The 72,089-nt window shown below is 40.1% G+C and overlaps 1 protein-coding gene across 7 annotated transcripts; it reads right to left on the bottom strand.

Annotated features, from left to right (window-relative positions):
• Positions 1-20,851: 20,851 nt before the first annotated feature.
• Positions 20,852-47,952, bottom strand: SLITRK4 (SLIT and NTRK like family member 4). Of its 7 annotated transcripts, XR_010838626.1 has the most exons (5): positions 47,595-47,933; positions 31,650-31,718; positions 27,462-27,539; positions 26,713-26,793; positions 20,852-21,113 (listed from the first exon to the last, which is right to left on the bottom strand). XR_010838626.1 is itself a non-coding variant. In XM_067023398.1 (3 exons), exon 3 carries the CDS (start codon positions 42,961-42,963, stop codon positions 40,447-40,449), a length of 2,517 nt encoding a protein of 838 aa, XP_066879499.1. In that variant the 5' UTR covers positions 42,964-43,013; positions 44,903-45,110; positions 45,677-45,879; the 3' UTR covers positions 34,947-40,446. The 7 variants fall into 7 exon arrangements, 6 of the variants coding, with proteins under 6 accessions (XP_066879499.1, XP_066879498.1, XP_066879494.1 ...); XM_067023398.1 differs by lacking the exons at positions 20,852-21,113; positions 26,713-26,793; positions 27,462-27,539; positions 31,650-31,718; positions 47,595-47,933 and adding exons at positions 34,947-43,013; positions 44,903-45,110; positions 45,677-45,879; XM_067023397.1 differs by lacking the exons at positions 20,852-21,113; positions 26,713-26,793; positions 27,462-27,539; positions 31,650-31,718 and adding an exon at positions 34,947-43,013 and having other exon boundaries at positions 47,595-47,952.
• Between the last annotated feature and the right edge of the window lie 24,137 nt (positions 47,953-72,089).

Raw genomic sequence — 72,089 nt, 5'->3', positions numbered from 1 at the left:
CACATGCTAAAGCATATGGCTGCCTTACCGTGAAGCAAAGAGTGCGATAGGGAAATGATCATGGCTGTAAAAGCAAAGATGAAAGTGATAGTGCTTAAAAGCAGTGCAGCTGCTTCCATGAAAAAAAAAAAAAAAACAAACCCAAAAAACAAGATGTTAAAATTCCAGCTCTGTCGTTACCTAGTTCTAACATTATGTGAGTCATTTAAGTTCTTTGAGACTTGGTTTCTTCTTCTGTAAAATGGGTAATGCACGACAGTTGGTTGTTTTATTTTCTTTTAATTTTAAGTCAAAATTCTGGAAACTTCCAAACAGTGGAATTGATTTAAGATAATTGTTTAAAATGATAATCAGTTTTTTGTTTGTTTTTTTCCGGTACGCGGGCCTCTCACTGCTGTGGCTTCTCCCGTTGCGGAGCACAGGCTCCGGCCGCGCAGGCTCAGCGGCCATGGCTCACGGGCCCAGCCGCTCCGTGACACGTGGGATCCTCCCGGACCGGGGCACGAACCCGTGTTCCCTGCATCGGCAGGCGGATTCTCAACCACTGCGCCACCAGGGAAGCCTGATAATCAGTTTTTAAAACCATTCAATTGTCAAGAACATGAACTAGCAGTTAATATAAAAGGATGTATAAATAGCTTATAAACACAGGAAAAGATGCTTAGCTTTAATCATATTTAAAGATATGCAAAATAAAACAGTAACGAGATACTATTTTTCACATATTGGAATGGTAAATATATAAAACAAAATTAGTTCACAAAATTTTTGTGGGTGTCGGGAATTGGCACTCTCATACAATGTTGATGGCAGGATAAGCTGATATAACTTATTGGAAGTCAATTAAGCATTACAGGTCAACATTTTAAGGGCATATTCCCTTTAACCTAGCAATTCCTCTTCTCAAAAATTACCCTAACAATATGTTCACGTGTGTGCAAATGTAGTAGTACAAGGATTTTCCTTGCAGTCATGATTTTAATAGCAAAATCCTGGAAACAACTTCAATGTTCATCAGTAGGGGGCTAGTTGTATAAAATTTGGTTCCAAGTAATAATATAAGACCATTAAAAAGAATACCAGTAGATAGGGAAGCTGCCCATGGGACAAGATCCTCTATACTTTACATGCAAAGAAATAAGGAAGGTATAGACTAACACGAATGTAAAGATCACTTACTGAGGGACTGGTGCTGGCCCTTTATTTACTAATTTACCAAGTATTTACATCTAACCCTATGAGATAGGCTCTGTTATCATCCCAGTATAACAGATCAGGAACTGGAGATATACAAAAGGTTAAGTGATATGGCCAAGTTCAAAAAACTGGTTTGTGACAGGACCTGGATATAAACCGAGGTAGTCTGTCTTCCAAGACTGCACTATATCAACCACTATGCTTTTCTGCCTCTTCCTATGTAGAGGCCTCTGTATCCTTCCGTTGGAAGAAGACACAAAATAAAGTATGTGAATATGTCTGGATGTGACTGAAAAAGTCCTGGAGAGATATCCAAGAAAGTGTGAGCAGCAGTTTACTATAGAGAAGGGGGCTGAGGCTGCAGATGGAAGATTTGCTCTAGGGCATATATAAGCTGGTATAACTTATTGGAAGTGTATAACTTATTGCCTGTGTTTGTTGGTTTGTTTTGTTTTGTCTTCTTTATCTTTTGCATGAGTTACTTTATACTGAGTGATAACTACAAAAGCAACTAGCTTTTTAGAGTAAAAATAAAAGAAATGAATACACTCATTCAACAGATTGGAGACTGAGACAGATAGAGGGGAAGAGAACCACTGATTTCAAGGATCTAATTAATAGATAAGTAAGTCTAACAATCCCTTGTGTGCTTGCTTGAATTTTCTTTCAGCTTTCTTATCCCTCTTATCCCTTACCCTCAGAGGCTCTGTGGGTCAGAGATAAAAAGGAGTCTTCATTTTCATTGTTTGTCTTTAAAAAATGTTTTTAAACATTGCAAGTTTTTAAGTTAAAGAAATACTTTGTTTAAAATTCCATCATAGTACTAGCAGACAGAATTCAACAGCACATTAAAAGAAGCACATACACCATGACAAAGTGGGATTTTTTCCCAGGGATTCAAAAATGGTTCAACATATGAAAATCAATTAACGTGATATACCACATTAACCGAATGAAGGATAAAAATCACATGGTTATCTCAATAGATGTAAAATAGAAAAGTAATTTGATAAAATTAAACAATCTTTCATCATAAAATCTCTCAATAAACTAGAAGTAGAAGGAAATTACCTCAACATAGTAAGGCCGTATATGACAGGTCCACATCACACTGAACATCATACTGAACAATGAAAAGCTGAAAGTTTTCCCTCTAAGATCAGGAACAAGGCAAGGATGCCCACTCTTGCCACTCCTATCCAACATAGTACTGAAAGTCCTAGTCATAGCAATTAGGCCATAAAAAGAAATAAAAAGCATTGAAATAGGAAGGAAAATTTGTCTCTATTTGCACATGACATGATCTTATATATGAGAACCCCTGAAGACTCCACACACACAAAAAAAGAAACTGTTAGAACTAATAAACAAATTCAGTAAAGTTGCAGGACACAAAATCAACATACAAAAATCTATAGCATTTCCATACACTGAAAATGAATTATCTGAAAAGGAAATTAGGAAAACAATCCCATTTACAATAGCATCAAAAAGAATAAAATAGTTAAGAATAAACTTAACTAAGGAGGTTAAAGTCTTATACACTGAAAATTATGAAACACTGATGAAAGAAATTAAAGACACTAACAAATGGAAATACATCCCGTGTTCAAGCATTGGAAGACTTAATATTGTTAAAATGTTCATACCATCCAAAGTGATCTACAGATTCAATGCAATGCCTATCAAAATACCAATGACATTTTTTATGGAAATATAAAATACAGTTCTAAAGTTCATATGGTGCCACAAAAGACCTCACATAGGCAAAATAATCTTGAGAAAGAAGAGCAAAGCTGGAAGCATCACACTTCCTTACTTCAGAATATATTAGAAAGCTAAAATAATTGAAGCAATATAGTACTGGTATAAAGTTAGACATACAGACTGATGGAGCAGAATAGAGAGCTCAGAATAGAGAGCTCATAAATCTACACATATGGGAAAAACTGATCTTTGACAAGGGTACCAAGACTAGTGTTGGGAAAACTGGACATTCACATGCAAAAGAATGAAACTAGAACCTTATCTTACACCATAAACAAAAATCAACTCAAAATGGATTAAACACTTAAAGGTAAGACCTGAAAGTATAAAACTCCTAGAAGTAAGCATAGGGAAAAGCTTCATGATGTTGGTCTTGGCAATGATTTCATGAATATGACACCAAAGGCAGAGGCAATAAAAGCAAAAATAGACAAATGGGACTGCATCAAACTAAAAAGTCTTTGTAAAGCAAAGGATACAATCAATCAAGAAAAAAGGCAACCTACCAAATGGGAGAAAATATGTGCAAACCATATATCTGATAAGGGGTTAATTTCCAACATATACAAGAAATTCCTACAATTCAATAGCATAATAATAATAATAACCAGATTTTAAAATGGAGTAGAGTAGACATTTCTCCAAAGAAGACATACAAATGTCCAACAGGAATACAAAAAGATTCTCAATGTCACTAATCATCAGGGAAATACAAATCAAAACTGCAATAAGATAGTACCTCATACTTGTTACGAGGGCTGTTACTTAAGAAACCTAAAACACCAAGTGTTGATGAACTTGTGGAGAAACTGGAACCCCTGTATACAGTTGGTGGGAATGCATATTGCTGTAACTGCTATGGAAAATGGTATAGAGGTTCCTCAAAAAATTAAAACTGGAGCTACCAGCAGTCCTACATCTAAGTATTTATCCAAAAAAATTTAAATCAGGATGTCAAAGAAATATTTGCACTCCCATGTTCATTAGAGTATTATTCACAATAGCTAAGAGGTGGATACAACCTCAAAGTCTGTGAAAGGATAAATGGACAAAGAAAATGTGTTGTATACATGCAATGGAATATTATTCATTCTTAACAAAAGGAAGAAATCTGGCCACATGCTACAACATGGATGAACCTTGAGGACATGCTAAGTGAAATAAGCCAGTCACAGAAAGACAAATATTGCTTGATTACTCTCTTAAGCGGTGTCTAAAATAGTGAAAATCATAGAAGCAGAGAGGAGAATGGACTTTGCCAAGGGCTGAGAGGAAGTTGGGATTTGCTATTCAACAGGTATAAAGTTTCAATTATGCAAGATGAATGAGTTCTACAGACCTGCTATACAACATAGTGCCCATAGTTTAAAATACTGTACTGTATGCTGAAAAATCTGTTAAGAGGGTAAATCTCATGTTAAGTGCTCTTGTTACAATAAAAATGTTTAAAATTCATCATCATAATTTAAAAATAATTTGTTCAGGGAGCAAGGATGATGTTGTGATCTGCCAGGTTGAAATATCATAGGAAGCTCAGTCTGTACAGTTGAGACATAATGAGGAATATTGTAACTAGGAGTCCCGTGGTAGTCATGGTGCTTTTGAACATAACACATGAGTTTTGACAGTGCTTACTGACATTTTTGTTATGTAAGCTGTGGAGCAAACTGTTTGGTATCATCATATTCATAATATTAAGATACAAATTTGAAAACATCAGATCCTGAACATTTCAGCTACAAACTTTGCTAATTAGAGCACACATCTCCCATAATGTTGTTAAGAATATTGAGACAGACCACACAAAGGAATTTATTTCTCCATAGTACGGCAATAGCTAGTCTATACTACGGCTCAATAAGTGCTAACCTGTCCCCTTTTTTTAAAAACATCTTTATTGGAGTATAAACGCTTTACAATGGTGTGTTAATTTCTGCTTTATAACAAAGTGAATCAGTTATACATATACTTATGTCCCCATGCCTCTTCCCTCTCCTGTCCCCCTCCCTCCCACCCTCCCTATCCCAACTCTTTATGTGGTCACAAACAACCTAGCTGATCTCCCTATGCTATGCGTCTGCTTCCCACTAGCTACCTATTTTACGTTTGGTAGTGTATATATGTCCATGCCACTCTCTCACTTTGTCCCAGCTTACACATCCCCCTCTCTGTATCCTCAAGTCCATTCTCTAGTAGGTCTGTGTCTTTATTCCTGTCTTGCCCCTAGGTTCTTCATGATCATTTTTTCTTTTTTTAGATTCCATATTTATGTGTTAGCATACGGTATTTGTTTTTCTCTTTCTGACTTACTTCACTTTGTATGACAGTCTCTAGGTCCATCCACCTTCCTACAAATAACTCAGTTTCGTTCCTTTATATGACTGAGTAATATTCCATTGTATATATGTGCCACATCTTCTTTATCCATTCATCTGTTGATGGACACTTAGGTTGCTTCCATGTCCTGGCAATTGTAAATAGAACTGCAATGAACACTGTAGTACATGACTCTTTTTGAATTATGGTTTTCTCAGGGTATATGCCCAGTACTCGGATTGCTGGGTCCTATGGTAGTTCTATTTTTAGTTTCTAAGGAACCTCCATACTGTTCTCCATAGTGGCTGTATCAATTTACCTTCCCACCAACAGTGCAAGAGGGTTCCCTTTTCTCCATATGCTCTCCAGCATTTATTGTTTCTAGATTTTTTGATGACGGCCATTCTGAGAGCTGTGACATGATATCTCATTGTAGTTTTGATTTGCATTTCTCTAATGATTAATAATGTTGAGCATTCTTTCATGTATTTGTTGGCAATCTGTATATCTTCATTGGAGAAATGTCTATTTAGGTCATCTGCCCATTTTTAGATTGGGTTTTTTTTTCTTTTCTTGATATTGAGCTGCATGAGCTGCTTGTAAATTTTGGAGATTAATCCTTTGTCACTTGCTTCATTAGCACATATTTTCTCCCATTCTGAGAGCTGTCTTTTCATCTTGTTTATGGTATCCTTTGCTGTGCAAAAGGTTTTAAGTTTCATTAGGTCTCATTTGTTTATTTTTGTTTTTATTTCCATTTCTCTAGGAGGTGGGTCAAAAAGGATCTTGCTGTGATTTATCTTATAGAATGTACTGCCTATGTTTTCCTCTAAGAGTTTGATAGTGTCTGGCCTTACATTTAGGTCTTTAATCTATTTTGAGTTTATTTTTGTGTATGGTATTAGGGAGTGTTCTAATTTCATTCTTTTACATGTAGCTGTCCAGTTTTCCCAGCAGCACTTATTGAAGAGGCTGTCTTTTCTCCACTGTATATTCTTGCCTCCTTTATCAAAGATAAGGCAACCATATGTTCATGGGTTTATCTCTGGGCTTTCTATCCTGTTCCATTGATCTATATTTCTGCTTTTGTGCCAGTACCATACTGTCTTGATTACTGTAGCTTTGTAGTATAGTCTGAAGTCAGGGAGCCTGATTCCTCCAGCTCCGTTTTTCTTTCTCAAGATTTCTTTGGCTATTCGGGGTCTTTTGTGTTTCCATACAAATTGTGAAATTTTTTGTTCTACTTCTGTGAAAAATGCCAGTGGTAGTTTGATAGGCATTGCATTGAATCTGTAGATTGCTCTGGGTAGTGGAGTCATTTTCACAATGTACATTCGTGCAATCCAAGAACATGGTATATGTCTCCATTTATTTATATCATCTTTAATTTCTTTCATCAGTGTCATAATTTTCTGCATACAGGTCTTTTGTCTCCTTAGGTAGGTTTATTCCTAGATATTTTATTCTTTTTGTTGCAATGGTAAATGGGAGTGTTTTCTTAATATCACTTTCAGATTTTTCATCATTAGTGTATAGGAATGCAAAAGATTTCTGTGTATTGATTTTGTATCTGCTATTTTACCAATTCATTGATTAGCTCTGGTAGTTTTCTGGTAGCATCTTTAGGATTCTCTGTGTATAGTATCATGTCATCTGCAAACAGTGACAGCTTTACTTCTTCTTTTCTGATTTGGATTCCTTTTATTTCTTTTTCTTCGCTGATTGCTGTGGTTAAAACTTCCAAAACTACGTTGAATAAGAGTGGTGAGAGTGGGCAACCTTGTCTTGTTCCTCATCTTAGTGGAAATGGTTTCAGTTTTTCACCATTGAGGACGATGTTGGCTGTGGGTTTGTCATATATGGCCTTTATCATGTTGAGGAAAGTTCCCTCTATGCCTACTTTCTGGAGGGTTTTATCATAAATGGGTGTTGCATTTTGTCGAAAGCTTTCTCTGCATCTATTGAGATGATCATATGGTTTTTCTCCTTCAATTTGTTAATATGGTGTATCACGTTGATTGATTTGAGTATATTGAAGAATCCTTGCATTCCTGGGATAAACCACAATTGATCATGGTGTATGAACCTTTTAATGTGCTGTTGGATTCTGTATGCTAGTATCTTGTTGAGGATTTTTGCATCTATGTTCATCAGCGATATTGGTCTGTAGTTTCCTTTCTTTGTGACATCTTTTCCTGGTTTTAGTATCAGAGTGAGGATGGTTTCATAGAATGAGTTTTGGAGTATTCCTCCCTCTGTTATATTTTGGAAGAGTTTGAGAAGGATAGGTGTTAGCTCTTCTCTAAATGTTTGATAGAAGTCACCTGTGAAGCCATCTGGTCCTGGGCTTTTGTTTGTTGGAAGATTTTTAATCACAGTTTCCATTTTAGTGCTTGTGATTGGTCTGTTCGTATTTTCTATTTCTTCCTGGTTCAGTCTCAGAAGGTTGTGCATTTCTAAGAATTTGTCCATTTTTTCCAGGTTGTCCATTTTATTGGCATAGAGTTGCTTGTAGTAATCTCTCATGATCCTTTGTATTTCTTCAGTGCCACTTCTTACTTCTCCTTTTTCATTTCTAATTCTATTGATTAGAGTCTTCATCCTTTTTTTCTTGATGAGTCTGGCTAATGGGTTATCAATTTTGTTTATCTTCTCAAAGAACCAGCTTTTAGCTTCATTGATCTTTGTTATCATTTCCTTCATTTCTTTTTCATTTATTTCTCATCGGATCTTTATGATTTCTTTCCTTCTGCTAACTTTGGGGGTTTTTTGTTCTTCTTTCTCTAATTGCTTTAGGTGTAAGGTTAGGTTATTTGGGATGTTTCTTGTTTCTTAAAGTAGGATTGTATTGCTATAAACTTCCCTCTTAGAACTGCTTTTGCTGCGTCCCATAGGTTTTGGGTCGTCGTGTTTTCATTGTCATTGGTTTCTAGGTATTTTTTGATTTCTTCTTTGATTTCTTCAGTGATCTCTTGGTTTTTAAGTAGTGTACTTTTTAGTGTCCATGTATTTGTATTTTTTACATATTTTTTCCTGTAATTGATATCTAGTCTCATAGCATTGTGGTCGGAAAGCATACTTGATACGATTTCAATTTTCTGAAATTTACCAAGGCTTGATTTGTGACCCAAGATATGATCTATCCTGGAGAATATTCCATGAGCACTTGAGAAGAATGTGTATTCTGTTGGTGTTGGTCCGAGTGTCCTATACATATCAATTAAGTCCATCTTGCTTAATGTATCATTTAAAGATTGTGTTTCCTTATTTTTTTTCATTTTGGATGATCTGTCATTGGTGAAAGTGGGGTGTTAAAGTCCCCTACTATGATTGGGTTACTGTCAATTTCTCCTTTTATGGGTGTTATTATTTGCCTTATGTATTTAGGTGCTCCTATATTGGGTGCATAAATATTTACAATTGTTTTATCTTCTTCTTGGATTGATCACTTGTTCATTATGTAGTGTCCTTCTTTGTCTCTTGTAATAGTCTTTGTTTTAAAGGCTGTTTAGTCTGAAATGAGAATTGCTACTTCAGCTTTGTCTTGATTTCCAATTACATGGAATATCTTTTTCCATCCCCTCACTTTCAGTCTGTATGTATCCCTAGGTCTGAAGTGGGTCTCTTGTAGACAGCTTATATATGGGTCTTGTTTTTGTATCCATTCAGCCAGTCTGTGTCCTTTGGTGGGAGCATTTAATCCATTTACATTTAAGGTAGTTATTGATATGTATGTTCCTATTTCCATTTTCTTAATTGTTTTGGGCTTGTTATTGTAGGTCTTTTCCTTCTCTTGTGTTTCTTGCCTAGAGAAGTTCCTTTAGCATTTGTTGTAAAGCTGGTTTGGTGGTGCTGACCTCTCTCAGCTTTGGCTTGTCTGTAAAGGTTTTAATTTCTCCGTGAAATCTGAATGAGATCCTTGCTGGGTAGAGTAATCTTGGTTGTAGGTTTTTCTCCTTCATCACTTTAAATATGTCCTGCCACTCCCTTCTGGCTTGCAGAGTTTCTGCTGAAAGATCAGCTGGTAACCTTATGGGGATTCCCTTGTGTGTTATTTGTTGTTTTTCCCTTGCTGCTTTTAATATGTTTTCTTTGTATTTAATTTTTGATAGTTTGATTAATATGTGTCTTGACGTGTTTCTCCTTGGATTTATCCTGTATGGGACTCTCTGTGCTTCCTGGACTTGACTATCTATTTCCTTTCCCATATTAGGGAAGTTTTCAACTATAGTATTTTCAAATATTTTCTCAGTCCTTTTCTTTTTCTCTTCTTCTTGGACCCCTATAATTCGAATGTTGGTGCATTTAATGTTGTTCCATATGTCTCTGAGACTGTCCTCAATTCTTTTCATTCTTTTTGCTTTATTGTGCTCAGCAGTAGGTATTTCCACTATTTTATCTTCCAGGTCACTTATTCGTTCTTCTGCCTCAGTTATTCTGCACGCTTATTTGATAGCAATTACCTGGTAGGCAAGGAAGGAGACTAGCAAAGTGAACCAATTAGTTGTTTTGTCTGTAGGAAAACAAGCAACCAACTTGTCTTCCAGTGTCACTCAGTTTATAGGATCCTTGTTGCCAGAACTATGTAGCCTCTGCAAAGCATTCCAATAGACCACACTCTCCCGATGTTGCTGATATTTTTTTCCATCTCGAACTACCAGTGCTTATAAAATTGCTTGTTTTACTCATGCATGGTAATTTGCCAAGAAGTTATTAGCTTCTTTGCTATTCTAGGATTTCCCTTAGTTGGACAGTTTGGTGTATTTAATCACCCTTGTTTTTTAGCAGCACTCCTATGGAGAGACAGCAAGAGGGGGGAAAAAAAACATACATAACCAGATGGAGAAAGGCATTAGCCACACCTGACCTTCCAGGTGTTATATGATTGTCTTCTAGGCCCACATAGGGGATATCTCCATTGTGTAAATGACAGCAGCTCTGCGGGTAGACAGACTACAAGTGTCCAATAGTGAAAGGTAAAAGAAAACACAAACAAACAAACAATGGTGTCTGAACATATTTAGTGAGAAAGAAAAATCTGAAGTTTTTTTTTTTTTTTTTTGGCCACATCACACCTGCATGTGTGATCTTCGTTCCCTAATCAGTGATCAGTGATCATCTCTTGCAGGGGAATCAAGAAGTCTTAACCACTGGACCACCAGGGAAGTCTGGAAGTGTTTCTTTAATGAATTTACATAGAGGATGAGGGCAGACGTGGGAAAAGTGAGAGGAGAAAACTACCTAATTCCATTTTTCAAATAAAAACATAACACAGGAAAGGTCCTCTTTTAAAATTTTTATTCACCTTTTCTGTGATGATGAGTTCCTTGACTTTAATTCTACTCATTTATACCCAGTCATTTTCCAAGTTAATTTTGTTCCCTTTTTCTGTTCTTTCCCCTGTTAGGAAAAATTAATTCAGTGCCCTGTGAAATGTCTCAATTTTTTTCTGTGTTAAGTGAGTAATAATGTTTACTGCTGGAAAATGCTTTCAGGTTTCATATTTCTACCTGACCCAAAAAGTTTGCAGCCCTCTTCTGGTCTTCTATGCAGGAGATCATCATGACTACGAAATAATTTTGAATCTTGCCACTAGTGACAAGCAAATATACATATAGAAGGAAGTAAGAAGGAAGGACAATCATGACTGACCATAACCTGACAAATGGTGGAAAGTTTTTAAAATATTTTCATTGAAAATTTAGCAAGTCTTTATAAATTTATTTTCATTTTTTAAAACAGAAGCATAGCTGATTTACAATATTATATTAGTTTCAGGTGTACAGGGTTGCAATTCAGTATTTTTACAGATTATACTCCAATAAAATTTATTACAGGGGAGAAGCTTCAAGATGGTGGAACAGTAAGATGTGGAGATCACCTTCCTCCCCACAAATACATCAGAAATACATCTACATGTGGAATAACTCCTACAGAACACCTACTGAACTCTGGCAGAAGACCTCAGACCTCCTAAAAGGCAAGAAACTCCCCACGTACCTGGGTAGGGCAAAAGAAAAAAGAATAAACAGACAAAAGAATAGGGATGGGTCCTGCACAAGTAGGAGGGAGCTGGGAAGGAGGAAAGGTTTCCACACACTAGAAGCCCCTTCATGGTCAGAGACTGTGGGTGGCGGAGTGGGGGAGCTTCGGAGCCACGGAGGAGAGCGCAGCAACAGGGGTGCGGAGGGCAAAGCGGAGACATTCCCACAAAGGATCGGTGCTGACCAGTACTCACCAGCCCAAGAGGCTTGTCTGCTCACCCACAGGGACGGGCGGGGGCTGGGAGCTGAGGCTCAGGTTTAGGAGGTCAGATTCCAGGGAGAGGACTGGGGTTGGCAGCATGAACACAGCCTGAAGGGGCTAGTGTGCCACAGCTAGCCGGGAGGGAGTCTGGGAAAAAGTCTGGAGCTGTCAAAGAGACAAGAGGCTTTTTCTTCCCTCTTTGTTTCCGTTTGCATGAGGAGAGGGCATTAAGCGCACCGCTTAAAGGAGCTCCAGAAACAGGCATGAGCCACAGCTATAACCGTGGACCCCAGAGACGGGCATGAGATGCTAAGGCTGCTGCTGCCACCACCAAGAAGCCTGTGTGCGAGCACAGGTGACTCACCACACTGCACCTCCCGGGAGCCTGTGCAGCCCGCCACTGCCAGGGTCCCGTGATCCAGGGACAACTTCCCTGGGAGAACGCGCGGCGCGCCTTGGGCCGGTGCAGCGTCACGCCGGCCTCTGCTGCCACAGGCTTGCCCTGCCTCCGTATCCCTCCCTCCCCCTGGCCTGAGTGAGCCAGAGCCCCCGAATCAGCTGCTCCTTTAACCCCGTCCTGTCTGAGCGAAGAACAGATGCTCTCAGGCGACCTACACGCAGAGGCGGGGCCAAATCCAAAGCTGAATCCCAGAAGCTGTGCGAACAAAGAAGAGAAAGGGAAATCTCTCCCAGCAGACTCAGGAGCAGTGGATTAAATCTCCACAGTCAAGTTGATGTTCCCTGCATCTGTGGAATACCTGAATAGACAACGAATCATCCCAAATTGAGGAGGTGGATGTTGGGAACAATGATATATGTATATTTCTTCCCTTTTTCTCTTTTTGTGACTGTGTATGTGTATGCTTCTGTGTGGGATTTTGCCCGTAAAGCTTTGTTTAAACCATTTGTCCTAGGGTTCGGTCAGTCTGTTGTTTTTTTTTTTTTTAGTACACTTTTTAGTGCTTGTTATCATTGGTGGGTTTGTTTTTTGGTTTGGTTGCTCACTTTTTTCTTTCTTTCTTTCTTTTTCTCACTATTTAAATTTTTTAAATAATTATTTTCTATTTTTTCATTTAATGACTTTATATTACCTTTTTATTTTCTTTTCTTTCTTTCTTTTTTTCTCCCTTTTATTCTGAACCATGTGGAAGACAGGCTCTTGGTGCTCCAGCCAGGATTCAGGGCTGTGCCTCTGAGATTGGAGAGCCAAGTTTAGAACATTGGTCCACCAGCAACCTCCATGCTCCACGTAATATTAAGCAGCGAAAACCTCCCAGAGATCTCCATTTCAACGTCAAGACCCAGCTCCATACAATGACCGGCAAGCTACAGTGCTGGACACCCTATGCCAAACAACTAGCAAGACAGGTACACAGCCACACTCATTAGCAGAGATGCTGCCTAAAATCATAATAAGGTCACAGACATCCCAAAACACACCACCAGACGTGGACCTGCCCACCAGAAAGACAAGATCATGCCTCATTCACCAGAACACAGGCACTAGTCCCCTCCACCAGGAAGCCTAAACAACCCACTGAACCAACCTTAGCCACTGGGGGCAGACATCAAAAACAACAGGAACTACGAACCTGCAGCCTGGGAAAAGGAGACCCCAAACACAGTAAGTTAAGCAAAATGAGAAGACAGAGAACACACAGCAGATGAAGGAGCAAGGCAAAAACCCACCAGACATAACAAATGAAGAGGAAATAAGCAGTCTACCGAAAAAACCATTCAGAATAATGATGGTAAAGATGATCCAAAATCTTGGAAATAGAATAGAGAAAATGCAAGAAACGTATAACAAGGACCTAGAAGAACTAAAGAGCAAATAAACAGTGATGAACAATACAATAAATGAAATAAAAAATTCTCTACAAGAGATCAATAGTAGAATAACTGAGGAAGAAGAACAGATTACTGACTTGGAAGATAAAATACTGGAAATAACTACTACAGAGCAGAATAAAGAAAAAAGAATGAAGAGAATTGAGGACAATCTCAGAGACCTCTGGGACAACATTAAACACACCACCATTCAAATTATAGGGGTCCCAGAAGAAGAGAAAAAGAAAGGGACTGAGAAAATATTTGAAAAGATAATAGTTGAAAACTTACCTAATATGGGAAAGGAAATAGTTAAGTTCAGGAAGCACAGGGAGTCCCATACAGGATAAATCCAAGGAGAAACACTCCAAGACTCATACTAATCAGACTATCAAAAATTAAAAACAAAGAAAAATTATTAAAAGCAGCAATGGAAAAACAGCAAATAACCTACAAGGGAATCCCCATAAGGTTAACAGCTGATCTTTCAGCAGAAACTCTGCAAACCAGAAGGGAATGTCAGGACATATTTAAAGTGAAGGAGAAAAACCTACAACCGAGATGACTCTACCCAGCAAGGATCTCATTCAGATTTGATGGAGAAATTAAAACCTTTACAGACAAGCAAAAGCTAAGAGAATTCAGTACCACCAAGCCAGCTTTACAATAAATGCTAAAGGAACTTCTCTAGGCAGGAAACACAAGAGAAGGAAAAGACATGCAATAACAAACACAAAACAATTTAAAAAATGGTAATAGGAATATACATATCAATAATTACCTTAAATGAAATGGATTAAATGCTCCAACCATAAGACATAGACTTGCTGAATGGATACAAAAACCAGATCCACATATATGCTGTCTACAAGAGACCAACTTCAGACCTATGGACACAAAGAGACTGAAAGTGGGGGATGGAAAAAGATATTCCAAGCAAATTGAAATCAAAAGAGAACTGAAGTAACAATTCTCATATCAGACAAAACAGACTTTAAAGCAAAGACTAGTACAAGCGACAAAGAAGGACACTACATAATGATCAACGGATCAATGCAAGAAGAAGATATAGCAATCGTAAATATTTATGCTCCCAACATAGGAGCACCTAAATACATAAGGCAAATAATAATAGCCATAAAAGGGGAAATAATAACAGTAACACAATCATAGTAGGGAACTTTAACACCCCACTTTCACCAATGGACAGATTATCCAAACAGAAAATACATAAGGAAACAAGCTTTAAATGATACATTAAACAAGATGGACATAATTGATATTTATAGGACATTCCAGGCAAAAACAACAGAATACACATTCTTCTCAAGTGCTCATGGAACATTCTCCAGGATAGATCATATCTTGGGTCATAAATCAAGCCTTCGTAAATTTCAGAAAATTGAAATCATACCAAGTATCTTTCCTGACCACAACGCTATGAGACTACATATAAATTACAGGAAAAATCTTTAAAAAATAAAAACACATGTAGGGTAAACAATACACTACTTAATAACCAAGAGATCACTGAAGAAATCAAAGAGGAAATCAAAAAATATGTAGAAACCAATGACAATGAAAACACGAAGACCCAAAATCTATAGGATGCAGCAAAAGCAGTTCTAAGAGGGAAGTTTATAGCAGTACAATCCTACCTTCAGAAACAAGAAGCATCTCAAATAAACAACCTAACCTTACACGTAAAGCAATTAGAGAAAGAAGAACAAACAAAACCCAACGTTAGCAGAAAGAAAGAAATCATAAAGATCAGATCAGAAATAAATGAAAAAGAAATGAAGAAAACAATAGCAAAGATCAATGAAACTAAAAGCTGGTTCTTTGAGAAGATAAACAAATTGATAAACCATTAGCCAGACTCATCAAGAGAAAAAGGGAGTAGACTCAAATCAATAGAATTAGAAATAAAAAAGGAGTAGTAAGAACTGACACTGCAGAAATACAAAGGATCATGAGAGATTACTACAAACAACTCTGTGCCAATAAAATGGACAACCTGGAAGAAATGCACAAATTCTTAGAAATGCACAACCTTCCAAGACGGAACCAGGAATAAATAGAAAATATGAACAGACCAATCACAAGCACTGAAATTGAAGCTGTGATTAAAAATCTTCCAACAAACAAAAGCCCAGGACCAGATGGCTTCACAGGCGAATTCTATCAAACATTTAGAGAAGAGCTAACACCTATCCTCCTCAAACTCTTCCAAAATATAGCAGAGGGAGGAACACTCCCAAACTCATTCTATGAAGCCAACATAACCCTGATACTGAAATGAAATGGAAACTGTGATTAAAAATCTTCCAACAAACAAAAGCCCAGGACCAGATGGCTTCACAGGCGACTTCTATCAAACATTTAGAGAAGAACTAACACCTATCCTTCTCAAACTCTTCCAAAATATGGCAGAGGGAGGAACACTCCCTAACTCATTCTACAAGGCCACCATCACCCTGACACCAAAACCAGACAAAGATGTCACAAAGAAAGGAAACTACAGACCAATATCGCTGATGAACATAGATGCAAAAATCCTCAACAAGATACTAGCATACAGAATCCAACAGCACATTAAAAGGTTCATACACCATGATCAATTGTGGTTTATCCCAGGAATGCAAGGATTCTTCAATATACTCAAATCAATCAACGTGATACACCATATTAACAAATTGAAGGAGAAAAACCATATGATCATCTCAATAGATGCAGAGAAAGCTTTCGACAAAATGCAACACCCATTTATGAAAAAACCCTCCAGAAAGTAGGCATAGAGGGAACTTTCCTCAACATGATAAAGGCCATATATGACAAACCCACAGCCAACATCGTCCTCAATGGTGAAAAACTGAAACCATTTCTACTAAGATGAGGAACAAGACAAGGTTTCCCACTCTCACCACTATCATTCAACATAGTCCTGGAAGTTTTAGCCACAGCAATCAGCAAAGAAAAAGAAATAAAAGGAATCCAAATCAGAAAAGAAGAAGTAAAGCTGTCACTGTTTGCAGATGACATGATACTATACACAGAGAATCCTAAAGATGCTACCAGAAAACTACTAGAGCTAATCAATGAATTTGGTAAAGTTGCACGATACAAAATTAATGCTCAGAAATCACTTGCATTCCAATACACTAATGATGAAAAATCTGAAAGTGAAATTAAGAAAACACTCCCATTTACCACTGCAACAAAAAGAATAAAATATCTAGGAATAAACCTACCTAAGGAGACAAAAGACCTGTATGCAGAAAATTATAAGGCATTGATGAAAGGAATTAATGATACAAATAGATGGACAGATATACCATGTTCTTGGATTGGAAGAATCAACATTGTGAAAATGACTCTACCACCCAAAGCAATCTACAGATTCAATGCAATCCCTATCAAACTATCACTGGCATTTTTCACAGAAGTAGAACAAAAAATTTCACAATGTGTATGGAAACACAAAAGACTCTGAATAGCCAAAGTAATCTTGAGAAAGAAAAAAGGAGCTCGAGGAATCAGGCCTCTGGACTTCAGACTATACTACAAAGCTCCAGTAATCAAGACACTATGGTACTGGCACAAAAACAGAAATATAGATCAATGGAACAGGATAGAAAGCCCAGAGATAAACCCACACACAGATGGTCACCTTATCTTTGATAAAGGAGTGAAGAATATACAATGGAGGGCTTCCCTGGTGGCACAGTGGTTGAGAGTCCACCTGCCGATGCAGGGGACACGAGTTTGTGCCCCGGTCTGGGAAGATCCCACATGCCGCGGAGCCATGGCCATGAGCCATGGCCACTGAGCCTGTGCGTCTGGAGCCTGTGCTCCGCAACGGGAGAAGCCACAACAGTGAGAGGCCCACATACCCACCCCCCCCCGAAAAATAAAGTATATACAATGGAGAAAAGACAGCCTCTTCAATAAGTGGTGCTGTGATAATTAGACAGCTACATGTAAAAGAATGAAATTAGAATACTCCCTACACCTTACAGAAAAAGAAACTCAAAATGGATTAAAGACCTAAATGTAAGGCCAGTCACTACCAAACTCTTAGAGGAAAACATAGGCAGAACACTCCATGACATAAATCACAGCAAGGTCCTTTTTGACCCACTGCATAGAGAAATGGAAATAAAAACAAAAATAAACAAATGGGACCTAATGAAACTTAAAAGCTTTTGCATAGCAAAGGAAACCATAAACAAGATGAAAAGAAAACCCTCAGAATGGGCGAAAATATTTGCAAGTGAAGCAACTGACAAAGGATTAATCTACAAAATATACAAGCAGCTCATGCAGCTCAATATCATAAAAACAAACAACCCAATCCAAAAATGGGCAGGAGACCTAAATAGACATTTCTCCAAAGAAGATATACAGATTGCCAACAAACACATGCAAGGATGCTCAACATCATTAATCATTAGAGAAATGCAAATCAAAACTACAATGAAATATCATCTCACACCAGTCAGAATGGCCATCATCAAAAAATCTACAAACAGTAAATGCTGGAGAGGGTGTGGAGAAAAGGGAACCCTCTTGCCCTGTTGGTGGGAATGTAAATTGATACAGCCACTATGGAGAACAGTACGGAGGTTCCTTAAAAAGCTACAAATAGAACTACCATACGACCCAGCAATCCCACTACTGGGCATATACCCTGAGAAAATCATAATTCAAAAAGAGTCATGAACCATAATGTTCATTGCAGCTCTATTTACAATTGCCAGGACATGTAAGCAACCTACGTGTCTATCGACAGATGAATTGATAAAGATGTGTCACGTATATACAATGGAATATTACTCAGCCATAAAAAGAAACGAAATTGAGTTATTTGTAGTGAGGTGGAATGACCTAGAGTCTTTAATTCAGAGTTAAGTAAGTCAGAAATAAAATAACGAATACCGTATGCTAACACATATATGGAATCTAAAAAAAAAATGGTCATGAAGAACCTAGGGGCAAGACAGGAATAAGGACACAGACCTACTAGAGAATGGACTTGAGGATGTGGGGAGGGGTAAGGGTAAGCTGGGACAAAGTGAGAGAGTGGCATGGACACATATACACTACCAAATGTAAAACTGATAGCTCGTGGGAAGCAGCCGCATAGCACTGGGATATCAGCTCGGTGTTTTTTGACCACCTAGAGGGGTGGGATAGGGAGGGTGGGAGGGAGGGAGATGCAAGAGGGAAGAGATATATGTTTATGTATGACTAATTCACTTTGTTATAAAGCAGAAACTAACACAGCATTGTACAGCAATTATACTCCAATAAAGTTGTAAAAAAATTATTACGATAATGGCTATAATTCCTTGTGCTACACAATATACTCTTGTTGCTTATCTATTTTATACATAGTAATTTGTATCTCTTAATTCCCTACCCCCAATTTGTCCCTCCCCTCTTCCTTATCCTGTTTGGTAACCACTAGTTTGTTTTCTATCTATGAAAACATAGAAAAAATGTGAAACTCACAGTTTTATACCTGTGAGTCTGTTTCTGTTTTCTATACATGTTCATTTGTATTATTTTTTAGATTCCCCATATAACTGATCTCATATAGTGTTTTTCTTTCTCTATTTGATTTATTTCACTAAGCATAATATTACCTAGGTCAATCCATGTAACTGCAAATGGCATAATTTCATTCTTTTTTATGACTGAGTAATATGCCATTGTCCATATATACCACACTTTCTTTAACTATTTGTCTGTTGATGGACACTTGGATTGCTTGCATATCTTGGCTATTGTAAATAGGGCTGCTATGAACATTGGGGTATATGTATCTTTTCAAATTAGTGTTTTTGTTTTTGTTTTGGATACATACCCAAGAGTAGAATTGCTGGATCATATGGTAGTTCTATTTTCAGTTTTTTTGAGGAAACTCCATACGTTTTCCTTGGTGGCTCCACCAATTTACATTCCCACCAACAGTGTACAGAGGTTCTCTTTTCTCCACATCCTCTCCAGCATTTGTTATTTGTAAACTTTTTGATCATAGCCATTCTGACAGGTGTGAGGTGGTATCTCAATGTTGTTTTGATTTGCACTTCTTTGATAATTAGCAATGTTGCGCATCTTTTCAAGTGCTTGTCAGCCATCTTTAAGTCTTCTTCAAGAAAATATCCATTCATGTCTTCTGCCCATTTTTGACTGGATTGTTTGTTTTGTTTTAATGTTGAGTTGTGTGAGGTGCTGACAAATTTTCGACATTAACCTTTTATCTGTCATATCACTTGCAAATATTTTCTCCCATTTCATAGACTGTCTTTTCATTTTGTAGATGGTTTCCTTTTCTGTGCAAAAGCTTTTAAGTTTCATTAGGTCCCATTTGTTTATTTTTAAATTTTATTTATTTTGCCTTAGGAGATACATTCAGGAAAATATTGCTACGATTTATGTCAAAGAGTGTTCTGCCTATGTTCTATTCTAGGAGTTTTGTGGTTTCAGGTCTTATAGTTAGTTCTTTAATCCATTTTGAGTTTATTTTTGTATCTGGTGTGAGGAAATGTTCTAATCTCATTGTTTAACATGTAGCTGTCTAGTTTTCCCAGCACCATTTATTAAAAAGACTGTCTTTTCTCCATTGTATAGTCTTGCCTCCTTTGTTGTAGATTAATTGACCACAGGTGTGTGGTTTTACCTCTGGGCTCTCTATTCTGTTCCACTGGTCTACATGTCTGTTTTAGCCAGGCTCAACAAGAAGAAAAGAGAGAGGACCCAAATAAACAGAATAAGAAATGGAAAAGGTGCAATAACAATTGATACTACAGAGCTACTACAGAGAATACTATGAACGGTTATATGCCAAGAAATTGGACAACCTAGAAGAAATGGACAAATTTGTAAAAACATACAACCTGCCAAGACTGAATCAAGAAGAAACAGACAATTTGAACAGACCAACCACTAGTACTGACATTGAATTTGTAATAAAAAAAAAAGCAACTCCCAGCAAACAAAAGTCCAGGACTTGATGACCTCACAGGGTAATTCTACCAAACATATAAAGAAGAGCTAATTCCTATTCTCAAAATATTCCAAAAAACTTAAGAGGATGGAACACTCCCAAACTCATTCTAAGAGTCCATTATTACCCTGATACCAAAACTAGACAAAGACACTACCAAAAATGAAAATTACAGGCCAATATCTTTGATGAATACAGATGCAAAAATCCTCAACAAATTATTAGCAAGCTGAATCCAATAACATATAAAAAGGATCATACACCATGATCAAGTTGGATTTATTCTAGGGACACAAGGATGGTTCAACATTCACAAATCAATCAATGATATACACTAAATTAACAAAAGAAAGGATAAAAAATCACTCGATCATCTCAATAGACATAGGAAAAGCATTTGACAAAATTCAATATCCATTCATGATAAAAACTCTCATCAAAGTGGGTATAGAGGGAGCATACCTCAACATAATAAAGACCATTTATGATAAACCCACAACCAATATAATACTAACAATGAAAAGGTGAAAGCCCTCCCTCTAAAATCAGGAGCAAGAGGGCTTCCCTGGCGGCGCAGTGGTTGAGAGTCTGCCTGCTGATGCAGGGGACATGGGTTGGTTCCCTGGTCCGGGAAGATCCCACATGCCGCTGAGCGGCTGGGCCCGTGAGCCATGGCTGCTGAGCTTGCACATCCGGAGCCTGTGCTGCGCAACAGGAGAGGCCACAACAGTGAGAGGTCCGCATACTGCAAAATAAATAAATAAATAAAATAATAAAATGAGGAACAAGAGAAGGATGCCCATTCTTGCCACTTCTATTTAACATAGCACTGGAATTCCAAGCCACAGCAATCCAACAAGAAAAAGTAATGAAAGCCATCCAAATTGGAAGGAAAGAAGTAAAACTGTCACTATTTGCAGATGACATGATATTTTACATTAAAAAAAACCCTAGTTTCCACTGAAAATTTTTTTGAATAAATGAATTCAGCAAAGTTGCAGGATACAAGATTAGTTATACAGAAATCTGCTGTTACTATATACTAACAGCACACTATCAGAAAGAGAAAGCTTTAAAAAACCCTGTTTAAAGTCACATCAAAAAGAATAAAATACCTAGGAATAAACTTAACCAAGGAGGTGAAAGACTTATACTCTGAAAAGTATAAAACATTGAAGAGGGAAATTGATGATACAAAGAAATGGAAAGATATCCTATGCTCTTGGATTGGAAGAATCAACATTATTAAAATGGCCATACTACCCAAAGCAATCTACAGATGTAATGCAATCCATATCAAACTACCCATGACACTTTTCACAGAAGTAGCACAAAAAGTCCTAAAATTCATTATGGAACCACAAAAGACCCCAGATTGTCAAAGCAGTCTTGAGAAAAAAGAACAGAGCCAGAGGTATCATGCCCCTAGACTTCAGAATATACTATAAAGCTACAGTAATCAAAATTAGCAATCTTTTTAAATTCACTTGACAAAGGCCATAGCAATTATTTCCCCTCCCTCCATTCAAAAAAAGGAAAAAGAAAGAAAGTAAATACAGGACTTCAAAGGAGTGACAACATGGCGCTTCAACAAATGTATCAAGAGCCCTCCCCTTGCTTGTCATTACAGTCTGAGATACTAAAGCAGGCTGCCTCCTTAACCACTTTGCTTTCAAGACAAGGAAGTCTGCCTTTCTCTGCTGCATCCTCCTCGTGGAGTAGGGAATCAAGGATAGATTCCCTGCCTCCCCAAAAAGGGGAGGAGACATGATCAACTTCACCTCTATGAATGGAAGCACCATGGGAAGAAGGATGGGGAACCTGGTGAGTCTTCCTTAATATGCGTGGCTTTTTTGTCAGTTTTATTTTGGTACAAGTGGAGGCTGAAATGGAAATTCAGCTCCAAGTTAGAAAGAGGATGCGTCTTCTCTTCACTATGTTGATATCTGATCCATGGTGTTCTAATTATTAAGACCCACGTGCAACTGAGTAGACCACCCAGCCTGCTGCTTTATTTACAAGATCCACAGAGCTGCACTCCAAGCATGAGCTCTGTTCACAGAAAGGTGACAGCTCACCAAGACCCTCCTTCCTCAAACAGCCTAGCACACTCGCACAAAAAAGAAAATGAAAACTGACTCTCCCTTACAGAGAAAGAGGAAAAACAGGAAAGGGAGGCAAAGAAAGAAATGAAACGACACCCTCCCTATCACCTGAAACCATGGGCTAGGGTGAACTGGAAAACATAAAGACAACACGTAGAAATTGCTAGGTGGGTACAGAGTGCCTTGAATGGAATAGTTGAGAGGTATTTTTTAAAAAATCTGCAATGCTCAATTCTTTCATCCCTGAGATGCCTGAAAAGAATTAGAACGCAAATCCTGGCAACAAAAGCTTCATCTGAGCTTAGCAGAGTACACCCACCAAGAGAAGGAGCAGTGATGAAACGCGTGCCCAGCTTTCAAGGTTTCAAAAACAGTAACCCCAAACTCCCTCAAGGGCTTTGCTGAGCTAGAAGGAAATACAAACTCTTGCACTTGATCGAGAAAACACCTTACCTTTAGTCCTTTCTAATTCAGATTGGAGATAAATAGCCAGAAATAAAGACTATGCATGATTTAGTCTAATTCTGTGATTTAACTACAAAGTGAGATTTTTGCATAAACAATGCCAAACTTCTGTGCTAAGAGAAATGTTGGTGGAATGAACTATGTGAGCTGCAGGATCTTTGAAAGAAGGAGTCAGTTTTGTTCTCCTTTGTCTTTCTAAGCATATACCTCAGCGCCTAGCCTGTAGTATTTATTCTTTCTTGTGTTCATTCAGCTAATATCTAACAATGCCTACACTGGTGAGCCTGGTGCTAGGTCTGGAGGGCAGAGAGCTGAGTCATACATAGTCCTATCCTTAAGAAAAGCAAAATCTAGTGGAGCATGTCAAATAAAAAAAAAAAGAGAGAGAGAACATAGGTCAGGAGAGAATTTATCGGAAATAAGGATTGCTTGTAGGGGGAAAGGGATAACTGTAATAAAGAGAGGAGGGCTATTGCAACAGAGAGAAAGCTTTGATCATGAGGTCTGCAAGGGTCTCGATAGTCAAGCGTGAATAAACAAGGGTAGAAAGAACTGGGTGTGGGGAAGCGGGATGGATGAGCAAGGGTGGCCAGGCGGGATGGAAGGTCAGAGAACATTTTACCCTCACAAGGAGGCTTTAAAGAGGGTTTGTAGTCTGGCTGAGGCTGAGGGTAGGTGAAAGTTCAGGGCTGTGGGGAAAGAAGAGAAGGTAGATTGTGTAGGACTTTAGAGCCCATTGTAAGAACTTCAGTTTTGTTTTTGTTTTGTTTGCTATTTTTTTGGTGTGTTGTTTTATTCTGAGAGAAATGGGGAACCATGAAGGGTTTTGAAAATAGGAGTGACATGATCTGGCTCACATTGCCTACCACTGTGAGAACATACTGAGGGGGTGCAGGGGTAGAAGCAGGGTGACCAGTTAGAAGGCTATTGCAGTATCGAGGCAAGAGATAACGATGACCTAGTTGATGGCTGTGGAGTGGTAGGAAGGGGGAAGGTTTTGGATATATGTTGAACGTAACATCAACAAAATTTGTGGATAGATTGGTTTGAGAGAGAAAAGTAGCAGCAGAGGAAGAACTTGGAGGCAGGTAGAGATGTGAGTTGCAGAGAGGCACCTGGTAGCATCCTGGAGTTATCAATAGTTATCTCATGGGCAGCTGTACTTTCTCCCTGCCCTTCTCATAGTTTTCCAAGATACCTTAGAATCCTTTCTAGAAATTTCCTTTTTGTCTAAGCTAACTTTGGCTTTTTTTTTTTTTTTTTTTTGTCTTTTGCTATCAAAAGAGTCCTGAAGAATACCTACATGCCCAACCCCATTTCCCACTAACCTTTCATGTATACCATACACTTCTGGCTGCACGCCTTGGCTTAAGCTTTGCCCTCTCTACCACCTATCCAAAGCCCACCTATTCTTTAGGGTTCAGATCTATCATCACCTCCTCCATTATTGATCTCTACGGGTGGAATTAAGTTCACAATTTCTTCTTCTCCCGATGGCATTTACGTCTTTCTAAATACTTATTTGGATGCATGTCTTATGTGTACAAGTCTTGTGTTCAATGTACTATAAGACCTGGGTGGACAGGAACCACATTTTACTCATACCTTTGAATAAGGGCCTTGTACATAATAGATGCATTCTGAGTATATCTTGAATAAACGATTTCCTTCCTCCCAACACTATCTTCATTTAAGCCGTCACTTAAATGTTATTGATCATTTGGTCTCTAATACCTTGGGTCATCACTGACTCTTCTTTCTTCCTCCTCTTCATGTAACTATTTGCCTTTTTGTGTGCTTCATGTCTCATCCTGTAAGCCCATATCATGTATCATCTATAGCAGTGTTTCCCAAGCTTTTATTCCATCCCACTGGAACTCAGGGATATGATACTTCTATTAGGAACAATAGATCCTATCAGTAACGATTCTGAAAGGTGGGGGTAGAGACAAGATTTTTTAAAATATATATGTGATTACCCTGTCCTTAAAATGTTTTAAATTTATATATATATTGGAGTAGAGTTGATTTACAATGTTGTGCTAGTTTCTGTTGTACAGCAAAGTGAATCAGTTATACATATACATATATCCACTGTTTTTTAGATTCTTTTACCATATAGGTCACTACAGAGTATTGAGTCGAGTTCCCTGTGCTTGTAGGTCCTTATTAGTTACCTATTTTATATATAGTAGTGTGTATATGTCAATCCCAATCTCCCAATTTATCCCTCCCCCCTTTCCCCATGGTAACCATAAGTTTGTTTGCTTTTTACATCTGTGACTCTATTTCTGTTTTGTAAATAAGTTCATCTGTACCTTTTTTTTTGGATTCCACATATAAGCAATATCATATGAGATTTGTCTTTCTCTGTCTGACTTACTTCACTCAGTATGACAATCTCTAGATCCATCCATGTTGCTGCAAATATGCCCCTAAAATTTTGTTCCAGATTTCAAGGCAGGGCATGCCTCCTTACTCCTCATGGATCTAGACTGCAGCAACTGCATCCATAGTAGATTAGATTATTGTTTAGCAAATACTCACTCTCTCCCCTTTAACCTCCATGGGAGGAGTATTTTTCCCTGCCCCTTTGATGTTGGACTTGCCTGTGTAATTGCTTTGGTCAATGACATTACACAAGTAGGGGTTTGATATGTACTTGCATGGTTGGGCTTGTCCTCTTGCGCTTCTGAAATTGCTTTGAGAAGAGCTTCCTCTGGATGACCAGCTAGTCTCAGAAGAATGAGAGACACATGAAAAAGACAGAACTGAAACCACAGACTGGAACCAAGCCAGCCTAGATTAGCCAACCCGCACACCTGCAGTCTATAGCAGAGCCTTCATAGCTGACCCACAGGCCCATAGGCTGAAGCAAAGCCACCCCAGCCAACTTGTGATGTATGCTGCTGAGTGTCCAGGTAATTCTTTCATGCAGCAGAAACTGACCGATACCCTAATTTTCTAATTATCTTAATAACATCCTAATCATCTTCTTGCCTTCAAAATTCTCTCTCCAATACCCAGAGTATCAGACAAAACTTCCTAAAATAAAAAGTTCAGATTATGTCACTCCCTTCTCAAAAATCATCAATGGCCCCCCATTACCTGCAGAATAAAATTAAAATATCTTAGCATGGAATCCAAAGCCCTTCATAATTTGATGCCAAACTCTCTCTTTCAGACTTCATCTGCTGTGATACCCGTGACTAAATTTACTGACTCAGTAAATATCTGTTCACCACCTACTACGTACCAGGTACTATGCTCAGCACTGGTGATATAAGATGAACAGAATATGGATTTTAATTGGAGAGACAGATCAGAAAACCTGCAATTTTGATACAAGGTACAAGTGTTGATACAGGAGTCAGCACGGGGTACTATGGGGATGTCTATGAGAGGCTTCCTAAGGGAGGTGGTGAGTAAGCTGAGATCTAAGATGAGGATAGAAATCAACCCAGCAAAGAGAGGAGAAAAAGGGAGCTTTAGGCAGAGAGATGCAGCTGCATGTTCAAAGGCCTGAGGATAAGAGAGCATAGCACGTTCACATAATTGCAGACATTTCGTTTAGCGTGCCACGTAGAATATCAAGGGAGAGAGGGTAACAAAAGCAGGAGGTTAGAGAAGACAAGCAGAGGCCCAGCCATGCTGAGTATGTAGACCATGCCCAGTAAAGAGTTTACATTTTGTAGGAGCCAGGTAGCAGAGTACAGAAAAGTCTGGGGTCTATAGCCCAGATGTCTGGGTCTGTTTTCCAGCTCTGGTACTTACTTGTGTGTAACCTTCGGCAAGTTTTAACAATCTCCCTTTGCCTCCGTTTCTTCATCTGTGAACCGGGGACAATAGTAGCGCCTACAACATTAAGTTGTTATAAGAATTAATTTAGATGGCACATGCTCAATGCTTTGCACAGTGACTGGCATGTAATAAGCGTTCAATACATGAGTACGAGTTTTAGCTATTTTTATCGTATCCTAAGGGCAATGGGAAGTCATTGAAGGGATTTGTATGTGACTGAAAGATTAAGATGACTGTGGCCGATCTTGTGTGGAAAATGGACGTGAGGCAGCTCGGGGTGGGAGAGCAGCAAGGAGGCTTTGGCAGAGATCCGGGAAAGCAGTAATGGCTGGCGGCCTGGACCAAGATGGCAGCAACGAGGTATAAAGGACAGAACTTGGGGAGAAGCCCCGGACTTTGCTGATGTGGAGTGAAGGACAGGTTGGGACTCAGGATGACACCTGGGTTCCTGTTTGTGGTGACCAGGTAGCTGAAAGACTGGCCATCAGGGTGGCAAATACTGGAAGAACATTCTGTGCAGGGAGGATGATGAGATCAGTCTGACACATATGGAGCCTGAGGGGGCTGTGATTCTTCTAGTTGGAGAGGGCGGGTAAGCAGGGAGAGCGATCCCTCAGGAGGCACGTGCTCTAGCGACACTGAGCCACCCAGTATCTTGAGAACAGCGGGCTCTCCCAACCCTCTCTGCCTTTACACAAACTGTTCTCTCAGCTGAAACTTACCTCTCCACCTATCAGAACGATAACCAACAAGGACCTGCTGTGTAGCACAGGGAACTTGGCTCCATATTCTGTAATAACCTAAATGGGAAAAGAATGGATACTTGTATGGGTATAACAGAATCACTTTGCTGTACACCTGTAACCAACACCTCATTGTTAATCAACTAAACTCCAATATAAAATAAAAATTAAAAAAAAATCCAACCCAGCCTTGAAAGGTAAGGTCAACATGAACATCGGTTTATGGGGCACATTGTCTTTATATCAGAGCATTGAAGACGTGATAGTCGACTCATTTGGTCACTTTCACACCTGCCTCCTCTAATAGGTTGTGATCTCCACGGCCAGCTCTTCTGCGTCCTCCAGTCCTCAACCCAGAGAAGACTCAGAGTAGACACTCAGTGAATGTGTATTACCTTCAACTTGAAGAACACACTTTATGAAGGAAATGTGGCTGTATTGGGCGGGGGTGTGCGTGGTGTTATCCTGGCAGAATTTGCTCCAATTCAAAGCCCACAGCCAACAACTGAAGCTCCAAGATTCTCCTATTTGTTCCTCATGCCTGGCAGGGCCAGAACCACTGGGCATGAGGCCTCTCAAAAAGTGCTGGAGTTTGGTGACCTTCTGTCACATCCAACCTTGATGCCCTCTGGTGCGGACTCTAGGTGCTCACTTTGCCCTCCTGGCCTGGATACGACTCTGCCACTGGCTTTGCTGTCTCCAAGCCCCTTTCCTCTGGAATCCCAAGTTTTCCTTGCACTCATGTTTTCTTTTTTGGCTGTGCCGCGCGGCATGCGGGATCCCTGTTCCCCGACCAGGGATGGAACGTGCACCCCCTGCATTGGAAGCACAGTGTCTTAACCACTGGACCGCCAGGGAAGTCCCTCCTTGCATTCATCTTCTGCCTCCACTTTGCCCAGTATTCCGGTCCTGATTCTTGTCTCATTTCTCAGACCATCTCCATCTGTGGTGTATTTGTCTGCGATTCTGTCTTCTGTCAGGGCACGGAGTCCCCCAGCTGTTCTGACATTTGGCTTGGCTGCAATTCAAATGGGACTGGTACCAGAAAAGCCTGGTAAGATCACGCTGACGTCTCTCAGCAGCCTTGGGCGTGGTCAGCCACTGCTTTCCCTCTTGTAGACACCCTTCCCTCTGTTCCCAGGACCCCACAGCCTCCTGGCTTTCCCTCTAGCTGTCTGCTTCGGATTTCTCTTTTTTGCAGGTGCTTTCTCTTCCAAGTTATCATAACAGTAGAGATTCTTACAGTTTCATTTAGATAACAATAACCTGGGAAGCGTTAAAATGCACATTCTCGGGCCCTGCCCACAGCTACTCAGATTAACACATAGCTCAGGTGATTCTGATACAGATGGTGCTTAAAGCACCTGCCCTCCTTGCTGGGCGTTGTCTTCTCAGTCTGTGACCACCTCATTCTGTGACCTTCCATGTCAGTGATGACAATTCTCCATTCTGTCCCTGGCCTAACATGCTCCTCAGAGCTCCTGCTGGACCAAGGCAGCCACCTACCTGCCAACTTGAAGACTTCGAGCCCATTTCAAATTTAACACATTCAACATGGAGCTCTTACTCTCTTGACATCTCTTCTCCACAGCCCCCCTCCCTAGAGGTCCTCAGCTCAGCGAGGAACTCCAGCAGCCCAGTCAGTCACGGCAGAGAGCTCCGAGAAGCCTCCTTGACTCCCTTGTCACTCTGACTCTCATATCTATCAGCAAGGCCTGCAGAGTCTACATTGAAAACATCGGTCACAACCACCTACCTTCTTCATCTTGAACAGCTTAGATCTCTTTCATCTTGCTCGTTTCCTCCCTTACACCCCGTTCCTCACTCCCTCTAGTCCAGCCTCAATAGAACAGTCAGTCATCTGTCCTAAAACAACCTAGTCATGTCACCTCAATGCTTTTTCAAACCTGCATCTACTTCCCAAAGCACCTGGAAGTCAGAAGCCTACCGGGTCCTTCACCACCAGCATGTATGGCCTATGGGACAAATCCATCCCACCACCTGCTTTGTTAGTAAAGTTTGATTGGAGCCTAGCCACACGCATTTGTCTACTTACTGCCTATGGGTACTTTCATGCTACAGTGGCAGAGTTTTCTGCTTGTCACAAAGACCCTATGGCTCACAAGCCTCAAGTATTTGCTGTCTGGTGCTGTGCAGAACAAGTCTGCCAGCCCCTGCTCTGGCCCCTGCCTGCATCACCAGCACCATAGAATGAGCTCTTTCCCACATCGGGGGTTTAGCCAATGTTGTTCCCTCAGCCTCAAAGGCCTTCTCTCAACCCTGCACTTCAAAAACTCATTTAAAATCACCCTTCAGGGCTTCCCTGGTGGCGCAGGGGTTGAGAGTCCGCCTGCCGATGCAGGGGACGCGGGTTCGTGCCCCGGTCCGGGAGGATCCCACGTGCCGCGGAGCGGCTGGGCCCGTGAGCCACGGCCGCTGCGCCTGCGCGTCCGGAGCCTGTGCTCCGCAACGTGAGAGGCCGCAGCAGTGAGAGGCCCGCGTACCGCAGAAAAAAAAAAACAAAAAAATCACAGATACCCGGGCTTCCCTGGTGGCGCAGGGGTTGAGAGTCCGCCTGCCGATGCAGGGGACACGGGTTCGTGCCCCGGTCCGGGAGGATCCCACGTGCCGCGGAGCGGCTGGGCCCGTGAGCCACGGCCGCTGCGCCTGCGCGTCCGGAGCCTGTGCTCCGCAACGGGAGAGGCCGCAGCAGTGAGAGGTCCGCGTACCGCAAAAAAATAAAATAGAAAAAATCACCCTTCAGGAATTTAAATGTCATTTTCACAGGAGAGCCGTAGCTAACTGATGCCCCCTTCTCCCCAGGCCAATATGAAGAAGGTCGACTGCATGAAAGCCACTGAGGGGACCTCACGTGGGTCTTCAGGGGAGTGGGTTTAAGTCAGTCTCCCAGTTCAGATGGATGTGAGCTTCACCAGCTTTACAAGTGCTGTGACTGAAGGAAAGCGAGGGAGGCCCGCTAGTCCGCTGCTTGCCACAGGCCTGACATGCTACCCTGTGGCCTAAAGGAGTCTCCTCCTCTACCCTCCAATCTTACCTCTTAAAACTGCAAGAACCTCCGAGAATACTGATGTACTCATGTGCATGTGAATCAGCTGCAGTGTGAATTTGGTATCTGAATGTGAATCAGGTAGAAAGAAAAACCTTAAACAGAATCAGAGTTTTACTCGGGCTGGAGAGGTTACTCCTAGAGCTTGTGGCACGTGTTGCAGAAGAGGCGGGCAGGGTGACTTGGAGGCATCTGGGGGCACGCCGACAAGAGACGGGGGAGGTCAGTCAGTACGCCTGCCTCTAATAAACATCTTCGCATGTCAGCAACAAATCAAACTAAATATGTGTATTCCCTTCTATTCTTCTCTACTTACACACAAAAAATCATTAGGCACAGGTTATCGATACATTTAACACTGTGACTATTTCAGAAGTAAAGTACAATTCCCAAGTGTGAAACTGCTCATTTTGAATGAGTTACTAACTCGTACCTGAAGGAATACTTTTTGTAATTAAAGGTGTCAGTGAATGCCCAGTAGTCTTTTTTTTTTTTTCACCTTTTTGGTTTCTTTTGGCCATGCAGAGCGGCATGCGGGATCTTCCCTGACCAAGGATCAAATCTGCGCCCCGTGCATTGGGAGCACGGAGTCATAACCACTGGACCGCCAGGAAAGTCCCAAGTAGTCAGTTTTAAGGGGGGTACTTTTAACGTGGCTTAATGAAGACAAATTCACAACTGCTGAGTGATCTTGGATGTATTCAGAATCTTTAAAAACTAACAGCAGCCAAAATAAACAACCAGAAACCCTTGAGGTCTGAAGGGTTTTTTTCCCCTTTCTTTTCATTTTTTTTTTAAGAAAACTTTCTCTCTCTATAGAATGAAATTCAAAGAAGTTCTGAGAGTATTTTTTTATAGTTCAGATAATTTATAGTTGCTATTCTGAATATAGTCTGTTGAGCTATAACCTGAATTTAAATTCTTTGGAATAATTTTCAATTCTATCCAACTGAGGGTAAATAATTTAAAAAATAGATCCAACTCCAATTAGAGAAGATGATATTACAATAAACTAACCTTTGTGTTCCATCTGCCAAGCTCAAGAAATAACCTCAAAATTGAAACCTAGGATTGAGAAAATAAATAGAAGCACGTCTTACCATTTCTTGTGTGAGGTTGTTACTATAGTGCCATCTTCAGTGCAATGTACAAAGGAGGTTGTTTTCTTCCTTTATAAAAAAAATTAAACATCAGAGAGTATTCTTTCTGGAATGCTCACAACATGAAAATGCTAAAAATGAGAGTGAAATGTATGTCCCTTTTAAAATGATGTTTAATATCTAACTGGCATTTTGTCTAGCAGATAACATGTAATAGTAATTAAACTACTGTAGATCTGGTATTTGAATGTTTGGGAGCAAATACATATTTAAGTTGCTGGCTAAATGACTTCAGGGTATAAATCAGAGACTCCTTGGATCTTAGAGTTAAGAGGGTTCTCCAAGATCATCTGGTCTAAATTTGCATTCAAATACATTTTTCGGAATGACATTCCTCCTCCCTGTCAGAACCATTCGAACTTTGGACACCTCCGTGGACAAAGAACTCTGTATTTGGGAATCCAGCTCATTCCAGTTATAGGCTGCCATCAAACCTTATGGAAAATGTCCTTCTGCCACATTGGAATGTTTCCCTGAAGCGTCACTCACAGATCCTCACTCTCCCCTCTGGAACTTCCAAATAGAACAGTGTAATGAAAATAATATTATCCTGTGAGTCAGGAGAATCCGGATGTAGACCAGATTGGCCTTCATGTGTTGTCTGACATTGGGCATATCACCTTCCCGCTCTAGCCCTAGTTGCTCTTCCAAAAGGAAAGGAACCGGATTTGGAAATTCAATGGGTACGTATGCTCCCATCTTCTTAGGATGGTTCTTAAACATTGAAGACGACTGCTCACCAGCACGCTCTTGGTGTAAGCCCACTCTGATGACATTTCACGTGGAATAAAGACTGTTTAGAACAGTCTCACTTGGTTATAGTAAGAGCACGATTTAGAAACTGTCGTTCTCCAATGTGTTTACATTCAAATGAGCAGCTGAAATCAGATATGCATTTGGGATTAAATAACCAAGTTACTGCTCACACATCCTACACCGCGGCACAGTCTCAGCAACCGAGAGGATTGTGCAGAGTCCGTACAGAGTCCTACTTCCCTCACGATGTACACACTGAAGCCTACAAAAAGTCAACAACTTCCAAGGAAGGTGATCTCACTGGAATTTTAATTAAATGCCTGTATTGGGGTTCTCTTAATATCCCTCTTTTCCTAAGGACACACTAGTTCTCTTCTTAATCCCGATGGTTTTATCCAGTTTAGAATACATATTTCTGTGGAATTGCTCAGTTACATCTAGAAAAGAAAAATGCTTTGTGAATTTTCATGGTGCCAAATCTGAGCAAAGGAATATTTCCTGAAATAGAGGGTGCAGGGAGAAAGTAACAGCCATGTTTATAAGCAACACATGGCAAGCCTGCCCACACATCAGCAATAATATACTACTTGAGTCACTGCAGGGACTCCAGAGTGCAACCTGATTTCTTTGAATCCAGCTCAGGAGAGAAAGCATTGCACTCCAGTTCCGCTGCAAGGAAATCTAAAATGCAAGAAATCCTAACGTTGACTTGTTTCCTGATAACTCGCTCCCTCTTCTTATAATTATTTTTGTGTCAGCAAGACTTCCTTTTAAATCAATCACTTAGTGTACTACATTTTCTATATTTCTAGAAGTTATAGAAGGAAATGAGCAGATAGAAGTGTGATGATTCTTTCTATAAATAACTGTGAGTTTCCAGGGTGGAGATTACCCTCCACTTTGACAGAGCTATGAATAAAACAACCAGTAGCTGCTGTGGGCTGGAAGATAACTGGTAAATAAAAACAAATATAGCAATGTGGGAAATACATACAACGGAATGATCTCTAGTTGTGATATTACAAAGGCAAATAGATGCTTGGACATAGAATCCTAGATTTTTTTGTGTGTACTGCCACTAACAGTCAAACAACAGTGAAAAAAAAATCCTCCCTAAACCAGCCCATGCCATAGATGACGCTGGCTGTTTACAACAGCAGAAGAGAAGAATTTCCAGCAGGGAGGACTTGGCAAATGTGACACATCCCGCTATGGAGCAAGGGGACCCATGGCAGAGACATGGCTTCCTGGGGGTTCTAGCAGGAAATGGCTTCTGAAATATGCACTTGGTGATTTGTATTGAAATATGATTTCTGAAAACAACCCAAAAGGCCTAGCAGCTTTTTACCACAAGATTAGGAACCCAAATATTTGTATCGATTTATTCTGCCTCCTATCAAAAGTCATTATATGTAATATGCATGCTTCACCTCCTATTCTCATTAAACACATTTGCTATTTATTAGGGGTTTTTTTACAGCTAGAGCTGCACCAGGAGGCCCTGACAATAGGTCAGTCCACGATGACAGTCACCCCAGGAAAAAATTCCATGGAGGCTGAAAAGGTAACTAAGTTGTTTTCATTGACCAGCGAATTCTTTAAAAACCTGAATTACAAAAAAATAAATAAATAAATAAAAAATAAAACCTGAGTTACTAGTGTTGTGTTGATACAGCCTGGATTTCCCATAGATCTAAAAGAAATGAAGCAGAGAGAGAGAGTAGGGAGAAAGGAGTCTAAGATTTGACATATTTTACCATGATTCTTGTTCTCTTAATGCTCATTTGCCAGAGCTCTTTAGTCAGTCATTTTCGACCCGCTTTTTCTTCTTTTTTTAACCTCCATGTTCTAATAATTTCAAATCAAACCCTCACCCTGGGGGTCTTCCTTTTGCATCTAGATGTTCCTACCTGGTTCTCTGGATAACTATTATCCCTACTGCGCTATACAACAAGGAAGCTTAGAGACTGAGGATGATAATTATGATAAAGTTAACAAATAAGGAAAATCAAGAGCAAATCTCAAGATAGTAGACATTACTGAAATCCAAGGAAGTCCTGGGAGATAAACAGGGCCTAATTTCTACTATCTATGCCACAGTGGTCAGGCTGCAATTTAAAGTGAAGCAAAAATAAGGCAAGTCATCATTTGGGCCTTAATACCTACTTTGATTTGAAAAATCTACATAGTCAGGGCAGAAACATTGTATTTGTTTACATCAACTAAATAATTTCCTTTGTGCATAATTCACTCTTTGCGTGTATTCCTCAGTGTGTGTGTGTGTGTGTGTGTGTGTGTGTGTGTGTGTGTGTGTGTAGGTAGACCTGGCCTGCTGTATAAACTAATGGAACAATGCCACATCTAAAAACCAGATTATTTGCATTTCTTTTCGATGTTGAGCTTTACTAATGTCACACTAATAAACACACTGAATGGCTACAAATATGACCTATAAGGAAAGACTTTTATTAGTGAAAACAGCATTAAAATGACTGAGTATCAACTCCAGAATTTTACCACAATGGTTCAGTTTACATGGAACAATGATGGAAATATACATTGCAAGTCTTAGTAGGGAAAACAGAGCCCAACATGGCTCCCCCGGGCTGGTAACCAGCAGTGTACGACACGAGCTAGTATTTGTGAGGTGCCAACTAAGAGAAATAGATTGTTTAGGAACTTCAGATGACTGTTTGCTTCCTATAGCTAATTTGAGAGTGATATTTTATATTTTTCATTACATATTCAGATCATCTCTCTGAAGGCCTTATTCATGAGCTTTTTAAGTTAAACAAGTAATTTCTCATTTTTGTTGTATTATTGAATCACCAGAATTTCTATTTAGCCAGCGTATACAAAAGCAAACGAAGGTGGAGGGCTGAATAATTCTTTCCTGGTTCTGGGTTCTATAGTCAGCAGATCTACTAATTATGATTTAAAGAAACATTTGAATCTTTTTATTCTCAGTAGCAATTATTGGGCTCAAAGTATTCAAGTAGTTGTCTCAGAGCCCTCGTTCATTTTTCCTCTGTAGACATAGGAACAACAGGCTAAAAATAATCTTGAAAGAATTAAAAAGTCACAGAGTTTCATACGAGATAGACAACGTAGTTTTCCTTCCTTGAGTAACCTTTCTAAAATGCAATCTTATCAACCAGTGGAAACTGAAACAAATGAAATTCAAAATTAGACTAAGGGCAGTTTTGTACAAAATAAATTATTAAAATTCATTTAGCCTCCCATTTGCTTTTAATTTAATGAAGGACAGATTCCCCAGCAAATCTGAGATTGAGGGTTAACAATTGAACTTGAGATTTGCTGCCAGTGATTCCCGGTAAATGAAGCCACAAGCAGGATATTTTATTTAGCTCAGCCCACCTGACCATAGGGACTAATTGACCAAGCAGTGGAAATGAAGCCAAACCTTTATTTGATGCCCCTTGTCTATATAACTGACTGGCTGGGACCCAAAGCCCTGTGCTCAGTACTCAAAAAGAACCAAAATGTCACACCATCACGTGATGTATTTCCTGTGATACATAAAACATTTAGGCCAGAAGTACTCATATGTGCTATCTATCTATACTGTTCAGGTCTTCAGCATAGCTGGCTATAGAGCTAGACCGCAGCGATGTTAATTCATGTTCTCTCTCTGTTTCCCTCTGTCTTTCTACCTCTTCCCATAAGAAAACATGCCTTAAGTCCACTTCATTGGCCTGTTTATAATTTTTCCTGCCTTCAAATTAACCATAATGCAATTGGTTCATTTTTCTCAACCAAATGATGGATTGATGATTTTGGTCATCTTTGAAAGAACCAAATAAATATCACAGTCAACCCCAGAAATGGATAATTAACTGTAACCAATCAAGCTGGCCATGGATTACAGAGGAGCTGAAGTTTTCTAAAAGTATTCAAATAGTTAAGATTGAATATTAATATTTGCTTATCTGCAGTTATGTCAGATTCCAACTGATTCATGGGAATGGGGAAGAATCAAAGCATGTTGATCTTGGCGCTGTCTGGCTCTTCTCCAAAGAGGCTGCCAGTGGAAAGGAATACAAATTGCAAAGGCGTTCGAAAGGAAAACATCTCTTAACAGAGATTTAGCAATTAAGTTTAATACAAACAGTATTCTAAAGCTCTGTGTCTTACCCTCAAATCTGGGTGTAAAGATCAATTTGGGTACTGCTCTATTTCTTCTGAAAAACAGTGGAAAGATAAATATATTTAACAAAGTGTTGCTTCAGAAATACCATTGTAGCAAACAATTTTATTAATACTTTCATAAAAATGGCATTTAATAAAGTCTCTCTAATACCTGGATGTTATTAAAAGCAAACAATCATTAAAACAGTTCCCTTCTGTGATTTACATTAGCTTTTATAGCATTACTTGATTTTTGTCTTATAAACTAACCTAAATACTAGTAATCAAATCAGGGTAAAACAATACAATGTATTTTCTTTACTTTATTTCAAAATAGTGATTATAAATACATTCTTAATATATTTTCTCCCCAGCTCTTTGGATGCGACAATAACAACAACAACGAAAACCTCACTGTGCTCATTTCATACAATGTCAATGTACAAATCATGCAAAAGATATCATAGATGAATATCACTGCCATACATTTCCAGATGTGTTCTTATTTCTGCAATACCTGTTGGCGTTACTCAGGAGGCCATGCCCTGTATAATGTATGCATCCTTATGGCTTAAAGAAATTCAGTGGTTTTTAGAATCAACGAAAGAAAGCTGGTCTTGATACGATTTTCTTATTAATATATTTGTTCACTTTATCATTCAGAATGGAAAACTAAATATAGAATATAAATGGACTTATAGACTTGAATCACCATATTTTAATAGCTGCTTCCTCAAAATTACACAAAGATTTCCTTTTCAAGAATGGAATCGTCTTTATTTATTTCATAAAAAAATAATTGAAAACTTGACTTATATTCCATGGACATATTATCTCCACCCCTTCACTGATCTCAAAGGATCTAATTGCCTTTGCCACCGTTCTAACAGAGTCCAAACACACGACACAATGCCAAGAAGCCCATGATGTGTCAGACCACATTAGAAATGAGCTCCGCTTGGCTTTTCTAGATCTGAATCAAATTCCACTAAAAATGCTGTACCGACATATAGATCATTCCTCAAGAGGTTAAACTATCAAGGTTAGAGTTGAAAGCAACACAATGTAGATAACAGTATTTTAACTGCTCTTGTACTCAACTCAAAACTTATGCCTATCCACATTATCATGAAATGTACAAGTAGAACTAATGAGAGACAGATGTAAGTTCATATACATTGTATAAGGTGGGCACAATGACTTCAGTTCAGGAAAACAGATCAGCCTTAACCAAGGTTTTGTCACTGTCATTCACTTACAATTAGAACCTCCAAAGGACCACATACATTTAAATGACTTTTTTTTTTTTTTTGGAAAAGATGAACATTTCTACCTTTCAGAAGAAGAGTATGAGATAGCCAATACGCTACAGCAAGCTCTGAGATGGAGGCAGGCACTCTTGCCATTGAAACCTCATCAAAGCATCACATCATCACCCCAATGACCTATCGTCCCCAGATCACGGATCGAGCTTTCCAGTTCCTCCCATAAGCACCTACTTAAGATTCCTCAATCCATACTTTATTGACAGAATAAACTAAAACTGTCTTTGCAGCTTTCCCATCTTTATCCTGTCAGTATGCACGAGGAGCCCTTTGATCCACGGATGCATGGAAGCATGGTAATGGCATATTAAACGTTCTTATGAAATTGTAGATGCAAACAGGCCGTTGGGCACACATCTTCCTGTCTTTTCTTTCAAGACCAGAAAGCAAGGATTTGTTTATTTATTTTTAATATTCATATAAAGTTTTCACAGACATTGTCAGGAAAATTAAAATTACACATTGACGTTTTAAGAGCGCCAGCACATACATATGGAGACAATTTATTTTGCTATTTAACAAAAATCTCCAAATTATCTATATGTATGCATGTACACCCAAACACACACACACACACACACACACACACACACACACACACACACACACACACACCTCCAAGAATGCCAAGTTGTTTGTTTGTTTTATCTCGGAACAAACACATAAAGCCCTGGAATTAGTCATTAATAAAGGGACTGCTGTTACGACGTTAACCATAATATCATTTTAGAAGCTGCACCAAAACACGTGCCACTTGAAATTCATGAAGAATGCCTACGTTTACCTTCTTGGCCACCTTACTGATCAATACAGTAATTATAAAGACATGGAGCAGGAAAAATATACATATGCAGGCAGGCCAAGAAGGCAGTGTGTTTCAGGATGTTCCTTTGCTAATCAGGAGAACCTAAAACTATTAAAATATCTCCCATGAGCAAGTGCTTCCTTCCTTTGACCAATTTTGACTTAGAAGTTAACAGCACAAGCAAACACAGTAGCATATCTTTTGCACTTGCAGACTGTGAACTCATCTGAGACCAATGAAAGCGTTTTACAGTGTGGCTTCGATAGCCACTATCACCATGATGTTTACTGTTCTACTTGATTATCTGATTGTAGTCAGAATGATGAAAGAACAGGATACTGATGCATACGAGATATAACTATTAACCTTACTCATTAATTTTTAAAATATTTGTAGTGAAAACTATTTGAATTCAGTTCATAGAATCCTGAAAAGCAAGACAAGTGATGGCAAATGACAACTGCCCCCCCCCACGGTCTATAAAACAAAGGAACCTATTTTAAAATGCACAGTTGGTAACAAATCTGAAGATAATATGCGAAATTCTCAAGAATAGCACAGAACTATTTTTTTGTACTTTTGTTTTTTGTGTGTTTTTTTTGTTTTGTTTTGTTTTTAAATGATACCTGATCACAATGTCCAGAATATTTCTGTACACATAAGCTTCAGTTTCAGTTTGGTATATTTTTGCTGTCTAAATGTATACGTATTGATAAATTCCCTGTGATCAGGAAAACAAGTCAGGCATATTAAATACAGATTAAGGAGTACATATTTTCCTATTTAGTATACAAAGTACTTCATAAATATGAATTATGTTACAAAAATAGCTTTGGGTGCGCTCACACGGTAAGCACTTTGCTAATTTTGGACAACCTTTAAGGATTGTGGGTATTTCACATAACTGAGAACAAACTCTTATATTAGTTGAATTTGAGCCATGTTTAATTCTGATAAACATCACGTATTTCTTCAGATCACCGCAAACGCTAGGTAACTCACGTTGATTTTTTTTTTTTTTTCTCTTTTAGGCTTTATGTCTGGACAGGTAATGCTTAAAGTGTTCAAATTTATTTTATATTTATGTAATGCATGGTAAATTTTAAACAAATATTTGCACAATTTAACATTATAAATCCAGCAGTTTCAAGATGCAGGCCATAAAGGTTACCGATTTACAAATACTATCGAATGTTCTCTCTTGGCATGCTTTTTTTTTTTTTTTTTAACTTTTCAGAGAATCTTTACACAGAGTTGTTACAATGCCACAGATCAAAAGGAATATTCCAGTTCCACCAACTGAATCTACGTGCAAGATGAAGGACCCAGCTGAGGTACAAACACTGGTACAGTTTTCTTGAGTTTGCTTTACAGAGCACAAAGAGACGAAGGTTTTGCATTGGGGTACAAAACGGATTTGCCTCTTGAGGTTAAATTCAGTGAATTATGTATATAAAGCATCCCTTTGGCAATAGAGTTCGCAGTATCCCCACAGGACTCCACAGTATAGGTTTTATGTAGTAAAATCTATTAAGGGAATTCTCTTCTACGGGACACATCTTTGCAGCTACAGTTAATGAGACACCCTTGGAAACACCTGCCTCTATGCCTATTGATAATACAGTATTTGGAAGTTAGAAGTCAACAAAAGGCACTTTCATCATTAAATAAATGTCCTCTGTAGGAAGTACGATTGCATGACCTAGATCTTGTTCAAAGCTGTCTGCTCCTCAAGGACCTGTAGGTAGTCGGGGGAACTCTGGAGTTTTGCCTTCAGTTCAAAATACTCGCTGCTCTTCCTTTGCTCCACAACAATTTTACTGTGGTTGCCGCCTATCAGTGACTTCTTGTTTTTTTTGTCTTGTTGTTTCTCAGGATAGCGGATCTCAAAGCCACTGACACCTATGCTATTGTACTCCTTTTTGCTTTCGAGAAAATTCTGAATAAACACATTGGAATCCCTGCTCGGGAACAGTTCATCCAGCTCATCGATGGTGCTCAGCCTCTTCCTGGTATCCACATGCAATACATCTTTCTCCTTGTCGGCGACATTTCTCATCATGACTTTCTGGCCTGGAGGATCGGAAAACATAAACCCGGTTTCGGATTCCTTCAAGCCACAGGTGTGGCTCTTGCTCATCTGCTCTATGGTTTGCGGGATGAAAGCTTCCGTGCCCAGTCCGTCTTTTTTGTTGGTTTTGTGGTCATGTTTTCTCAGCTGCAGCTGCATGGAGCCGCACTCGGGGTTCCCCAGGCCTTCGTGCTTCACCGTGGGCTTCTTGTTTCGTCGCAGCACGAAAACAAGAAGGCAAAAGGCAACGAACACAGTTAAGATGAGGACCACCAAGATGCTGAGGATTAAAATCGACAGAGGCACTGGGCCCCCAGGAGGACTGCGGATGGGCCCCAGCGGGGTGGTGAACGTAACGGCAGGTGCAGGGCTTGTGAAGGGTGCCGATGGCTTGTTGAAGAGCTTGGGACATAAGATTTCATTTCTGAGGGACTTCAGTTCGATGTTGGCAAACTGCACGGGCGTCTCACACTTCAGTTCTTTCACGACAATCCCGTCTTTCAGCTTCTCCAGCCACAGCTTCAATGCCACCAAGTCACACGTGCAGTCCCACGGGTTGCCCTCCAAGTCGATCTGCGTAAGAGACTGCAGCTGATCCAGGACCCCGCTGACAGGCAGGTACATGAACTTGTTGTTCCTCAGGTTCAGTCTAGCAAGGGGTGCTCCTGAGAAAATGTACACGGGCAGGCTCTTTAAGAGGTTATTATTTAAGTACAGGAGCTGCAAGGTGGGCATCGAGTCAAAGGTGCCCGCTAAGATTTCCTTAATCAAGTTGTATTCCAAATACAGATACTGCAGGTTATGCAGGCCGGAAAATATTTCGGGAGAGAGTCTTTCGATCTGATTACCGTTGAGGTACAGCCTGCGTAAATTCGTGAGATTGCGGAATATGTCTCCCTTGATCGCGGTAATCTGATTGCTGCCTAAATGAAGCAGATCGAGTCCTTCGAACTCGGCGAAGTCGGAGACGTCCACATCTTTGATGCTGTTGCCGTTGACGTGCAACTTCTTGGCATTTAAAGGTTTTGGTATCAGTTCAGACATGGACTGGATGTTTTTCTCTTGGCAGTTGACACTCAGTCCCAGATCTGAAGGATGGGTTTTGCAGAAGCAAGGTGCTGGGCAAGGTGTAAGCGGAGGCACCCTGGTTTGGTAAGAGACAATCTGGCTGAGATTGCGGTTGGAGAGGGCTTTGCCTGCCACGATTCCAGAGATCTTGGATGGATTTGTCGTTTTCGGGGCTTTGGTCACCAACCTGTGTAAGGACGTTTGGGTGGTGTGGCCGTTGGGAGTGGTGTAGCCATTTTCCAGCTGAGACGGAGGGAGGATTCGCACGTCAAAATCACTGCCCGTGCCCATGGGGCATAGTTCTTGTTTGTTGGTTTCTTTTAAAAGCCTTCCGTATAAGTCACTGGGCGTTTCACAGATAGCTTCTCCGATGTAAATGTTATATGGCATATTCTCCAGCCAAGCTTTTAAAGGCAACAAATCACAGCTACAGTTCCAAGGATTATCTTCCAGTTGTAATTCGACGACACGGCCTATGTGTTCCAGAACTCCGATATAGGGGAGCTTCTGGATTCTGTTCCCTCGTATATCCAGATGGGTCAAAGATGCGAATCGGAAAATATTATCAGGAAGGAAGGAAATCAGATTGTCATTAAGAATGAGGACTTTCAGTTTGTGGAGCTTATTGAAGGCTCCACGTTCAATATACTTGATTAAATTGTAGTCAGCCTGGAGATACTCCAAGTTCTCAATGCCAAGGAAAGTGTCAGCTCGGAGAATCTTTAATTCATTGTTGTTCAAGTGCAACTGCTTTAATGCACTGAGCCCCAGGAAGGCTCCTCCCTCAATGTTCTGCAGTTTATTATTTCCCAGCTGCAGGGATACTGCATGTGAAAAATTCAAGAATGTGTTTGGGTAGAGGATATTTAAAAAATTGTTTTGGAAATTGAGGTGATAAAAATTGGACCAAGGGGGTTTCAGCTGATTTGGCCTGTAGACTGAAACCTTCTCACAGTTGACATATAGCACATTCTCAACTGACACGCAGGAACACACATTGCAAATTTCCACCGATATGTCAGAATCTGCATTTGTTGAAGAAATCAGGGCTGACAAAATCAGAAAGAGCCAAAGAAACATCTTCTTGCAATCAGCAAACAACTTTATGCTTCTGAATAAAGAGAAATAATCTAAAAAATAAAAAGAAAACATTTTTTTCAATGTTCATTACTTGAAGAAGAATTCGTGCTTAAATCATACCATAGCAAACACATGGCTATAATAATTAGCTTTGTCTTCTTAAGGCACCCAAAACTCCAAGTATGCTCGCTCAGTCAAACAAGAACCACCAAAAATACCATACATTTTATCTCCATGCCTGTAGTTTATACAAATCTTACATGTGCAGAACACACAACAAACAACAGGAAAAAAAGGTTACTGATCATGCTTAAACCTGAACAATCTGAAAATCGTTTTTTTTTTTTTACTTGGACCACCAAATTTCACCCTTGAATCCAGACCTTAAGCTTCCTATTGGCGACTCCAATGACTGATGGCGGAACATCAACTATAGCACCACAAAGGAACTTCAATTTGTAAACGTCTACTCTCTAGGCTTCAGCTTGGTAAGAAACCAGGCAGAGAAGATATTAGGGCCCTGGGTTCCATGAAGGATGGCTATGGGAGGACTGGGTGGCTGTAGAGGGGTCAGTCAAAAGATCAAGATGGAAGAAACCCTAGAAAGATACTTGTCTGAGCTTCAGCCAGAGGTGAGCACATTGCCATGAATCAGTTCACTCTTGTACACTGCTCTACACTGTAAAACAAAAACAAAAACAAAAACAAAAACAAAACAAAACAAAAAAACACCCACCACAGATGACCCTGCGAGGTTCCAGAAAAATAAACAAGTAGAAGACAGCCAAATTTGAGTTTCAGGTAAATAAACGGTATCTAGCTTCCTGTCAGTCATTTCCCAAGCAGGGGGAAAAAATGCCTTTTGTCTTTGGGTCCGCGAAAGCAGGAGAGAAACCTGCTTGACCCTGCACTGCCTAGCTGATGTCCAGACAGCCTTCCCCCACCCCCGCAAAAAAAACTGGCTCTCCCGCTTCCCTGGCCCTCTCCCATTCCTCTGTGTGCCATTTTGAACACAGGTCCGACTGACGTTTGGCTCAGATGCTGATCTCCTTCACTTGGACCACAGACTTGCACTGCTGTTGAAGAGGAGTTCACACACTACAATCCCTGGGTGGCTTTATCTGCAGCACCAGATACATTTAGCACAGCCAATGTTTGCCCTAAAATCATCAGTTCCCAAACACCCCCCCCTCCCGATATGACCACCCCCTGTCCCTGTCTACAAACAAATCAAGAATCACTTAGCGGAGTTTCATGCTTAGCAAATTAACCCGTGGCTGTCAATTCCTTCCATACTGCATGCATATACAAATATATGTGATGCTTCATGGAAAAGATGAAAAGGAACAGCAAGCACTGATGCAATTTTAGCCGTGTGAGTGTTTTCCATCTGGAATGGGAAGCTGGCCGCAATTTCAATATGGTTACCACCAAATATTAATTAAATAAATAAATTACTCAGGAACACACAATGAGGGAATGATACAAGGAGAGAAGTGTCACTCAGAAACTCCTTTGTTTATTTTGCCCATGAGGAATCAGCTAGTGGTAAAACCGAACATGCCTCAAGGTAGGCAATTCGTTAGCCACGACCCACGAAGATTTGCATTTTGAGTAGTTTGGTTCCGAATACAGCCCGCACTGCCAAGATGCTCCTTGGCTGTCATATAGACGTGCATTTCCCCAATTCACAGTGATAGCTTGATTGGCAGTGAAGAAAGAAGTCATAATTTTAAAGTATGACATCATCCAAACTAACTTTCATTGTAAAATCAAAATTTCACATGCTCTTTGGCCTTCCTACAGATCTGTTTTTCAACAGCTACTCTGGTTCATTCGAGTCTTTTCTTGTTACTACCCCCGCCCACCCCCCTCCCCCCCCCCCCGCCCCGCGCAAAGAGATTCAAAAGCAACCAAACCAAACCAAACACCTGAATACCTGAATTCAGTACAAAACACAAGAACAAGGAGCATCAACAGATCCGAAATTGCATAAGCAGCTGCCCTCCTCCTCGTCATTTCTACTTTAAGTAGCAAGGGGGGAAAAAAGCGCAAGGACGAGCTAGAAGTTCCCAACTGCAGTTCGCATGAAACAGAAGCCGCAGGCAGCTGGAGGCTCAAGCAAGGGAGAGGGGGAGTCGATCCGCCTAGGAGAGAGGGGAAGAAGAACTGAAAGGACAAGAGAACAAGGAGAAGTGGAGAGAGGAAGAAAAAGAGCAAGGAGAAGGGAGCCCCCCAAAAGGGAAAGGGGCAATGAATGAGGCGAAAGAAACCTCATATTCACATGGTACCGCTAAAACATGTACATTTAAAAATTGGGTGAGGGGGGAAAGGCAAAAAGGAAAAAAAAGCAAACCCACAAAGTATGAGTTGAGTACCAAAAGCCATCTCTCGGGGTGACCAGGGCGGCCCGTCTCCCTATCCACCTCTCGGTCTCTCGCTCTCTGCGCCGCGCAGGACGCCTGGCTCCCACGGTCGGCCAGGACTACACAAACCTGGCCTTACCACAAATCCGGCATCCACCCGAGTGCCGCGCCCGCCTGGCGCTCCGCTTCCGCGCGGAGGGACCCGGCCTGCAGGGGGCCGACGACTGGGGAGGGTGGGCCGAGGTGGCTTCCCCGGAGCCGGCACGGGAAACCTACGCCCTCCCGCCTAGGGCGCGCGTGGGGGGCTTCGCGGAGAGACGCGGTCCCCGCCGCCCCCTGTGCGCTACCTCGGGCCGGCAGCGACGCGGCTGGAGGGGCCGCCGGCGATGGCGCGTACTGCAATGTTATGCCGCATCTCGGTGCCCGGAGCCGGCACGCAGCCCCCTCCCGGGTCCCGAGCCCGAGCGGCAGCCTCGTGAGCCGGGCAGCGGAGGCGGGGACCGCTCGGGATGTCGCGGGGGCCTTCAGCCCCGCTGCGCACACATTTCTCCGCGCGCTCCAGTCCCACAAGGGGCAGCTGCTGGAGTTTCCGTCGGCCTCTAATAGACCCGGGCGTGCGGTGGTTGAGGTGGAAGAGGTGGCCGGCTCAGGCCACGAGGGTGATGGCCACTGGGGCGTCACTGGCCCGCTTGTCACAGGCAGAGTGACCCCGCGGCTCCGTGGCCGAGAGCGGCGGCCCAGGCTCCCCCTTGCGCGCCCACCCCTACCCTTCCCCCAACGCCGGCCAGCCACATAATGCTGCTGTCACTAAGCCAGAAATCAGCTCAACATTCGGGCATCTTGCAAAGTCGCGCTGCCAGCGCTTGCCCGGCTTTGCAGGGTTTTATGAGTTACCCACCGGCCTCTCTCGTATTCCCTGTCTTGCCGGGTGCCAGCAGTCTCCGACCAGCTCACGGGCCACTGCCTGGAGCCCCAGATCTACGTTCGCCTAGAGTGCCTGCGAGGGGGACGCAGAAAACAAAGCCCAGCCCAGCGCAGCGGCCCCGACAGCCCTCATCACCCTAGACAGGACAGTTTCCCTGTCGCCCCGGCCGCCCGGGGGGCAGCGATGCTAAGGACACCAGATTCTTTTGGTCCTCAGGGACTTGCGACCGCGCCGTGGGCAGGCAAGCACGGCTCGCGGGAGGCGGGAGGTAGCCACTACAGCTGCTTTGGCCACTCAGCTCGCCCCAAACCAACACGACCCAAACTAAAAATAATAAGCTACCTGCCCCCCTCCACGCGCACGCGCCCGCACAACACACACACACACACACACTCACACACACACGCGCGCGCTGCCGGGCTGAGCTGGGGGAAGAGGCCGCGCGTGTCGGTGCAGCTCCCGCAGCCCCCGCTGGAAATTCACCCACCTCCGGACCCCGGCGGCTCTCGCAGGGCCCTCTGCGCCGCGATCCGCGCTGCAGTTTCCGCAAAGGTCTATATGTGATTCGACCTCGAGCTCCTCCGCGCCCGCTTGCCCGTCAAACCCAAAGAGCAGCCCTCGCAGGCGAGCAGGCGGGCAGCGGCGCGCGCGCGCGCCCCCGGCCAGACACCGCGCGCGCACCCAGCCCCTCGCACACGGGCTGCACCTTTACATACAAGCGCTGATTCCCCGCCCCCGCCTCCCCCCCACCCCGGCACATACGCAAACCTACCTCCCGACACTCCTGCACCTCGACCCCAGCACATTCCCGAGGCCTCTCCCAGTCCCCCATCCAGACACCCCCACTTGATTCCTCTTCTACCCACACATCGGGAAAGACAGCGCACTTTCCTCCCGGCATCACCCCTCCTTTTGCCTAAAACACCCCCTAGGGAGGAGCGACCCCTTTCCTCCCGCGTAGAGACCCCAGCCCCCTAACGCGGGCGCGCCAGCCTCCATCCCCCCGCCACATACACGCACAGTCGAGTCCCTTCTCCTCCCCCAGTCCCCTAAGAACCAAGGCACACACAGAGTCGCACACACACACACACACACACACACACACACACATATACACACACACACACACACACCCGGGGCGTTCCTTTGAGAGAGCAACCAAGAACCCCAGCAAAGCCAAAGAAACAGCGGAGAGCCTGGGGGAAGGGGGGTCGAGGGAGGTAGATAGGGGCGTCGAGTCTACGCGGAATTGAATAATTCCAGGATCGAGGGGGGTGAGTCAACAACAATGACATTCAAGGCAACAATCGCACTTGGGCTTTGTATCACGGGTACGGTACCTTTGGCTAATTGTCACCCCCGCAGAACACAGGGCTCCGGGAATACTTCTTCGGTAAAGGGCGATCCTGGATGGAGCCTTCTTGGGACCAGTTTCCGGGGAGCCAGTAGTGTTCGCACTACTCCTACCTGTCTGCGCGTAAGGGGCTGGGGGCTTTAAGGCAAAAGTGTGAAGCTTTAGCCCAAAGTGAGACTATTTAGTGGGTTTAGGAGACGGGTTAATTCTCTGCACCTCAGGACTCTGCGAGCCTTAGGTGTGGAACGGGTTAAGCGTGGTTGATTAAGGGGCTGGGGGTGGGGAGAGGGGACAGGGATATAGGAAAGAGGTGTGGGACTGAGAGAGATGCCGCACTTGCGACCAAAAGAAGAAAAAAAAAAAAAAAAAAAAATCTGCTTTGGCTACTGAGCATGCCCAGTTCCCAGCTCAAGCCCTATAAGGGAGGCATTGTGACCGTTCCACTTCTCCGGGCTTTGGTGGTGACCGGGAGGGGACTTTGGTTCGGGAGGGTGGCGGTGAATGAGAGACTTTAGGGAAGGGGGACAAGGTTTGGAGTTTTGGGGCTGCGCGGAAGGGTCTGGGAGGAGCAAAAGGAAAGAGACCTACGGGATACCTCGGGGAGACAGAAAAGGAGATGAAACGGACTAAGAAAAGTCACTTCAGTAGACCCGTCATTGTCATGTCTCTACCAAAGAGGCTTTAGCAGTTGAATCTCAAATATCCAGAGGTTGCAAATCCAGCGTGTGGGTTGCCCAGGCCCCATTTGTTAATGCTTTCACAGGAGGGTAGGGATAGCCTGAGGAATGGCGAACATTTAAACCAGTTTCGTGCAGATAGGTCATTCAGTTCATAAGCCTAGTAAGCAAACAGATGTACCTGGGGGGGTGGGGTGGGGTGGGGAGTTGGCCCTCGTGTGTATTTCAGACACCTGGCTTTCCTAACCACAAAGGCTAAGATGGTCGTTTCCTCCCCTTCCCCCAACCTTGCTGTTTTCGTAGGTGCTCGGCTAAGAAAACTCTCTCTCTTTACTTTGTGTCTGTGGGAATAAACAGACACAAAGTAAAGAGAGCTAAGTTATAAATGGGAAGTATTTCCCCAGGACATTTCAGCTAATACTGCAGGGTCCGTTTCTTCAGGACCTATGTTCTGCCTAACCCACTTATTTAGACCGCAGTAGCTCCAGCCGCAATACGGTGTACCCCGTACCCGGAAATGCTTTTGCTTAAAAATGAAAAACTCTTTAAAACTAGCAATAGCTTTGAAACCAGAATTTGGCTGTCTTCCTGAACTCCTACAGTTAAACATTTACCATAATTGGTTGATGTTTGAAGGCCTCAAATCTAGACCAAAAAATCCAACGAGCAAAGGATTTATTACAGCATTTGTGGATACTGTCCTACCTTCTATAGTATCAGTAAGATCTATTCATATATGTTTCAGTTTTTTCATTTTTGTCATTTCATGGGGGCTGCCTTCAGGATATATTCATGCAAAAGTTTGCTGGACATGGCATGTATACAGAGATGTACGTACAACATTTAAGTGAATATTTAAATAGATATGGATATATAGGCATATTTCTTTATGACCTTGGGAAATATTGCATCTTTCATAAAGAACCCTTCTCCCCCCCCCCCATTGCCCTTAAAATTTTCATCTTCTTCTCTTTTAAAAACAACCTAGAAGCAGAAATCGAGTGGGCAGCAATGGTAAAGTTTCCTGTATTCAGTAGTAAAATCTATCATGAGATAGCATGGCTTAAGGAAACACTAAAGGATCCATCCATAACAACGGATGTACTTGTACAGCTCCTCTTAGTAAGGTGAAATTTGTTTCCTCCATAGGTAGCAGCTGCGGTATGTTGAAAAATCCCTCTACTGCTGTACATTTGAACAAATCAGATCCTGCTAATTAAGAACTCACATTTGCATTATTTCGTATAATGCAATTTGAAAGTGGTAATGGATACCAAAACAGGTTGGCATTTATTCTAACTGCAGAGGATTTGGGAAGCTCTAATATATTTTATCAGGATAGGGGAATTGTTTGTCCTTTACTATAAATGTTAACAAGATTCAATAGAATGAGCAAAAAAATTTTACCTGAAAATGTAATGCACATTCCAAGTACTGTGATAGTTGAAAAGGCCAGATTTGGACAGTAAATATCAGATGACTTAAATGCCTATCTTTATTTAACTTTAGAAACTGTTCTGAGAGTCGACTATATTTGACTGCAATAACCGTGGAATGTTCTTTTTCATATAGGTATGGAGACAGAAATCTGAAAACAGGTACAACTAGAACATCAATAAATTACAATCAATAATAGCACTAGGAACTTAGTGATTAATATCCCGCTTATTTAAATGAATGCTTTAATAAAAAATAGTTTGTTGTTTAAAAATGATAAAGGGGATCCTCATGAGAATAACATAGAAGTAACAGCTTCCATGCCTTCTGCTTCTTTTGCTTTCAAAATAATTTAAAAACCCGGTCCTTTAGCCCTGCAGTCTGTTTTCTGTGTCCTAGAACTACACTTGATATCCGTAGAGAACAATAGTAAACTAAGGGAAATTTCTAGCTTAAAAAGGAAGCAATAAGTAAAGTTTTAAGAAATCTCCAGTACTATTTATGGCAATCTGAAAGAAAAACAAAGTTGATGTTCTTCCCCAAATATATGAATGCGAATATTGTGAGACAGATTTGTAATCGCCTCATAGTTTTTCTACGAATGTTCCACAGTACTTAATCTTGACTTTGCAAAGAATGTAACTGGAACCATAGGACTATGCTGATATACCGTGTCTCCCTCCTTCAGGGCAAATAAACAACTGCACCAGAAACTTCACCAAGCTCCTGGATATCCTTAATTCCAAAGGCAATTTTAGTCAATCAAACACTTCCAACCAAAAGTGATTATAACACCAATAAAACTTGGCCCTAGTCAGTAGTCTTTCACTTTCATTGTTTTCCTCATTTATTCTGCCTTGTCCTGCTGCTATTTAAAATCAAATGAGCCAAAAAAAAAAAAAAATCAAATGAGCTTTCATTTTGGTGTACAGGTATCAACGGATCATTCGGTGTATCCTAATTTCGAAAATGTATTTATACTCTGGCAGTTAAAAAAAAATTGTGAACTTAGCACTTCTCTAAGTGAAATACAAGAAAGTTCTTAGGATGTTAATAAATCTTCTGGAAAGAGACATTTCTGTGATCAACTAAGTTTAGAAGACCCTTGATTCAATAAAGCTAAACAATTCTTTTAACTTTGGAATTTCTCAGCAAATTCAATTATATTAAAAATGAATTCTGACTTACAAGGGAAAAGGGATAGGGCATGTAGCATTTCTCAAACTTATTTTTACAAACTTTATGGAATTTAGGAGCTGAAAGGTAGCTTTCAGATCATAATCTAATCCACACCAGAGTAGCTACTATTGAGTCCCTCTTCTTCTAAGCCACGTTGCCTCCAAACATTATTTCATTTAGTTCTCTGAATCATACTACAAGGGAGAGATTCTTCTTCTTTAAAAACTGAGGTTCAGGGAAGTTAATTAATTTGCCCTAGGTCACACAGTAGTAAGTGACAGTCAAGATTTGACCCAGGTCTTTGAGGTCTTCCTGATACTTCACACTTCCTTGTCCACAGAGGGATCAAAGCACTTTTAATTTTGAAAGCATAATTGATTTTTTTTTCCCCAAAGGGAAACCTTTGGGACATAAATGTTTGCAAGTATTAAAGTATTAATACTCAACACTAGAATAAACCAATAAAGGACATGAAAAACACTTGACATCAATTGTGCACAACAGGGTCTCAAATCAGCTGATTTTACCCTTTGCCAATCACGGGCTTGTTTCATACATCCTGCTCTTTCAGATTTCATACCTGAGTTGATTCTGAACCTGTGATAGTGTCTCAATGGTTCCTTATTACAGACAGTTGCCTTTGCTACTTTCCAATGGAGCCATGCAAAGCAGTACTGTTCATCCCTAGGCTTATTCCATCATTAAAGACAAAAGAACTGTTATCTGATAGGGCACACAGTGATTTGGAAGAGGTGAGATTAGTTGATTAACTGATTAGATTAGATTAACCTGACCTTCCATTTTGCCCTGGCTACCTCTTTAAATTACAGCTGGTAACCTGTGTTTTGTTTTGTTTTTTAAAAACCTAAGGTGTCAGCTGTTAATGTATTAAAGTCTGAGTATTCTAGGCATTGGCTGATCTTTCACATCATATCCCATTCACAGATTTTTTTCTGGAGGATTAACAAAAAAAGAGTCTGCTGTTTTGAAGGATCTTTGTAACGTGGGCTTCTAATGAGTACAGTACCTGTTCGTTTGGCTCCCTAGTACCACCTATATTCTCTAGAATATCATTTTTCTAAGTCACAGATGCTGATATAATAGCAGCTGTTCTGTTTACCCATTTTCTTTCTGAGTATTCTCTAATTTAAAGAAATCTCATCTTTCTCACTCACTGTCGAAGATTAGGGCCCAGAAACAAGCTCAACTGCCCTCAGACAACCGAAGATAATAAAGACCGTGAAATAAAAAGTAGGAAGTTCATAGCCAAACAATCTACTGTGAGAATTACTCCTATGGGCTGTACAAGTTCCATAACACCAACCAAAGCTTTGTCAGGAAGACAGAAAGGTGATGAGAATCCTTCCATTTTTACCATGCTCAGTTCTATCTGGGGAACCAGAATACTGTCCTCAGCCAGCAAACCGGTTTTTTTTATTTTGCAAAAATATTGACAATCTTTTTTCCCCCCAGTACTTTTTATAAGAGTATTCATTTTCCTTAGAAATGTAAACTTAAAAACCTTCCTTCAAAGTTGATCTTGTTTCCAGACCCTCCTCTTTTATTTTAGAGATTCCTTCTGGATAATTCCGAACAATGGGGCCAAATCAGGGGCATAAAACAAGGGAAAAAAAGGCGTAATATGAAGAGATGAGTGATGGTGTGACTGTATCCCAATTACTATATCAAAAATAAGACGTAGCCCTTTCTGAGGCTCAAAGCGTGAGTCAGAGGAAAGCAGAACATCTGTGTAAAAGCCAGTGTCATGTATTTGTGAATGGTTACCTTCTTTTTCAGTTCAAAATTGGAGCTTCCATTTCCCCGACCTGACTCAAATGGAATAATGTCTACCCACGAAGGCCTACACGAGAAAACTGTCCTCAGTCCCATGCCAAGGGATCACGGTATAGGAAAACTTGTCATCACAGAGAATGCCTGCTTGATCTGTTATGGGCATAGGGTTGTTGTTAGGCAGAGTTTCAGGGGTTAAAGGGACCTTAAAATTCTTATGGTTTAGCCACTCTCAGTCAAAGCGGAAACACTCATTGCTTGAATATACGCAGTGATGAGGAGCTCTCTGAGGGTCGAAGCTTCAGTGAATCACCTAGAAAATTACTTACAGAATTTTTGAGATCCTTACAGTTTTGTAAATGTAAAAGAAACATAAAATGAAACCTATCAGGATTTTAAAGAATGTGAAATTCGGAACCACATGGACTTGGGTGAAATTCTTGCTTCACTATTGAATAGTTCTATGATTTAGGGAAGTTAACTTTTCTGAGAATTCATTGTCTCCTCTGTAAAATGGGTATGACAGACTCAATCTCCCTGGGTTTTATGAGGATTAACTAAGATAATGTTACAAAACGCCTAAAATGGCAACTTTCTGACACAGAGAATTATCATTTCCTTCTATTCATAAGTAGAATAAGCTTCTACAGATACAAAAAGCAAAGAATGCAAACTGTATATTCGTTTCCTACCTGAGTCTATCTAAGGATGATGAGTAGAACAGAGTGATGCGATTATTTGTTTGTTTAGCTTATTTTTAATTATTTCAAAAGCTAGAAACCATTATTTAAAAATAAATCCATGGGTGCTTACACTTCCTGGCATCCTTTAGTTACTCTTCTAATTTCATCTATTATTAGTTTTTATCTCTTTCTTTCTTTGTTATTAATTAATTAATTAATTTTTGGCTGTGTTGGGTCTTCGTTGCTGTGCGCGGGCTTTCTTTAGTTGCGGCGAGTGGGGGGGGCTACTCTTCGTTGCGGTGCGCGGGCTTCTCACCGCGGTGGCTTCTCTTGTTGCGGAGCACGGGCTCTAGGCGCGCGGGCTTCAGTAGTTGTGGCTCGTGGGCTCTAGAGCGCAGGCTCAGTAGTTGTGGCTCGCGAGCTTAGTGGCTCCGTGGCATGTGGATCTTCCCGGACCCGTGTCCCCTGCATTGGCAGTAGGATTCTTAACCACTGCACCACCAGGGAAGCCCCCTATTATTAGTTTCTAAATGTTAATTTCAACAACAACCTCTGTAGAGCTGTGTTATAAGCACCATCATTATTTGGCAGAGAGTCTTGCTTGCCTAGTCTATAATCTCATCTTCTGGACTCTAGACCCACAAGAAGTGGGAAGTATCATTATTTCAACAGAGTTCCTCATTATGGCCCTGGAGAGAATATTAAAAATATTTTTTTTCCTGAAGCCTGTCACTGAATATCTGTTTGGGAAAACAAACAGAAAGGGAGAAAGAAAAGGGGGGAAAGGAACCAAAGTTTATATAGTTGCTGTTTGTACGATGTTATTTGTAGCATTCTTTGTAACATATGTGCCCAAAAAAAAGTTCAAGTGACTTAGGGGCACTAATTTTATCATTTTATCTATAGAAAACATGTATTTTTAGAAACATAATGACTTGAAGAACTAGCATTCTTCTATCCATATGATTATTTTGTCATAAGAGTGGCATATGTTGTTTTTAGAGAGAAGAAAGTGAGATCTGACAAGATATGATGCATTTATATCTAAGATCATCCTAGTGTGATAAATTATGTAATTAATTCAAACTCAGTCATCCAATAACTATTCCAACAGTTACCATGTGCATGTATCTGAGCTACTATTAATTGACTTTTCTCGGAATATTAATTGCTAGAAATGAACTCTAACTTATATTATCTGGATTTTATTTGTAGCTCCCTATAGTAAAAATATTCTAATGTAAAAACCATTCAAGGTATGACCTCTAACCAATGTATTTTTCAGAGAGTAGAAGTTGTTGGGCATTTTACTTCTACTTATAGTTGAAGCTATTCTGTAAAATTTCATTTTTATTATCTTTATGGATGAGAGAATATCCAGGAAACCAAAACTATAGGATCCTAGCCCTCAGAGCAATGCCAAAAAAAAATTACAAATGGACCATATAATGATGACTCCTCTCATTTATCTGCCTGTGTTTCAGGAGCTGTGAGTTTCCTGAGCCCTGAAAGGAGAAGGGTCTCATTGATAGTCACTCTGATTTTGTCCTTGAGAATCTGTCCTACGTGACAAATGGCAGGGCATCCCTGTGTGTGGCCCTGATCATCCATCCCTACCCCTTTGTGTACACTTAAAGAGGGCTTCTGGTCAAAGTAGAGAAAATGCCATTTTCCAGTTTAAAATTTGGTGAATGGTCAGACTTGTGTTGATCAGTTGGCCAGTTATGTCTTGCAAACCCAAAGACTTATAAGTTGAATGTCTCTAAGTCAACACTGACATCTAAACTTGAAGTTAAATGTACTGGCAAGAGCTTCTATTTTGTTAATAAGTGTTTGTAAAAAGTTGTAGGATTTTATAAAAGGGAAATTTCTAAGGGGGGGTGTCTTGCTATAAAAGAAGTTCAATTTGGTAAACATTGGAAACTCTATAAGAACTGGTGGTTAAGTGGATGTTAATTCAGAAGGTAAATATTTTGGCATCTGTTTTCAGCTCATTATTAAATATTATTATGTAAAGTATCTCTAATTCATTAGAGAGTCTGCTTTTATCATTTATTAAGACTGGTGGCGAGAATAGATTGGCCTAGAGGAGAAGAATGGATAAAGAAGGAATAAATGACATTTTAGCATAGGAAGCATATGATATATAAATGACACATAACTCTCAAGTAGGTTTTTTCATCATTCAAATCATTACCCACTTCAAGTAATTACTTTTCTTAACCAAACATTTTCCCTCTTCCCCACTGACTGTAAATTCTGTATTAATCACATTTACACTCAGAGCTTTTCTGGAAAAAGACAAGTTTAATCCTCAGCCTTCCTAGAGAGCCACATTGCTTCTTATACCACATGGACATAAGCTCTCCCAAGTTACAACAAACCTGTACCACTCTCTCTTTCCAGCCCCATCCCAACTGTTGATTTGGTAGCTTCATGTTGAATGAGGCAAAATGTATACTGAAAACAAATTAGCATGTTTTTCTCTAGCTGTCCTAGGAATAAAAAACTGCCTTTCCTTTCAGAGTCCAAGGACTATGAATTCAAGAAAATATGAAGTTTAGTCAAGATAGCCTGACGGCAAATAATCTGCTCGACCATCACGTTCAGTTCATTTTAAGCCTTTATTGAATACCTATTACACATGAGGCTTTGAACAGCAAGGTGAAAGGCACTGCTTCTGTCCTCCAACTTCTCGTAGTTCAGTAATAAAGCAGATGAGACTACGTTATAATAAACAATATTCTAAAATGTATTGAATGGAAATGCCCTTGAACCACTGAAGGCACATTTTTAAACTTTACCAAATTTCTTGTTTTTATTAAACATTGTGAAATACTATAGTTGAAGGCAGTAATGATAGGCTTCCATGGCACATATTCAAGGAAATTAAGAAAATCAGAACACTGCCTTCCATCAAAAGGCAAGGTCAACAACTTGTATGTCCTTCTGGAGATGACACAGTCCAAATCTTTGGTATTCCTCCAGAATACAGAGTCAAATTTTACCAAGTGCCAGGCATCTTTGGAAAGGACATTAACAGGAAATGTTCTATAAAATAAGAAAGTAAATCATCTGGAAGGGCCAGAAATTGAAATAACCAATATAACCAAAAGAAACAAAATAAAAGAGGACACCAAAACAGTAAGAATCTTTTCAAATTCGATGTCCAAAACATGAAAGATTCAAGAACGGTGACATGAAAAAGACGACAAGCTCATGTTGGTTTCAGGTGTGTGAACATTATATAGGTATGGTAGGGACTTGACTTCTCAAGTGGGACTGAGTGAAATGTAATGATAACTGTCTTTTCTATTTAGTATATATATGAGTAGTGATCAAGAAGGAACAACCCCAAACCCCCAACTTCTTCTCAGGCTGTAAAAGTTACTGGCAATAGTAGCCTAAATCTAAGCAGGTCTGGTTTTACATTATTACTTTTTCTTTTTTACTGATATTAAAAAAAAAAAAAGTGCTACAATATTTAAATAGGTCATTTGAAAAATATTTCAAGAAAGAGAGGAATCTTACTGAAATTACCAAGACTGAAAAGTGGATTCCTTTATATTTTTTGATTGTTTAGTAGGTCAAAACAGACTGTAGATTTACTTCTTAAAGCAGTTTAGCCTTGGGATTCCTACCTCAGCCTGACAGTGCTGCCTTCTAATTGTTGCTTATGGATGTCAAGAGACGTTACACATTTTTTTTTTTTTTTGGTTTGTTTGGATTCTTTATTCTAACATGGTATTTAATTTGTGCTTTTGCTCAGTCCATCACCCATATACAATTCTTGAGGGAATGCTGCATTTGAATTTGAACTGAGATTCCATGAGAACTTGGGTAATCAGGATTTTGCCTCAGTTCCATTGCTTTACTGCATAAACAAAACTCACCCCATCCCCACTGGCTCCCTCTCCCCAAAAGGAAGAAAGAAAAAGGAAAGCCAGAAGAGCAGCCATCCCCAAACATTTGGTGTTCAGCATCTTACACTGAAATGTGCCTTGGCTATTCCATTTATGTGAGGTTTAAATATTTTTCTTTACAAAATTATTTGGGAAGAAAAAAAATCACGTTTCCTCTGCTGTTGCTTCTGTATTATTATTTGACTGATTTTCAGTTTATTAGTCATTCACCTGGATTGGAGCCTGTGTATTTTCCCAAAGGTTTAAAATGGAAAATGATTTCTTTTAGCCATATTGAATCTTAGCTCAAAATTCTTTTCCCACATCTAAGAAGATTCACAGATATTTTCAAATTAATGCTTACAACACTCTCATAGATTATAAGAAAGACATCATAATAGCATCATTTATAATATAAGAAACAGATTAGAGCTAACTTGATTAAGGTTCTATTAGTTGATAAGTTAGGAACAAGGAAAGAACAGAAATAAACAACGTTTAAAATCCTGGATCTCCTGGTTCTCAGTCCGAGGTGATAAAATGTTCTTCTATGACTCTCTAAGGCAGGTAACTGTAATATAGTCATCATGGATGAACAGGAAAAATGGTTTTGGAAACGCTGAAAGAAACTGGAGACTGGAACCTACTGCTACTGCCAAGGTAAAGGGCAGTTGTTGGGGGCACTGCCTACAGGATTCGTGAGTAATAAGGAAGGACCACGTCCCTTGTCTCTCCTCCAAACTTACAGACTCTGTCTAGCTCCACATTGGCAAAACTTCACAGGAATCCAGCTAGCAAAGGAGAAATGTGCTTTGCAGAGTCCCAGAGCCAGCATCACAGGAGTGTAGAAGCGATAGAAACGTGTATTTGAACCTGAGAACACGCTCTTCGGTTACTTAGCATCCATATCCATCCTTCTACACATATTTAACTTTTTATACAACAAAACTCTATGCTTTCTCTCCTTCCTCCAAATGAAGATACATCTCCCTTCCCCCACTGCGAAGCCCTGACATGATGTCCCTCTTTAGCTGATATGAAATACTTTTAATTTCACCTAAATATTACATAATCTAAAGATTAACTTGTAAAGTTAACTGCCAGCAACAATCCTTATAGAAAATAACAAGGAGAAAAGAGGAGAGAGGAAAAAGAGAAAGTGTGGGTGTGAAATTATCTTATATATGTGTGTATATATACACACACACACACACACACACACACACACATATGATATGTAATTGCAAGGTAATTAGCACTCCAATTCAGCCCCCAAACACACAGATGTTGATTATGTTAGAAAATATTGAAAAATATTTTGTAAAAATTTTTAATAAGAAAAGGTTTATTTCTATTACATCACAGCAAGTGAGGGGTTTAAACTGCTGTGCTGGTTGGATCACGGAAGGATAAATGTATGTACCTCTTAGCAGAGACTCTAACAATATCTACCAGAGAAAAATATTGAATACGCACATGCACACACAGATATACACATATATAAAATAAATATATAGTATGTATCGTATGATAACTACTATATATATAATGACATATACATATATGTGCACACACACACACAAACACACACACACACACACACCAAGCAAAGGAGGAACTTGGCATAGCTGCGCCAGTATTTTTTCTTTCATGAGGCTGTAAATAATATAACTACCTTCTTTCACTGCCCCTTCCATATTTGCTTTCCCTTAAGTCAGAGCTCAGCTAGGCTTTGTTCTTTCCCTGATAGAGTGACCCCAGCCCCAAACTTTCATCCTTGAAGGCTTTGATTTCTTAGTCCTGCCCCTCACGCCCCCGCCGTTTGCATAAGTTTTCCATTAAGCTTTTCTGTTGGTCATGAATGTATTAACAGGCAGCATAGAAGGGCTAAGAAGGCAGTTCCAAACCTAATCCTTTCTACTTCAGCAACCCAAACTATCCTTGGTAGTCAGGATGACTTTTCGGAGATGGAAAAACTATGGGTGGCAGGCAGCTTTCATTGGTACATTGTTCAATAATACCATAGTTTATTAAATTACAACTGTTACTGATGCCAGCCTGGCATGGCCACAGCGGGCAACAGGGGCTGTATCCTGAAGACTAGTAGGTAGATGTACACACTGTCCTGCGCAGCCTGGTGGAAAATGTGGATAACTCAGCAGATTGATTTGGGTTAGACTTTTTAAATGAAAATTCAAAGGAATTACAGTGATTTCCAAGCTTGCATTCACCTTTCATTTGTGAGAGTAACAAAACAGGCTATTGATTACAGGACAACAGGTAGATTTGACAGTTCAATAATGGATCAGTTTAGGGGAACTGCACTGGCTTTCCACAAGTCTGCTCCAGGCAAGCTCTCCAAACTTTCTTTTTTCCTTTATACTGGCTTCACACTTTACCTTGTGTTTCTCTCACATTTTTATTTCTGCCACATGTCATAACCCCTGAGGGTCCTCTTCACTATCAGATTGGCTGCAGAATAGGATTTAGCAGTTTCTCTCTTTTTTGTCCCCTTAAATATCCTTCTTAATTAAAGTGTTTTCCTGTTAATCACTATGTGTGAAAAGATTAAGGCAAACAGAAATACCATCGCTTTACTCATTTAAGAAATCATTTTTGAACACTTATTTTGTGCTCGGAACTATGCTAAGCACTAAGATTTGTTTTAAGGTATTTTTTAAAAAATTTTTATTGAAGTATAGTTGATTCACAATGTTGCGTTAATTTCTGCTGTACAGCAAAGTGACTCAGTTATACATATAGCACTAAGATTTTAGAAGTGGAACTAAACAGTTCCCCGCCCTCCTGGAGATTACAGTTTGAGGAAGTCATCTGATGGTGGTTACATAGATCTCAGGCAACTTTCAGTAATTGCAGTCATCGTCCTTTGTCTATGTTTTCTTAATTTCTTGCCAGATTCGCATAGTATCTCTGTTTTCTTTAAAAAAAAAAACTGTCCCCACCAATCTGACATTAAGAGAAAATTTGAAATCAGAACTGTTTGCAAAAAAACCTGCAGCCCACGGCATTGGATGCTAGGCATAACTGCTTAGGCTCTGGTCCAAAATAAATTCAGGCTCGCACCGTCATGATACTTGGCGATTATTTTCATAATCTCTGAGTATGTCCCTCTCTGCCACCTAAAGTTTACCTTTCTGATTTCCTTGTTTAAGGCGAGTGGCTTCTTGCCTGCCTTCATTTCTTGTATTTCTCTTGGGAAGTCTCCAAATCCAAGAGTCTTACACTGTCTTCCCTGTTTCTGGCCTCTGCCTTGAGTCAATGGGTTTCCTGAAAACCATTAACTAACCATATTTTAAGACTGGTTCTGTATTCAAGGAAATTGTGATTTTTTTTTCCACCTATTTTTCTAGTTAATGAACCTTCATCCATGAGCCTGATCTCTCATTGGCCCTCATTCATCAATAATCATTGAACTTGCTTTGTGTCAGGTACCATTTTAGGTGTTTTTTAAATGTATAATTCCATGTAATCCTCATAACAAGCCTAGGAAGAAGACAATATTATCTCCATTTTATAGTAGAGAGAATTGAGATCCACAGAGGGTGAGTTGCTCAAGGCCACATGGAATCTGTGTGATCCTCGTGGATGGTGTATTTTTTTTACCAAGGTCTTGCTTCTAGCATCTCATAAGATAACCCATAATAAATGGGTTCCTTGTAAGATTTAATTGCATATAAGAACAGTGTGAGTCAATAGTGCATGGGGTGGCCACGAATGCAAATAGGCTTGATTAATGAAAATGCAGTGTTTGTAATAAAGAAGGTGATCATTTGGTTCTGTTCTCTGTTGGACGTGCTATATCTGGAGTACTGTGTGCCATTCTTAGTCCATATTTTATGAAGACTATTAAAACTAGAAAGTATCCAGGAGGAAACCTTTAGGTTTGAAACCATGTCAGATGAGAAACTACTGAAGGGACTGATGGCGTTTCACCTGTAAAACTGGAAGTTTAGCTGCTCTGAGTCACTTATAGGGCTATCTTATAGAAAAGAGATTAAGCTTCTTTACATTTAAGAGCATAGAACTATGCAAATTAAATGTATGTTAGAGGAATATTTGAACTCACATGAAGGTAGAATCTTATCATTAGAATTGTCCAAAAGAGGAATTCGCCTGTGTCTTGCAGGATTCAACTGGTCAAGAAATCACTTTTGGGGAATGTTAAAGAGACCCAGGATCGAATTAGTCACATCCAACGAAATGTCATATATGACAAATGCCTAACATATAGGCATGCAACAAATGTCGCTGCTCAAGTCCACTATTTAGGAAAAGCAGATTCCACACCTTACCACTTCTCATCTTTACTCATTACCTGCACCTTTCCTTACCCTTTGGCCAAACCTAACCGCTTCCTATGATTTGTTTTGTTGCTGCTGTTATTGTTCACCTCTAGGTAGTTGTCTCTCTTACTCCCTTTGCCTGGAAGCCTGTGCGAGTCCCATTCACGCCTATGGAAGTCCTGGGAAGATACTTCACGTTGGATCCCAAATGCCATCCCTTCAACAAAGTCTTTAATTGAGCTTCTCAACCAGTTGGGCTTCCTGAAAATAGTGTAAGTACCACGTTATCTTTTAAAGTCAATCATCCTTCCCCATCAAATTGTCAACTTCTCATGGAACTATTGTCTTAATCCATTTTTGTATTTACCTCCTCCTATCCCCGTCCAGTAGCACGTAGGTCATATATTCCCATACCAGGCAAAATCTACGCACTTAATATATGTCAGCTGAATTGAATGAAATGGAACTATATGTAGCTGGGTTAAAATGTTAAAGATAAGACAATATGTGGACCTGACTCGGTGGTAACTGGTGAGAAGTCCTTAGACGCTAAGCCTCACTTGGGGTGCGTAGCAGATAGATATTTGGGGACTTTTCTTTAGAAAGCCCATCTCAAGGTACATACATAAAGTCCCAGTAAAAGAACTGGAAAATAAAGAGAAACAAGCTGGAGGTGATTTAGGTTTTCACACCTAAACTGCTCACATCTATAGACAAGGGCTTGTTTCTTTTCACTTGGATTTATTTGCCAGTGACCTGCAAGGAGTTTTTTTTTTTTTACTTGGTCACTTTGCCAAGTGGTGAATAATTACTGCTTCCATGCCCCATACTAAATGAAGGTACCTCACAAAGCGGGCTAAACTACTGTTTCCTAGATAACTACTAATATTTATCAGTGAATTATGGTGGTAACAGCTTCAGAATTTTAAATGATTTATGTTGCTGCTCAAAATAAATCCCATTGTAATTCCATGCAAATTACTGTAGAAGGTTTCTGGTGGTAAATTCAAAGTACTTTAATCAACTTTTCTTTAAATAATTTTTAATCAGCCAACATTATACAATCTTGCATATAAGTAAAAATGTCATAGATAGTAGTTGAGGAATCTTTATGTATCAGCATTTTAAAACTAATTTTTTGGCTTACAGTTTTTTGTTTAATCTCAGTGCTTTTGTGTCGTCTGTTTCAAGCTTCCAATATTCATCAAGGCAAGACCAGTTGGGAAGATTACCAAATGTTATAGGTAGGACACCACAGTTAAGGCCATGACTTACTACTGTATGTTCATTTGTATTTACCTTTTTATTCTGGCATTTTAAAATTACACCTTAATTCAGCAAAGGGTTTTTTTGGGGGCAATAATCAGTTCTATCATGAAGCACAAAGTAATTTGTTTTGGCATTTGCAACAGATCCCATTTCATTCTTTACTCTCTATTTCGATTTTTCCCTTATCTGTGCTCTTATACATTAGACGGTTTTGGTTATTCTAGTCCATTAAATACCCCTGAAATTCAACAATTTCTGCAGTTTTCCCAGGTTGCTTAGAGAAGAGCCAACCGTTTATGCTTCCAGCCCCATTTGGTCATAGAGCTTCCTCCCATGTTGCACAGTCTCACAGTGTACTTTCTAAAATGCTGTTGGATGGTGTTTTCTTTGTGTTCTTTTCACTCTGTGCATGTTCTTGGTTTGATGGTTTGATTTCATTTTTGTGTTCTTAATGCCTTTTTATTGTCTGATATAGGTTGCTAGGTTCCAAGAAACAATCTGTGTGATTCACTTTGTATCAGACCCTGAAAATTAGGCTCCCATTTTTAATGATGAATGCACTCTTTTAAAAGTCAAACAGTAACTATGCTTCTTTCAATTTAATATCTATTGGTGGAGAGAGGAGGTTTGCTTCATTGCACTATAATGAATTTGGCTGAATTAGTAATTGTCCTGTTATGATTTGTTACTGTGTGTTTTCAGGAAAGAAAGAGGAAAAAAAAAAAGAAAGGAAAGAAAAATGTCTCCAGAGACTTCTTGCACTGTTTGCTCTATGGCTAATTTACTATTAGGAAACTTGCACTTTGGTAATATAGTTACAGCAATGCTATAATATACTTAAAATCTGCCTTATAGTTTTTCTTTTTTTGCAGTAAAAAAAACAGATTCTGGACCAAAGATATACATAATCAGGTAGAAGAGCGTGTTATCTTTGAATCACTATGCTCAGATATTATGTAAAACTATGTTCAAAGTGTACCCTAATATGTACACTAATGTCATGGTTACTCACACTAGGAGTGTCTGTACAGGTGCACACATATTTACAGTGAATATTATCAGACAGTTGTGCACTTAGAAAAGAATTCAACATATAACTTTGAAACATACATAGGTGGTTAAAATAAACCTAGCACCTCAATCTTGGTGTGTTGTGATAATCCACATCAAGAAGGAAAACAAAGTTTATAAAAAGTTCCTTTTCATGTATTCTGTTTGAAATCTGCTGGCACCTTCAATTTTGACTAACTATTTAAATACAGCTTCCTCCATCACAGCTGGTAGCCTGTGAATGAGAAATATTTAAATACACTGCTAAATTTTCTAAATGGAACTTTTAGAAATTCCACATTATGCATCTGCACACGCAATTTCAGCTAAGTCGTAATACTGCATAGTAGTAATATATTTCTTACTTTGCTAATTATTTTATTAGCTAATTAGTATTAAAACAGATTTCCAGAATACCTAATATGATTTCTTAACTGCTGCTTAGTGTTAAAGGGTAAAACTGCTACCATTGGTGATTCACAGAGAGATTTTAGTCATAGCAATAATAATCATAAGTAAGTTGAAGTTAGAGTCCTACATTTTTACAGCATGGCGATGGTATGGGCCTCACAACCTTTATGAGAATGAATGACCATAATATTTAACCTCCCTAACAAGTTACCTGTGATGAATTTAATGAGCCTAAGAAATTCTCAAGCAAGATCAGGGGTCAGATAGTGTAAATTCAAGAGGCTGTGGTTTTTTAAAAAAACTTTTGCTTTGTTCTTTTGTTTTATTATCTTTGTATACCTCCTATCGCACTTAGCACAGTTATTTGCACATAACAGGTAGTCAGCTAGGGTTTGCTGAATGAGTGAATGAATCTATGCAGCCGTTATCTGTCCAGAGTTGGGGTAGGGTATGTAGACACTAAGTGCTGACATTCTTCCTTCTCCCCTTGTGAAACATGAGCTTTTGGGTGGCTTCCATACATTTTGATATAAGCCAGAAACCAAGTCAATTGTCTATCAAGCATGGACTCTGTCCTTTAAAAGCTATATTTAGCTAGAGTGACAAAATATAGAGTGTTTAAAAAAATGTAGAGTTGCTTAACAGACCCATATATGTATCTTTGTCCTATAAATTTTATATATGCATATATTTATAATAAAATATTCACAGTGGAAATCTTTAGCGTATAGCTTCAAGAAACAAATATTCAAAACTTTCAACATCAGCTTCACTTCTGACCTTCACATATTGAGTTCCTCAGTTCTCTTTCAGCTATATGAGTATCACAGTGTCTTTTTCCCTCAAAGCTGTCATGTAACCCTTGGTGTAGTGGAAAAGGAACTGATTTTGGAGTCTTACGACCTGCATTTTAATCTTGGCCCTTCCTGTGTGGTCTTGGACACATGACTACACATAATTTAACCTCTTTGGGGTTCAATAGCTTCATGTATAAAATAGGATATTAATACCATCTATACCACAGGTTTACAGTGATAATTAAGTGAAGTCATATATGTAGAGCACCTACCACATTATAGTTTTTTGATGTACCTGCTTACCACAGAATATCTACGTGTGCAGCTGGGAGAGTTTCTCATTCAAGCCCATGAATCTTTATCTCAGTAGCATTTTTGTTTGTTTTCCAAATCACTTTAAAGTCTATTTACACTTTTAAATACCTGATGCAGTTCTACTGCTAAAGAATCTCTTTATGTTATTTTTTAATTATATTAAAAAATAAAAAATTCTGTATATTTATTGTGTGCAACATGTTGATTTGAGATATATATATATATATATATACACATAAGTGAAATGATTACTAGAGTTAAGCTAACTAACATATCACCTCCTCACAGAGTTACCATTATTGTGTGTGTGTGTGTGATGAGAGTACCTGAAATCTACTCTCTTAGCAAATTTCCAGTATACAACACAGTGTCATTGAGTATAGTCATCATGCCGTACATTGAATCTCTACACTTATTCATCCTACATAACTGCAACTTTGTAATCTTTGACCAACATCTTCCTATTTTCCCCACCTCCCCACCCCTGGTAACCACCATTCTACTCTCTGCTTCTATGTATTCGATCTATTTATAGAGAATCTCTTTATTGTTAATCAGTACACCATTTGTCAGCTAGTGATCTTATTATCCAACCGTAGGCATTATTACAATTTATTTACATTTGTAAAAACATTATCACATTTAAATTGTGGGTCTGTTTTATTAAGCTACTCAAACATAACAGAATAACCAAAGACCACTCAACTAAGGTAAATTTTCAGATAATATGGACCGAGATGCTATTTTCACTACTCACAGGTAGGTCTCATTAGCCACAACAAATTGAATTTTTGAAGTCTCTAGATCACATTTGGAAGTCATTACATTGTTGCCTTTGGTAAGTGCATCCTCTTAGGTTACCTGAAATCATTCACCACTGAACACAATAGAAGAGAATGACTCAGTTGGCCTTTGGATCCTGCTGCAGGCAGATGTAGCACAGACTTGACTGAGTTCTGAGAAAGGGGCCAAGGTTTGCTCAGTTCAGCTGACCATACATTTGAATATTGCACTGTGTAGTAAAAAGACTCTCTTAGACATTATATTTGGTAGGGGCCTACTTTGTGACACTCTGAGGGAGGGAAAGTGTCCAGTGCCCTAGAGCCAAAGCCAGGGTGATGAGGTGAAATTCTCATCAAGGAGGCTTTGGCAGGTTAGTGATTGGGTAGTTAGTGAAAGATTAGTGATTGTCTAGGGGCATAGAATGCCAGCCCAAGGAGAAAGAAACAGCTGGCTAATCAGAATAAAGGGCACAAATAGAAAGTAAAATGGGACAGTGCTTCTAGGGTGTAAGCCACTGCAGGGAAATTCCATGGCTACAAATGGAGGATTAAGTTGCTATAAATAGGCCTATGTTGGTGTTAATGATGAGTGCTGGAGATCTTTTAAAATGAGAGGTGAATCTGCTCTGATCAGGTAGGGGTGGAAGTGATGAATGTGAGTAAAGGAAGTTGAATCATTGCATAAAGTAACCAGCCTCCTTTGATAAGATAAGCCAGGAGGTTAAGAAAACACTTACTGCTACACATGAAAACTTAGATTTTTATGTCATATTGTTCTGAGTCCCTTAAAGAAATAGAACGAAAAATCCTAAATGCATATGGAATCTCAAGGGACCTCAAATTGACAAAACAATCTTGAAAAGGAAGAGTAAAGTTGAAGGCGTCACATTTCCTGACTTCAAAACATATTCTAAAGCTACAATAATCAAAACAGTATGAAACTAGCATAAAGACACATAGAGCAGTGGAACAGAATAGAAAACCTAGAAGGAAGCTCTCACATATATATAATCAAATGATGATAAGTGGTTAATATCCAGTATATACAAAGAACTCCTACAACTCAACAACAAATAAACAAGTAACCTGATTAAAAAATTGGGCAAAGGACCCAAATAGATGTTTCTTCAAAGAAGATATACAAATGGTCAACAAGCATATAAAAATATGCTCAACATCATAATCATAAGATAAATGAAAATCAAAACCACAGTGAGTTATCACCTCATACCCATTAGGATATACACTATCAAAAAAACAGAAAATAACAAGTGTTGGTGAAGGTGTGGAGAAAATGGAACTGGAGTGCTCTGCTGGTAGAAATGTGAAATGGTGCAGCCATTACGGAAAACAGTGTGGAGGTTCCTCAAAAACCTAAAAATAGAATTACCATATGATCCAGCAATCTCTCATCTGGATATATATCCAAAAAAATTGAAATCAAGATCTCAGATATTTGCAGACTTCCCTGGTGGCGCAGTGGTTAAGAATCTGCCTGCCAATGCAGGGGACACGGGTTCGAGCCCTGGTCCGGGAAGATCCCACACGCCACAGAGCAACTAAGCCCACGCGCCACAACTACTGAGCCTGCACTCTAGAACCCACGAGCCACAACTACTGAGCCCTCGCTCCATGACTACTGAAGCCTGCATGCCTAGAGCCCGTGCTCCGCAACAAGAGAAGCAGCCACCTCAATGAGAAGCCTGCATACCACAACAAAGAGTAGCCCCCGCTCACCGCAACTAGAGAAAACCCGCATGCAGCAGTGAAGACCCAACACAGCCAAAATTTAAAAAAAAAAAATCTCAGATATTTGCACACGCATGTACATTGTGGCATTGTTCACAAAATTCAAGAGGTAGAAGTAGCCTAAATGTTCATTTCTTTGTTGAATGGACAAAGAAAATGTGGTATATACATACAATGGAATATTATTCAGCCTTAAAAAAGGAAGGACATCCTCTCACATGCTAGAACATGGATGAACCTTGAGGGTATTATGATGAGTGAAATAAAACAGTTGAAAAAAGACAAATACTGAATGATTACACTTATATGAGGTATATAGAGTAATCAAAATCATGGAAACAGAAAGTAGAATTGTTGATTGTCAGGGACTGTGGGGGAGAGGGGGAATGGCAGTTTTTGTTTGATGGGTTTCAGTTTTGCAAGATAAAAAGGTTTTAGGGATCTGTTACACAACAACGTGGATAGACAACGCTACTGAACTTTATACTTAAAATTGTTAAGAGAGTGAAGTTTGTATTATGTGTTTTTTACTACCATTAACATTTTCTAAAAAGAGAAACTTAAAAGAATCGTTCTGAATCTCTGTGGCCACAACTATGGCCATAGGAAAAGAAATCAATTCCCCTAAAACCTTAAAAAGAAGGTTTTGCCTATATGATATATCTGTGAATCAGGTGGCTTAAGACTTTCCAAAGGTCACACAACTAGCTGATTGTGAGCTGGAAGCTAGATCTGATTGTCGATCCAAAAGGGTTTGCTCTGGACTATCCTCTCTACCACCTTACCCTCTGGTAGCATGGCACCTGACACAGAGAGAATACTCTAGTAAAAATTCTGAAAAGAGATGAATGCCTCCCACATTGCCTAATCACGTCCCTCCTTTGTTAGTTGAAGGAAAAGAAAATATAATCTTCAGTCTTCTAGATATGGACCAGACCAAGCAATTCTGCATGTAAATAATTTGACCCCAGTTTAATAGAATGTATATGACATAAGAGCTCCAAAATATTTCAAAATACAGAACAGTTCTGGAAAGTGGGCAAAAATAACTAACACAGAGTATTGCCATGACTTTTCTCCATTTGACACAGCCCCCATTGAATGTCTAGTTTTGAACTTGTAGGATTTCCCACTGTGGTGTGCCTTTCCCCAAAATACAAGTTTGCTACTGATTTAGAAACACATTCAAAGTGATACTTTGGAACCTTTGGTTTTCCACAAAGGATTTTTGAAATCTATTATGTTATATATTTCTTTCAGCCACCAGGTGGCATGAGCTTTGCTGCTGAAATATACAATAAAAATGTATAATAAAAATGTATCCCGAAGAGAGAAATTATATCGAGTCTTACATATCTAACAAAAAGATAATGATAGTGGATTTTATCGTGAGTTCAATCAATGAAAACCTACATGCTAATAGATTTGATAGTTATGAATATGTCACAGAAAGACCTTAGGAGCTTTAGGGTAGAAATTTATCCTCACCAAGAGCTCCCAAATAAAGTTTATAATTGATTTAAAAGAGTTGAGCATAATTATCTAAAATTATACTTTCTTAACTTAAGGCATTAATTTCATTAGTGACCTGGTCTTGTAAGATAGAGGTAAAAAAATCTATTTTCTCAGTTCTATTATAACTTGTAACCCTCTTTAACAATGCTAAATCCACACACTACTACCTAAGTATCAGACCAAATGTAAAGATATGCTTCATTTTAAGAAAACTCTCCAATATTAAGATAAATTATTTTTCTTTTAAAAAGTCATCCTACAGAAGAGTTTGCAGCAACATTACTTAAAAGAGTGAATTTCATTAGAGTATTTAACTTTTCATCCAACATCCCGAGAAGGGGAGGAAAGGCCAACCAGGAGCTTACGAAGTTGCACCAGCCCTCTGGGGCTGGAGGAGTCTTTGGAAATGTCGCGAGATGGTATCAACCATTTCCCCCTCTCAACAGCTTGTTTTTCTTTCTACCTCCAATCCCACATCCAAGTAGCTTAAGCCCTGTTGTGTTCACCATTCAGGAGAGCCATCTGACAAGGCACAAATCAGAGAAAATAGAGTTTTCTTAGCTTTGGTTTCCAAAAAACGTATACTCTTAGGGAATGGCTGTGACTACTGATATAGATAAGGAGATATATGAGCAGGGGGGTTGAGGAACAGGTTTTTCCCAGAGGCTAAAATAAATCTCCATGGGTAGAGAGGCGTGAGGCATCTGCAGATTCCGGCACGGGACTGTCAATATGCTGCTTCCCAAGTAGAGCCAAATCCAAGAGAGTGAATGGTTGTGAAGTAAGTCTAGACACATGGGACCTTAGAGACAGTCTCATAGACATTTGTCCGCCTCAAAGCAGCAGGGAGGCAGCAGAGAAAGTTCCGTGTGCTAAAGCATGGCATGGAAGTGCAGTGCATTACTGCGGACCTAAAGGGGCCACATGGGTGGAACACGGGTGGTCTCAGGGGCGGCATATCTGTACTGATGACCAGGGGCCACAGGATGCCACAAATGCCTCAAGGGCTGTCTGCATGGACAAATGCCATCAAGGATCAGATGTGCCATTTACCCCACAATATCTTGGCTAGACCTCAGCACTCCAGAACTTCGCTGCAACCCCACGGCAGCGGGGAAACCCCAATATTCCCAAGATAGTTTATTTAAGGCAAAGGAACTGAGAGCTTGAAATTGAAATCGTGTTGAGTCCTAGAAAATAATTAAGGTTGTTTTGTGTACTAGCTTCAGATATCTGATGCTGTTAGTATTTTCTAAACTTATTTCCATGAACTCATTTCTCTTTTGTTCTTCTTTAGTATTTGGTAAATTTCTTTTTGAAATGTCAGCCTTTGTCAACTCTGCCGTGGGGTAGTAGAGAAAAAGATTTTGTTTCCACAGGTGAGCAGTAATTTTACAAGAAGACCTCAGTGTATTTGCTAGAGTTATACAAGACAAATAATACTTTCCCCTTACATAAAATACATTCTAAACGGAGAAACAGCTGTGTCAATCAACGTGTACAGAACTTGCTATGATTGAGTCCGAGAAGTGCCCAGATAGAGACTATCATGAGATAATGCTGAAGCAGGTGAAGGCCCAAGGAGAGGTATTTAGCACACCCAGACAGAAATAAGCCTCACCTAAGTATGTGAGTATAAGTGTGTGGGGTAATTTACAGGTTTGGGCTCTCTCATACCAGATTCTTGGAGGTAACTAGTAGGGTCTCCTCAACCCAGATATTTATCTATAATAATACTTTAATTGTTTCTTTAACTTGAAGCTTCGTGAAAATGACAAGAAGGTCTATTGAGAGTGACTGTGCCCGCAATCTGGAATGAGACTCTCATGTCTGCATAATTGTCTATAATCAACTCTGTAGGGGCTGCAGAGGCCCCTGGTCTTGGTTTCCTGTATGGTGAGGGGAAGAGTTTTCATCCTTCCTAAATCGATTCTTCTGTCCCATGAGTCTCGGTTTTGATGGAATATCCACATGTTGCATGGGCTGCCTTAATCACTGATCTTGGTGAGTTAACCTTTGCTGACCAACACCGGGGATGATAATACCGAATGCCATTGACTCTCTATGTCTCTAAACTGAGTCCTTCAAGATTGGTGACCCTTTTTCTGAAAGCCTCAATACTAGAAAGTGTTGCCTACCATTGGTTGAGTACGTACCATGTGTGAGACTTTCTTCTAGACATTGTACATGTATGAATTTTTTAAATGCTTATCACACACCACATGTGGTTCTCTTACATGAGGAGTTTCCTTTAACTTCAGCTGAAACTGGAAAGAGATCCCTAGTTTTGCTCTGTCTTGAATCTGTCATTCACCGTTAACAGCGTGAAGAACTCCCACAGGCAAGCATAATTCAGGACGTGACTGTGTACTCACGTGATGCTCAGTATCAGGAGGATGATACCAGGATTAGTCGTTCCTGGAGGTGGCAGAGAAAGTCATGCTTGACCTTCGACTTAAAAGGTGACTAGCGGGCTTCCCTGGTGGCGCAGTGGTTGAGAATCCGCCTGCCAATGCAGGGGACACGGGTTCAAGCCCCGGTCTGGGAAGATCCCACATGCCGTGGAGCAACTAGGCCCGTGAGCCATAACTACTGAGCCTGCGCGTCTGGAGCCTGTGCG

This window comes from Kogia breviceps, chromosome X (assembly GCF_026419965.1).
Source record: "Kogia breviceps isolate mKogBre1 chromosome X, mKogBre1 haplotype 1, whole genome shotgun sequence".
Classification (NCBI taxonomy): domain Eukaryota; kingdom Metazoa; phylum Chordata; class Mammalia; order Artiodactyla; family Physeteridae; genus Kogia; species Kogia breviceps.
The sequence above is the reverse complement of the archived record's forward strand: the minus strand, read 5'-3'. Positions and strand labels throughout refer to the sequence as shown.

Excerpts from the sequence above, each read along its gene's own strand:
- SLITRK4 (XM_067023393.1), bottom strand. The coding sequence starts at position 47,060 with ATGTGCTGGGGTCGAGGTGCAGGAGTGTCGGGAG. Across the intron at positions 43,014-47,026 it reads AGGTGCAGGAGTGTCGGGAG|ATTATTTCTCTTTATTCAGA; the intron begins GTAGGTTTGCGT and ends TTTATTTTTTAG.